Source organism: Eleutherodactylus coqui, chromosome 2 (genome assembly GCF_035609145.1).
Source record: "Eleutherodactylus coqui strain aEleCoq1 chromosome 2, aEleCoq1.hap1, whole genome shotgun sequence".
Lineage (NCBI taxonomy): Eukaryota > Metazoa > Chordata > Amphibia > Anura > Eleutherodactylidae > Eleutherodactylus > Eleutherodactylus coqui.
In genome coordinates, this window is record NC_089838.1 from 213,580,631 (window position 1) to 213,645,068 (window position 64,438).

General features: G+C 47.1%; 2 protein-coding genes across 3 annotated transcripts; one reads left to right on the forward strand and one right to left on the reverse strand.

The window, feature by feature from the left end:
• The first annotated feature begins 20,596 nt into the window (after nucleotides 1–20,596).
• LOC136610074 (olfactory receptor 6N1-like) lies at nucleotides 20,597–24,866 on the forward strand. Its single transcript, XM_066589342.1, has 2 exons — nucleotides 20,597–20,715; nucleotides 23,882–24,866. Exons 1-2 carry the CDS (start codon nucleotides 20,597–20,599, stop codon nucleotides 24,864–24,866), a joined length of 1,104 nt encoding a protein of 367 aa, XP_066445439.1.
• Nucleotides 24,867–30,952: 6,086 nt separating this feature from the next.
• On the reverse strand, nucleotides 30,953–60,432 carry LOC136612249 (cathepsin L-like). 2 transcript variants are annotated; one of them, XM_066592465.1, is made up of 8 exons: nucleotides 60,429–60,432; nucleotides 50,749–50,852; nucleotides 44,368–44,510; nucleotides 41,748–41,936; nucleotides 40,322–40,504; nucleotides 37,529–37,688; nucleotides 34,659–34,776; nucleotides 30,953–31,317 (listed from the first exon to the last, which is right to left on the reverse strand). In XM_066592465.1, the coding sequence occupies exons 2-8, from the start codon at nucleotides 50,849–50,851 to the stop codon at nucleotides 31,215–31,217; spliced, it is 999 nt and encodes a 332-aa protein (XP_066448562.1). In that variant the 5' UTR covers nucleotide 50,852; nucleotides 60,429–60,432; the 3' UTR covers nucleotides 30,953–31,214. The 2 variants fall into 2 exon arrangements, with proteins under 2 accessions (XP_066448562.1, XP_066448563.1); XM_066592466.1 differs by lacking the exon at nucleotides 60,429–60,432.
• Nucleotides 60,433–64,438: the final 4,006 nt, after the last annotated feature.

Consider the following 64,438-nt stretch of genomic DNA (forward strand, 5'->3'; position numbering starts at 1 on the left):
GCCTTTTGTGTTTCCTCCATCAAGAATAGAAAAGCTGTAAGTTTACTAATGGAAGCCATCATGTTGCCAGAACAGGTGGCCATAATAAATGTTAACTGAAAGCCCTTGTTAACAATGTATATTTTGAGTTGTTTTTTATAGATGGTCCCAGGGTAATTGACGACTCCACGCTGGATATGCAGTGGTCACGCGACAAGATGTCCTAAAAGCAGAATGCCTCCGCATGTCCCAGGACAGAAAGCGGAGTTACAGGCCCTCACTGAGGCGTGTGGAGTGGTAGGAGGTAAGACGGCAAACATTTACACTGACTCCCGGTATGCATTTGGCATAGCTCATGACTACGGCCTAACATGGAAGGCCAGGCAGCTTGTTAAGAATGGTGCAGCGGTGACAAAGTGGAAAGCTCACACAGCAAAGGCAGCGGCCTTTAAGCCGTGGAAGAAAAGAAGAATTTAACAATAATTTTGGACTTTGATATAAACCTTGGACTTTGAATTACTTTGATACAAACTTTGGACTTTGATATGCTAAAGACTTTACAGTTACAAGCCAGCAATGAAGAAAAAGACAAATGGACTAAATATGGAAGCAGCAGAAATGGGACGATGAATGGCGAACAGTCAACAGAACTTGCCCACCACGGTCCCTGTGCCCCATGATGGCCCAGCGAATGCACGGAAAGACACACCTACCGGGGGTCTAGATGTCCGCCTTGAGGTCGTGTCCTCTGGCCTGCTCCGTCGCCTCCGGTGCCGTCCGACATGGCGTGCCCACAAAGGTCTTTCTGACTTTATTCCTGATAATGTTGCCTCCTGTGGCTAGAAACGCGCTGACGCCAAAATCTGCGATCTGCACTGAGCCGTCTTCACCCAGGGGGATGTTTCCAGCCTTAACATCCCTGTGGATCTGGCCGTTCTTATGCAGGTACTCCAGGCCTTCTAGCACCTCCTTCAGCATGATGGCGATGCTTGCCTCATCCAGCACCCCGTTCAAAGCAGCAATGATGTCAACGCTTGAGCAAGGACGGGGGGCTCCTGGGTTTTCTGTAGCTGCTGTATCATTTGTCCAATTTTGCATGATCTTTGCCGTAAGCAACAGGGCAGAAGTAAATTTGCCACATAACGCTTGCCTAGACCACTCTACCCATTTCAGGGATTGCAAATTGGCTACATTCAGCTCCCACTTGTTGGGAAGCATGAATATGTGCTTGTTGTTGATTTCCTTTCAGGTTGGAGACCTACTCTGTTACCAAAGTAAATAAGCAGGTAACCGTACAGAAGCTCATGAATGAGGTAATCCGCAGATACGGGGTACCGGAAGTGATTGAGTCTAACAAAGGTACAAATGTCACAGGTGAAATAATGCAATACATCATGTCTGCTTTGGGTATATTCCAGGCTTTTCACACACCCTACCGTCCACGGAGTAGTGGGAAAGTAGATCCATGGGCAATGAAGGAAACGGGTAAATCTTGAATTGAGTGTCTTCCATTAGTTTTTCTTTTTCTCCGGAGGGTACATGCCACAGTAGCCAAGTTTGGGAAATGATTCTCTTGTTAATTTTGTCATAGGTCTCTCCAAGGAATTGCCAATAACGCATTCTGTGGTCTCTGCTTCTCTCTCAGGTCCTACAGACGAGCGTCACAATCTGAAACTAGGTGGCAGGTTTGATCCACATGTGTATATATATATAGATGCAATCGGAGTGCCAAGGGGGGGTGCCAGATGAGTTTAAAGCCAGGGATCAAGTTAAGGCCGGATTTGAGTCCCTGTTTGGAATAGTAACCATCAATAAGAATGTTTGTATATATATTACAACCAGCAGGGGTTCGTGAGCTATACAAGAGATGCACTTTAGGGGCTTGCTGATCAGTTGGGCCCCACGGCCACCATGGCTTTCCGGAACCGAGTGGCTCTGGATATGATGCTAGCCGAGAAAGGTGGTGTTTGTAAAATGATTGGTGAAAACTTGCTGTACATATATTCCAGATAACACAGGGCCCACAGGTAAAGTGACTATCGCAATAAAGAAATTGGCCACATTGTCAGAAGGGCTGAAGCGTAACTCTGGGATAACTAACTCCTGGGATGAGTGGTTTGTATGGACCGGACAATGGAAACAATTCTTGATGCAGATAGGAATAGTGATTCTGGTTACTCTTATCATATTCCTGCTACTTTCTGTCTGTATTGTGCCCTACATAAGACGCTCCTGTGCTAAGCTTACAGATCAGATGGTGCCTGTTGCTCTCGTGTATGTTGATGCGGAAACCCCAGGCGATGGCTATATGCCTATAATACAACAGAGCGATTTGTTCCCTTATGGATCTGTCTCAGCAGAAACAGGGGTGACCACTCTAGTCTCCCAGCCATTAGAATAGAGTAGCATGTGTGTTGTAGATCCCTTCTGTGTCTACTAGGTCTTCGTGTTTAGTTAGCTAGGATTAGTTGTCGGGGAAGGGATTAGCCCTTGGACAGCTGACCAACAATGATAGGTAGGGCATAGATCATAAACTAGAGATAGGGAAAGCAAACCTTACCCCGCCCAGTAGAAGTTATAAGGTATTGTTTATTTTGAGACAGTTTCTAGGGGGATTTGAGAAAGTACAGGTTCATAAAAAATAAAGAATTTGTCTCAAAATGGCCGCTAGATACAAAATGGAGCATTATAAGACGTAAATAAGCTTGTGTGTAGTGAAACAATAATTCAAGCAGAAATAGCTTTAGAGCAGGAGATTCGTTGCAATGCGTAATGATGTGTCTCTCTGTTCTTTTTCATGAGAACCAAGTCTGGACACAGCTGTTATCAGGAAAAGTCCTCCCACACCTGCGGAGAAACTTGGACAAGGGAATTGACTGTACTACAGCGAGTTGAATAACAAAGGGAGGATGAGATAACGCTGAAGCTTGAGAACATAAATATATTCTCACTAAACAATGCATGATTCTAATGTTTTTTCTAACCCAATGAGATTGAACCTCGTGACTAATGACGTATTCATTTTCTGTATTAGAACTATAGTCAGTCAATAAATTTTCAGGGTACGCGCCTTAAGCAGAGTGGGCTGTATATACATCTCTACATATCTGTGAGAGCTAATTACTATAAATCATAGTTTTTGGCCTCTCTGATGCATCCAGGTATGAACTAATTTGGAACCCAAGGCTTGAAAGGTTAATGTGACCGGTCATGTGTAACGGTCCTTAACAACCCCACCTGGTTCGCTAAGCCAACTGAGGACAGGTCTTAAGAGGGGGAGGCAAGTGCAGCAGCAGGACAGGTTGGAAGAGGCAGTGGGGTTTCCAGGGGTAGAGGCAGGGCCAGAGCGAAGAATCCCCCAACTGTTTCCCAAAGCACCCCCTCGCGCCAAGCCACCGTGCAGAGGCCAAGGTGTTCAGAGGTGTGGATGTTTTTCAGTGAGAGCACAGACGACCGAAGAACAGTGGTGTGTAACCTGTGTCGCACCAAGATCAGCCAGGGAGCCACCACTACCAGCCTCACCACCACCAGCATGCGCAGGCATATGATGGCCAAGCACCCCACAAGGTGGGACGAAGGCCGTTCACCGCCTCCGGGTCACACCACTGCCTCTCCCCCTGTGCCCCAACCTGCCACTCAGATCCAACCCCACTCTCAGGACACAGGCACGAGCGCCTCCCGGCCTGCACCCACACCCTCACCTCTGCTGTCCTCGGCCCCATCCAGCAATGTCTCTCAGCGCAGCGTCCAGCTGTCGCTAGCACAAGCATTGGAGCGAAAGCGCAAATACGCCGCCACGCACCCGCACGCTCAAGCTTTTAACGTGCACATTGCCAAATTGATCAGCCTGGAGATGCTGCCGTACAGGCTTGTGGAAACAGAGGCTTTCAGAAACATGATGGCAGCGGCGCTCCCACGCTACTCGGTCCCCAGTCGCCACTATTTTTCCCGGTGTGCCGTCCCAGCCCTTCACCAGCACGTCTCCCGCAACATCAATTGTGCCCTCACCAACGCGGTTACTGGGAAGGTCCACTTAACCACAGACACATGGACAAGTACTGGTTGGCAGGGCCACTATATCTCCCTGACAGCACACTGGGTGAATTTGGTGGAGGCTGGGACCGAGTCAGAACCTGGGACCGCACACGTCCTACCAACACAAGAATAGCGGGTCCTTCCTCGGTTCTGGTATCTCTTCCTACGCAACCTTTACCTCTCAATTAAGAAATGTGAGCAGCACATCGCCAGCAGTCGGTGTGCCACGGCGCAGCACAGCGGTGGGCGAGCGTCACAGGCTGTGCTGAAACTACTCAGCCTAGGTGACAAGAGGCACAGGGCCCCTGAACTGTTGCAGGGTCTGACAGAGCAGACCGACCTCTAGCTTTCGCCGCTGAGCCTGCAACCGGGCATGGTCGTGTGTGACAACGGCCGTAACCTGGTGGCGGCTCTGCAGCTCGGCAGCCTCACAAATGTGCCATGCCTGGCCCACGTCTTCAATTTGGTGGTTCAGCGGTTTCTGAAAAACTACCCGCACTTGTCAGACCTGCTCGGCAAGGTGCACCGCGTCTGCGCACATTTCCGCAAGTCCACCACGGATGCTGCCACCCTGAGGACCCTGCAACATCGGTTTAATCTGCCAGAGCACCGACTGCTGTGCGAAGTGCCCAGACGGTGGAATTCTACGCGGCACATGTTGGCCAGGCTGTATGAGCAGCGTACAGCAATAGTGGAATACCGACTCCAACATCGGCTGCGTAGTGGGAGTCAGCCTCCTCAATTCTTTACCGAGGAGTGGGCCTGGATGGCAGATATGCTGCAATCATTAGCGTCACCATTCCCCTGCTATGCCTGCTGAAAAGTTCGCTGAAAAGCATAAAGGCTGACGCTTTGCGGTCAGAACAGGAGACGGGGGAAGAGAGTATGTCGCTTGATAGTCAGAGCACCCTTATGTCTATATCTCAGCGCGTTTTGGAGGAGGAGGGGGAGGAGCAAGAGGAGGAGGGGGAAGAGACAGCTGGGCCCACTGCAGAGGGTATCCCTGCAACTTGCCTCCCATCGCTTCAGCGTGTATGGCCTGTGGAGGAGGAGGAAGAGGATCCTGAAAGTGATCTTCCTAGTGAGGACAGCCATGTGTTGCGTACTGGTACCCTGGCACACATGGCTGACTTCATGTTAGGCTGCCTTTCTCGTGACCCTCGCATTAGACGCATTCTGGCCACTAAGGATTACTGGGTGTACACCTTTCTCGACCCACGGTATAAGGAGAACCTTTCCACTCTCATTCCCGAAGAGGAAAGGGGTTCAAGAGTGATGCAATACCACAGGGCCCTGGTGGACAAAGTGATGCTAAATTTCCCATCTGACAGCGCTAGCGGCAGAAGGCGCAGTTCCGAGGGCCAAGTAGCAGGGGAGGCGTGGAGATCAGGCAGCATGTTCAGCGCAGGCAGGGGAACACTCTCCAAGGCCTTTGCCAGCTTTATGGCTTCCCAGCAAGACTGCGTCACCACTCCCCAGTCAAGGCTGAGTCGGAGGGAGCACTGTAAAAAGATGGTGAGGGAGTACGTAGCCGATCGTACCACCGTCCTCCATGATGCCTCAGCTCCATATAGCTATTGGGTATTAAAGCTGGACACGTGGCACGAACTTGCGCTGTATGCCCTGGAGGTGCTGGCTTGCCCTGCTGCTAGCCTCTTGTCAGAGAGGGTGTTTAGTGCAGCCGGGGGAATCATCACGGATAAGCATACCCGCCTGTCAACTGACAGTGCCGACATGCTTACAATCATAAAGATGAACAAAGCCTGGATTTCCCCAGACTTCTCTTCTCCACCGGCGGAGAGCAGCAGAACCTAAAGATTGTTTTCGCTGCAACCGCAGATAAAAGCACTCTTCTCTATCACCGGAAAAACGGGGCATTTAGCTTTGTCAATCTGTCTCTGATTTTAGTCCTCCTCCTGTCACTCCTCCTCCAGAAACAACATGTCATCGCGCTGAATGGCCAAAAGGCTCATCTACATCTACCAATGTTTTTACAATTTTTCAAAGTTTCAAAAGTATTGATACTTTAACATGAACCAATTTTTTCAACAGGGCTGCCTACAGGCTCTGTTACAAATTAATCAACAGTGAGCTGTATCTTTCAAAAAATATTTATAGGTTTCACATGCCCTCTCGGTTGGTACACTTATATTTCGGCCCACACCTACACTCTTATCCAACTAATTTTTCCGGCCTTCACCTACGCTCATGGTACCCCAGTGTTTCAGAGGTTGGCCTATACTATTACTACAGAAATTTTGCTGGGGGTCTGCCTGCCTATACTTCTGCTACAAGAAAGTTACGGGGGTCTGCCTATACTGCTGCCACTGAAATGTTACAGGCGTCTGCCTATACTGCTGCTACAAAAATATAACAGGGGTCTGCCTATACTTCTGCCACGTAAATGTTACAGGGGTCTGTCTATACTGCTGCCACAAGGATGGTACTAGGGTCTGGCTATACTGCTGCCACAAGGATGTTACTAGGGTCTGCCTATACTGCTGCCACTTAAATGTTAGAGGGGTCTGCCTATACTTCTGCCATGTAAATGTTACAGGGGTCTTCCTATACTGCTGCCACAAGGATGTTACTGGTGTCTGCCTATACTGCTGCCACGTAAATTTAGCAGGGGTTTGCCTATACTGCTGCCACAAGGATGTTACTGGGGTCTGCCTATACTGTTACTACAGAAATGTTACAAGGGTCTGTGTATACTTCTGCTACAAAAATGTTACTGGGGTCTGCCTATACTGCTGCCACTTAAATGTTACAGGGGTCTGCGTATACTTCTGCTACAAAAATGTTACTGGGGTCTGCCTATACTGCTGCCACTTAAATCTTACAGGGGTTTGCCTATACTGCTGCCACAAGGATGTTACTGGGGTCTGCCTATACTTCTGCTTCAGAAATGTTACTGGGATCTGTCTATAGCAGTGGTGGCGAACCTATGGCACGCGTGCCAGAGGCGGCACGCAGAGTCCTCCCTACTGGCACGCACCCTATCGGCCGCTCACCACTTGTGAATACCAGCAGGGGCCGCGGTTTCCCTGCAGGCATTCACAAACGGCACTGCTAGCCGTGCTGATCCCGGAACACACTGATTTAAGTGTGCAGCTGGAATCCCTCTCCCCACTGCCCCGACATCTCCTACTACTTGGTTCCGCTGGGAGGGGGGAGGCATCCAGCAGCGTGTATGCCGGGAGCATATTAACACTTTCTTCCCCACTTCTGCAGCAATCAGCAATTCCCAGCAACCTGATTGGTTGTTTGGGTTGGCTGATTCACCAAACAACCAATCAGGTTGCTGGGAATTACCTATGGAGGCAGACGTGGGTAAGAAAAAGTTAATATGCATGCCAGACCATCGCTGACAAGAAGAGGAGCTGAGCTTCCAGGAGGAGGGGGAGGAGGAGGAGGAGGTAAGTATGTGGGTCTCGGGAGGGGCACTGTGGGGTGTCACTACTGCACTGGGGGGCCGCTGGGGGGGGTGTCACTACTGCACTGGGGGGGTGTCACTACTGCACTGGGGGGTGTCCCTACTGCACTGGGGGGCCGCTGGAGGATGTCCCTAATGCACTGGGAGCCGCTGGGGGGGGGGGTGTCACTACTGCACTGGGGGGCCGCTGGGAGGTGTCACTACTGCACTTAGGGGCCACTGGGGGTGTCACTACTGCACTGAGGGGCCGCTGGGGGTGTCCCTAATGCACTGGGGGGCCGCTGGGGGGTGTCCCTAATGCACTGGGGGCCACTGGGGGTATCCCTAATGCACTGGGGCGTCACTATTATCGCTGTGCCGTTGAGGACACTATTACCGCTAGGGCCGCTGTGGGGTGGGGGTCACTATCACCGCTGGAGCCGCTGTGGGGTGGGGGTCACTATCACCGCTGGGGCCGCTGTGGGGGTCACTATCACCGCTTGGGCCGCTGTGATGTGGGGGTCACTATTATTGCTGGGGGGTGGGGGTCACTATTACTGCTGGGTGGGGGTCACTATTATCGCTGGGGGTGCTTGGGGGGTGTCACTATTACAGCTAGGGTTGCTGTGTGGTGGAGGTCACTATTATCGCTCTGGGGTGGGTTACTATTACCGCTGGGGCCGCTGTGGGGTGGGGGTCACTATTAACCCTGGGGCTGCTGGGGGGGTGTCACTATTACCGCTGGGGCTGCTGGGGGGGGGTGTCACTATTACCGCTGGGGTATGTTTACATGTGGCAGAAATGGGTAGGGCTCTTTCAAAATAGACAGGGTGCAGATTTTGACTACTTTTTGGATGCAGAAATGCTGCAGAATTTTCCACAGAAATCTCCGCTGAGGACATTCTGCAGCATTTCTGCATCCAAAAAGCAGTCAAAATCTGCACGCTGTCTATTTTGAAGCGGCCCTGTCCTTTTTAGAACGACAGGGGTTTAATTATACGTCGTGATAAGACCCGCCCCCTGACGTGTTGGCACTTTGCGATAAATAAGTGGGTTTTAGGTTGCAGTTTGGGCACTCGGTCTCTAAAAAGTTCGCCATCACTGGTCTATAGTGTTACTACAGAAATGTTACAGGGGTCTGCATATACTTCTGCTACGAAAATGGTACTGGGGTCTGCCTGTGCTTCGGCTACATAAATGTTACAAGGGTCTGCTTATACTGCTGTGACAGAAATGTTACTGGGGTCTGCCTTTACTTCTACAGAAGTGGTACTGGGGTCTGCCTATACTGCTGCTACAAAAATGGTACTGAGGTCTGCCTATGCTTCTGCTACATAAATGTTACAGGGGTCTGCCTATACTGCTGCCACGTAAATGTTACAGGGGGCTGCCTATACTGCTGCTACATAAATATTACTGGGGTTTGCCTATACTTTTACTACAGAAATGTTATTCGGCTCTGTCTATACTGTTACTACAGAAATGTTACTGGGGTCTGTCTATACTGTTACTACTGAAATGTTACTAATACTGGGCTCTGCCTATACTGCTGCTACTGAAATGTTACAGGGGTCTGCCTATACTCCTGCTACTGAAATGTTACAAGGGTCTGCCTGTACTGCTGCAACACAAATGTTACTGGGGTCTGTCTATACTGTTACTACTGAAATTCTACAAATACTGGGCTCTGCCTTTACTGCTGCTACAGAAATGGTACTGGGGTCTGCCAATACTGCTGCTACATAAATGTTACTAGGGGGTCTGCGTATACTTCTGCTCCATTAGTGTTACAGGGGTCTGCCTATACTTCTGCTACAGAAATGTTACAGGGGTCTACCTATACTTCTGCTAATGAAATGTTACTGGGGTCTGTCTATACTGTTACTACAGAAATGTTACTGGGGTCTCCCTAGACTTCTGCAACATAACTGTTACTGGGTTCAGCTTATACCTTTGCTACAGGAATATTACAGGGGTCTGTGTATACTATGGGTGCACTAAGTCATCGTGGTGTTCTGCCTATCTGGCCCAGAAAAAAACCCAGACTGACTAGGGCAAGGATTGTGGTGATGGCAAAATCCATAGAGGAGTTTAAAAGGGGACTTGATGTCTTTCTGGAGAAGAAGGACATTATAGGATATAAATCTTAGGTTAATTGTCAATCCGGGTATATAGGAAGGTAGGAACTATTAGTGGTTGATCCAGGGAACAGTCTGATTGCCATTAGGGAGTCGGGAAAGAATTTTTTCCCCAAAAGGGCTAATTGGCTTCTGGCCTTGGGGTTTTTGCCTTCCTCTGGATCAACACAGGAGGATAGACAGGCTGGACTAGATGGACATTGTGTTCATTCAGCCTTACATACTATGTTACTATGTTACTATGAGGCCAACATGTATTTTCTCTCACGAAACCGCAGGTATCCGGGACACTGCAATGGGATTTTTTTATGTACTGTCTGTGGGTTCCTGGGAGCCACCCATGCTGTGGGTGCACACAGACATCCCATAGCGGAGTTGTACCTGACTGGCAGTTTTCAAAAAAACCCATACTGACTAGGGCATGGAGTGTGGGCCGAAGTCAACATGTATTTTCTCTCACGTTACCTCAGCTATCCGGGGCACTGCAATGGGATTTCTTTATGTACTATCTGTGGTTTCCTGGGAGCCACCCATGCTGTGTGTGCACACAGACTTCCCATAGCGGAGTTGTACCTGCCTGGCACTTTAAAAAAAAAAAACAGACTGACTAGGGCATGGAGTGTGTGCCGAAGCCAGCATGTATTTTCTCTCACGTTACCTCAGCTATCCGGGGCACTGCAATGGGATTTCTTTATGTACCGTCTGTGGGTTCCTGGAAGCCACCCATGCTGTGGGTGCACACAGACTTCCCATAGCGGAGTTGTACCTGCCTGGCACTTAAAAAAAACAAAACAGACTGACTATGGCATGGAGTGTGGGCCGAAGCCAACATGTATTTTCTCTCACGTTAACCTCAGATCTCGGAGACATTGCAATGGGATTTCTTTATGTACCGTCTGTGGGTTCCTGGGAGCCACCCATGCTGTGGGTGCACACAGACTTCCCATAGCGGAGTTGTACCTGCCTGGCACTTTTAAAAAAACCCAGACTGACTAGGGCATGGAGTGTGGGCCGAAGCCAACATGTATTTTCTCTTACGTTACCTCAGCTATCCGGGGCACTGCAATGGGATTTCTTTATGTACCGTCTGTGGGTTCCTGGGAGCCACCCATGCTGTGGGTGCACACAGACTTCCCATAGCAGAGTTGTACCTGCCTGGCACTTTTAAAGAAACCCAGACTGACTAGGGCATGGAGTGTGGGCCGAAGCCAACATGTATTTTCTCTCACGTTACCTCAGCTATCAGGGGCACTGCAATGGAATTTCTTTATGTACCGTCTGTGGGTTCCTGGCAGCCACCCATGCTGTGGGTGCACATAGACTTCCCATAGCGGAGATGTACCTGCCTGGCACTGTAAAAAAAGAAAAAACAGACTGACTAGGGCATTGAGTGTGGGCCGAAGCCAACATGTATTTTCTCTCACGTAACTTCAGCTCTCCGGGGCACTGCAATGGGATTTCTTTATGTAACGTCTGTGGGTTCCTGGAAGCCACCCATGATGTGGGTGCACACAGACTTCCCATAGCGAAGTTGTACCTGCCTGGCACTTTAAAAAATACAAAACAGACTGACTAGGGCATGGAGTGTCGGCCGAAGCCAGCATGTATTTTCTCTCACGTTACCTCAGCTATCCGGGGCACTGCAATGGGATTTCTTTATGTACCGTCTGTGGGTTCCTGGAAGCCACCCATGCTGTGGGTGCACACAGACTTCCCATAGCGGAGTTGTACCTGCCTGGCACTTAAAAAAAACAAAACAGACTGACTATGGCATGGAGTGTGGGCCGAAGCCAACATGTATTTTCTCTCACGTTACCTCAGCTATCCGGGGCACTGCAATGGGATTTCTTTATATACTGTCTGTGGGTTCCTGGGAGCCACCCATGCTGTGGGTGCACATGGACTTCCCATAGCGGAGTTGTACCTGCCTGGCACTTTTAAAAAAAAAACAGACTGACTAGGGCATGGAGTGTGGACCGAAGCCAACATGTATTTTCTCTCACGTTAACCTCAGATCTCGGAGACATTGCAATGGGATTTCTTTATGTACCGTCTGTGGGTTCCTGGGAGCCACCCATGCTGTGGGTGCACACAGACTTCCCATAGCGGAGTTGTACCTGCCTGGCACTTTTAAAAAAACCCAGACTGACTAGGGCATGGAGTGTGGGCCGAAGCCAACATGTATTTTCTCTTACGTTACCTCAGCTATCCGGGGCACTGCAATGGGATTTCTTTATGTACCGTCTGTGGGTTCCTGGGAGCCACCCATGCTGTGGGTGCACACAGACTTCCCATAGCAGAGTTGTACCTGCCTGGCACTTTTAAAGAAACCCAGACTGACTAGGGCATGGAGTGTGGGCCGAAGCCAACATGTATTTTCTCTCACGTTACCTCAGCTATCAGGGGCACTGCAATGGAATTTCTTTATGTACCGTCTGTGGGTTCCTGGCAGCCACCCATGCTGTGGGTGCACATAGACTTCCCATAGCGGAGTTGTACCTGCCTGGCACTGTAAAAAAAGAAAAAACAGACTGACTAGGGCATTGAGTGTGGGCCGAAGCCAACATGTATTTTCTCTCACGTAACTTCAGCTCTCCGGGGCACTGCAATGGGATTTCTTTATGTAACGTCTGTGGGTTCCTGGAAGCCACCCATGCTGTGGGTGCACACAGACTTCCCATAGCGAAGTTGTACCTGCCTGGCACTTTAAAAAATACAAAACAGACTGACTAGGGCATGGAGTGTCGGCCGAAGCCAGCATGTATTTTCTCTCACGTTACCTCAGCTATCCGGGGCACTGCAATGGGATTTCTTTATGTACCATCTCTGGGTTCCTGGGAGCCACCCATGCTGTGGGTGCACACAGACTTCCCCTAGTGGAGTTGTACCTGCCTGGCACTTTAAAAAAAACCCAGACTGACTAGGCCATGGAGTGTGGGCCGAAGTCAACATGTATTTTCTCTCACATTACCTCAGCTATCCGGGGCACTGCAATGGGATTTCTTTATGTACCGTCTGTGGGTTCCTGGGAGCCACCCATGCTGTGGGTGCACATAGACTTCCCATAGCGAGTTGTACCTGCCTGGCACTTTTAAAAAAACCAAAACAGACTGACTAGGGCATTGAGTGTGGGCCGAAGCCAACATGTATTTTCTCTCACGTTACCTCAGCTATCCGGGGCACTGCAATGGGATTTCTTTATGTACCGTCTGTGGGTTCCTGGAAGCTACCCATGCTGTGGGTGCACACAGACTTCCCATAGCGGAGTTGTACCTGCAATGGGATTTCTTTATGTACCGTCTGTGGGTTCCTGGAAGCTACCCATGCTGTGGGTGCACACAGACTTCCCATAGCGGAGTTGTACCTGCCTGGCACTTTTAAAAAAAAAAACAGACTGACTATGGCATGGAGTGTGGGCTGAAGCCAACATGTATTTTCTCTCACGTTACCTCAGCTATCCGGGGCACTGCAAAGGGATTTCTTTATGTACCGTCTGTGGGTTCCTGGGAGCCACCCATGCTGTGGGTGGACACAGACTTTCCATTGAGGTGTTTTACCTGTCTGTCCCCAAAACACTGACAGACTTGGGTAGGGTGCAGAGTGCAAATGGTTTACCCCTTGCGTTGTTGATGAGGTATCCGACACCCAAGCAGAATGAGTAGTGTGTGAACACATAGATTCCCCATTGTTGTGTCACTCGCAGCACCTTGGGCCACACAAGATGTTTGCTGGGACAGAGGCTGAACCAGGGCCCACTCACATACTTCCCACACCGAGTATTGCTGCATTGTGGAGATGTGTAGAAGTGGTGGGCTGGCAGCTGAGTCCCCTTTATGCCCACATTTGCAGCTCCTGACGGAGGTGGCACAGGATTGGAATGAAGATCGATCGTCAATTTCTCATCGATTCTCTACAGCGTTGTGGGCTATCACCCCCCCTCCCTTTTAAAGAGGGTCGCTACCTGGCCCTGCAGTGTGTGCCTCCAGCTCCTCCTCATTGCAGACGCACTTATAAATAGACATGAGGGTGGTGTGGCTATGAAGCCAGCGTGTGGCATGAGGGCAGCTGAAGGCTGCGCAGGGACACGTTTGTGTGCGCTGCGGACGTAGGGTCGTGCGGGGGGGTTGGGCAGCATGTAACCCAGGAGAAGAAGAGGCAGCGGTGTGTCCTGCAGGCAGTGATTATACTTGGTTGGAGGTAGTGTGGTGCTTAGCTAAGGTGTGCCTTGCTAATGAGGGTTTGTTTTAGTAAAAATTGTTAGGGGGGGGGCACTCTTGCCGCTATTGTGGCTTAATAGTGAGACCTGGGAACCTGAGATGCAGCCCTACATATTGCCCTTCTCCTGCCCTATCCGTTTCTGTGTCGTTTTCATCACTTTCGTAGGTTTTCCAGATTTTCACAAATGAAAACCTTAGCGGAGAATGGGTCATATACAAGAATGCTTGAGTCGCCCATTGACTTCAATGGGGTTCGTTACTCGAAACGAACTCTCGAGCATCGCGGAAAGTTAGACTCGAGCAACGAGCACCCGAGCATTTTGGTGCTTGCTCATCTCTAGTGACTTGTAAAGAGGAAGAGTAATGTTCTTATCATGTGCCCTTAGTCCTCTTTTGATGCACTCCATGATCCTATTTGCCTTGGCAGCAGCTGCCAGACACTGGTTGCACAGTTAACTAAAACCCTTAAGTCCTTTTCCATATCAGTGTTTCCCCGTGGTTTCTCATTTAGTGTGTGCTGGTGACATGTATCTCTTCTGCCCATGTGCATATATTTACATTTATCGGTGATAAATCTTATTTGGCACTTTTTTGCCCAAGTCCTCAACTTATCCAGATCCTCTTGAAATCTCCTTGCGTCCTCTCTTGTGTTAATTTCTTTACGTAGTTTTGTGTCATCTGCAAATATTGATATTTTACTGCACAATCCTTCTACTAGGTCATCAATAAATATATTAAAAAAGAATAGAGCCCAAAACTGACCCCCATGATACCCCACTAGTAACAGTGACCCAATCAGAGTATGTACCATTTATAACCACCCTCTGCTTTCTATCAGTGAGCCAATTAGGTACCCACTTACACACATTCTTGCTCAGACCAGGCATTCTCATTTTATATACCAACCTTTCATGTAGCAAAGTATCAAATGCTTTGGAAAAGTCCAGATAAGCAAGATCCAATTACTTTTCCCGGTCCAGTCTAGAACTTACCTCCTCGTAGAAGCTGATCAGGTTGGTTTGACAGTAGTGATCTCTCATGAACCCATGCTGATACAGCGTTAGACAGCTATTTTCCTTGAGGTACTCCAGGATAGTATCTCTTACAAACCCTTCATTTTACACACAATAGAAGTAAGACTTACCAGCCTGTAGTTTCCAGGTTTGCTTTTTGACCCCTTTTGAATATCGGCACCACATTAGCTAGGCGCCAATCCAGTGCAACAGACCCTTTCATTATAGAGTCCTTAAATATAAGAAACAGGGGTCTGTGCACCACATTACTTAATTTGCTTAAAACCTGGGGGTGTATGCCATCAGGACCCAGTGTTTTGTCTATGTTTATCTTTTTAAAGCAGCTTGGCACTTCTTCTTGGGTTAGACTGGTGACATTTAGTGGAGAGTTTACTTTATCACTCTGCATCTCATCTGACATTTCACTTTCCTCTGCGAATACAGTTGAGAAAAAACTATTTAATAGATTTGTTTTCTCTTCATCACCCTCTACTATTTTTCCTACATTATTTATTTATATTGTATTCAAGAGTGGTGGGCTACCCAGCCCTCCTGCTCTTGATTGACGGGTTTCTGCCTATACTGCACTTAGGCAGCGGAGTTTGTCAATGAATGACCACTGGTCATACAATTAAAGATTTAGCAAAAATGTATGTACAAAATATATTTCATAATAGTAAATAAGATAAAAATAAATTAATCTTGTTTTATTGAATGGCCTCTTAGGATGTTTAATTTATTTGTCCATCTCCCTAGGGGTTGAGAATAAGATAGGGAATAGCTTTCTTTCAAATGAAGATGTTGGAAATCTTTATAAATGCTACATACAGCTTGCATGCAATTAATTGAGATGTACAGAGGTTTGTTGTCTCTACAATATACATGTAAGTGGTATTGACGCATTACTGCTATATACATATACTGCGGTTTCTATACTTTACTTTTCCCTGACATCAACTGTACGTATATTTCAGAATGTGAAAACACCAACAAGTACTTGGAGCAGACTGCAGAATATTTTAATGTGGTTTCTGTTGTCTATGTAAAGCTAGGTTTCCATGTCAAGTTTTTTCCACATTTTTTTTCTGTGTTTTTATTGTAGTTTTGCAGTGTTTTTGATGAGCTTTTTAATTGCTGTCAAGAACATATTACGATATAAAAACTGCATGCATTATACTACATATCACCATGGGTTTACAATGCAGTTTTAAAACATGCAGCTTTTAGGGACCTTTTACACGGGACGGAATAAGCCGCGCAATGCTTAAAACCTGCCTACAATTCCACATGAAAACCACAGTTAAATCTGCAGATTTTGGTGTGGAATTCTGCAGCCTCAGATTTGGCGGTTTGATGTGGTGTAATTCTTTAACAATGAAGCACATTGAAACCATGTGCTTCATCTGTTAAATCCACACATCCAAAAGCCAAAAAGAAAGTAATAAGGATCATTAATCATGGCTTTATAAGTAAAAATCAGAGCTGGTGAATGGAAAGATCAACCTGCAACTGCATTCAGGATGTTTGAAGAAGATTAGTCATCCCCTTTAGAGTAAAAATGATCAATAGTGGAAAGCACAATTACCTCCAAAATAGTGTGTACAGTTGAGTGGTCACTACATCCTTTCTTTACCTGCTTGTTATATATGTGTAAGGTCTCATGCAGAAGTGTAACTTGAAGCTTCTGGGCCCTAGTACAAAATCTGTAATGGGGCCCCCAACTATAATGCTTTATTCATAGTACTAGGCTCCCTACATGGAGAAGAGGCATTATGGGCCCCCTAAGGCTCCTGGGCCCGGGTACAACCGCATCCTCTGCATCCCCTATAGTTACACCTCTGGCTCTCATGCATATATAATCAGAAGGACTCCATGCACTGCTGTATGGTACTTTTTACACTGCTATATTAAAGGCTACCTCCTAGGGAAGAGTGGTTCCATAATTCGGCATCAGCTTCAGCATATAGTGGTACAGTAGGGCAGAAATATATGGGTGCTGTATTTTGGCTCTTTACATCTCAGGCGCTGTATAAAACCATAAGGTGGTGCTTAGAAGGCCTTCTGTGATAGGAAACTTCAAGTCCCTCTAATCATATAGATGTCACTCAGAGATAGAAGTTTGCATATAGTAGAAGTTTGCTTCACCTGATGCAACTTGTCATCCCAAAAGATGAAGAATAGCTAAATATGTCAGTCTACAGTCTATATTTCATGATGTACAATACCATTGGCTTCACTTGTCTTGTCATTTAATCTTTTTTTATTCAGTTACTGTCAGAGATTTCGCTCTTAAATCTTGTAACTCCCTGCCAAGATTGGAGCTTTAGTCTGACAGAAAATTCTTTAATTTCAATTCCCGTTGTCACACACATAGGAAAGGTAATGCAATACTATATCACATGTCTGTTAAAGGAAGGGTATGATTTTAGGGATAACTATTTATATACAAAATGTATCCTAGACCTGATGTAGTATTGTTACCATGCAGGGCGGCGCTGGGTCCCGCGGCCGGTGCGCGACGCTCCGATATTGGCTCCGGCGTCCCGGAACTCTGCTGTCGGGGCTCTCCCAGCGGCGTGGAGCAGCCAGCGTGCAGCGGCGTGGGCGTGTCCGCCCGTAGGGTGCCGCCCGCTCTCCTCCACCTTCCATATACAACAGGGGGAGAGTCGGCTCCTCCCACTCTCCGCCCCCAGGCGGAGGATTTAAGTTAAAAGACTGGCAGTGACCTGTGCTCACTGCCAGTTATTGGTTCTGTTAGCCTCTAGTCAAGTCTGTCTCAGTCTGCTCTAGTTGCTAGTCAGTGTCCTTCCTGTTTGCCTGTGAGCTCCATCTCCAGCCTTACTCAGCCTTGTAAGTTCTGTTGGTCTGTTCCACCTGCCTCTTCTGTCGGCACTCTGTTCCCCGTTAGTTAAGTTCCATCTAGGTAGTCGCCGGGTCCCTAGCCAGAGCAGGGACCGCCGCCCAGTTGTCCGCCTGGGGTTATCCAGGGCCGAGGCAAGTAGGCAGGGACAGTGGGGTGTGGGAAGTTCAGGGCACCCCACCGGGCGCCCGGGGGGCAGAGTGCCGTAACATAATAACTGGCCCTTTAAAACGTTTTTATCATGAAGGCGATCCGCTCCCTCTCGACCCAGCTGCAAGTCGTGGTCCAGGATTTGTCCACTCGCATGGCGGCCCAGGAGCAGCGGGGGTTGTCGCAGGGGCCGGACGCCTCAACCAGTCCCGAACCCAAGTGCCCCCTTCCCGAGGTGTTCTCTGGGGAGAGGAACCAGTTTTTTGTTTTCCAACAGGCGTGTCGCCTGTTTTTTCGGATGCGTCCCCGTTCCTCCGGGTCGGGCTGATAATGTCCCTGCTGCGGGGCTCCGCCCAGACCTGGGCCTTGCCATTCCCGAGGGTTCCCCTTGTCTGCAGGCCGTGGACGCATTTTTTCAGGAACTCGGGGGTATCTTCGACGAACCGGACCGAGCGGGGTTGGCGGTTTCCCGGTTATTGGCGTTGCACCAGGGGTCGCTTTGTGTGGAGGATTATTGCTCCAACTTCAGACGCTATGCAGGTGATACTGCATACAACGATAGCGCTCTGAAGGACGTTTTTCTGCAGGGCCTCTCGGATGCGGTAAAAGACCTGTTGATTTCCCATCCCGTTCCCGGGTCCTTAAGGGAGGCCATGGAGCTAGCGGTGAAGGCAGATAGGAGGCTCAGGTCTAGGAAGCAGGATAGACAGGCCCGTAGGGTCAGGGAGGTCATTTGTCCTGTTCCCTCTTCTTCCGTACCTGTCTCTGTTCCCGAGCCGATGGAGGCGGACCCGCTGGACCCCAAAGAGCGACGCTGGATTCGGTTGTTGCATCTCTGCTTCTACTGCGGGAAAGCTGGACATCGGGTGATCACCTGCCCCCTGAGGCTTCAGCGCTCACAGTCTGAACCGGCGGAAGAGCTCCGAGTCCTAGGCGATTGTAGGGAGGATCGCCTAGGACTTCAGGTACGTCCTAAACTGTTGGTACCTTGTCAGGTTAGATTCCGGAATTTTTCTCGACCCGGGAAGGCATTTATTGATTCCGGAGCAGCCACTAACCTGATAAGCATGAGTTTCATGAAACCCCTGATGGCAGAATTTGTGTCGCTGGAGTCGCCAATTCATTTTATCAGTATTGATGCTACCCCTCTCTCTACAGGCCTGGTACGATGGAGGACCCCAGGATTACAGTTCACGGTGGGGGTTCTCCACTCGGAAGAACTGTCTTTCCTGGTTATGGAAAAAATGTCGGTTGATGTGGTGCTTGGTCTGCCCTGGTTGGCACTGCACAACCCCCAATTTGATTGGTCCACCCGGGAATTGACTCATTGGGGTGCATCCTGTCATAATCACCTGTCTACCATAGCTGTGTGCTCCGCAGATACTGTGCTCATTCCGGAGTATTTGTCGGACTTTCAGGATGTATTCTCCAGAAAACTGTCTAAGGCTCTGCCGCCTCATAGGGAGTGGGACTGTGGTATTGATCTGATTCCCGACAGTCCCATCCCTAAGGGAGCCATTTTCAATTTGTCAGGCCGTGAGCATGAGGCCCTCAAGTCTTATATCTTGGAGGCTCTGGCCAACCGACATATCCGGCCGTCCAGGTCTCCTGCCGGGGCAGGTCTCCTCTTTGTAGAAAAGAAGGACGGGACACTAAGGCCTTGTGTGGATTATCGGGCCTTGAATAAAATCACAGTGAAGAACCAGTGCTCCTTGCCCCTGATTCCTGACTTGTTGAATCAGGTGGTAGGGGTCCACTGGTTCTCCAAACTGGACCTGCGGGGGGCTTACAATTTAATTTGCATTAGAGAGAGAGATGAATGGAAGACGGCGTTCAACACCCCGTTAGGACATTTTGAATGTCTGGTCATGCCTTTCGGTCTCTGTAACGCCCCTGCTGTGTTTCAGGGTTTTATGAACGCTGTCTTTCACGACTTCCTGGGGGTATTTCTGGTCATCTACCTTGATGACATTCTGGTGTACTCGCCTGACTGGGACTCACATGTGCGGCACCTGAGGTTGGTCCTGACCCGTTTGCGCGAGTATCAACTTTTTGTCAAGTTAGAGAAATGCACATTTGGTTCTAAACAAGTATCTTTCCTTGGTTATTTAATCTCACCCACGGAGATTCAGATAGAGTCTGATAAGGTAGCAGCAATCTCCCAATGGGTCAGACCAGACAACCTCAAGGCCCTCCAGAGGTTCTTAGGTTTTGCAAATTTTTACCGCAAATTCATTAGGAATTACTCAGTTATTGCTCAACCCCTGCCTGACCTGACCAAGAAGGGGGCCGACTTGGTAAAATGGTCACCTGCAGCCCTTGAGGCCTTTAGTCATCTAAAGAGGGCATTTACGACTGCCCCGCTGCTAATACAGCCGGACGCATGACTACCCTTTTTCATTGAGGTAGATGCGTCTGAGGTGGGGACAGGAGCAGTATTGTCGCAGGAAGTCAGTGGGAGATCTGGTTATAGCCCATGTGCGATCTTTTCGCGGAAGTTTAATTCAGCAGAACGCAACTACGACGTGGGTAACCGCGAATTATTGGCTATCAAATGGGCTCTGGAAGAGTGGCGACACCATCTCGAGGGGGCAAGACACCCAATTACCGTGTACACTGATCACAAGAATCTGGTATATCTCGCCAATGCTAAAAGACTCACAGCTCGTCAAGCCAGGTGGGCGTTGTTCTTCGCCAGGTTTAATTTCGTCGTGACATATATCCCAGGAGAGAAGAACGTGAAGGCGGACGCCCTGTCACGGAGTTTCGGGGTACCGGATAGTGAGACCATGACTCCCGAGAATATCTTAGCCCCCAGCGTGGTGGTGGCAGCTGTAGAGTCTAACTTTGTCCCTCAACTACGGGATGCTCAGCAGGACGCTCCTTTGGGGGTACCGGAGGGCAGATGGTTTGTGCCAGAGACCCTACGCCCTAGAGTCATAGATGAGTCTCACTCGTCGGTTCTCGCCGGGCATCCAGGGTTTCAGGGGACCCTGGATCTTTGTTCCAGACACTTCTGGTGGCCAGGCATGTCTCAGGAGATCCGCAACTTTGTGAGGGGTTGCTCAGTCTGTGCTCGCAATAAGAGTCGGCGGCGTCCTCCGGAGGGTCCTCTGAGACCGCTACCGGTTCCTTCCAGTCCATGGTCGCACTTATCAGTAGATTTCATCACTGACCTACCAGAATCCCAGAAGTGCACCACTATCTTAGTGGTGGTCGACCGGTTCTCTAAGATGGCACATTTTGTGGCGTTAAAAAAGCTACCCTCGGCAAAAGAATTCACCACGATTTTTGTAAAAGAAATAATTCGCCTACATGGGGTCCCCCACAATATTGTATCTGATCGCGGGGTTCAGTTTGTGTCGCAGTTTTGGCGTGCCTTCTGCAGAAACCTGGGAACGTCGCTTTCCTTCTCTTCAGCGTTCCACCCGCAGACTAATGGTCAGACTGAGCGGAAGAACCAAGATTTAGTGCAATATTTACGGTTATTTGCTAGCGAAAAGGCTCATCAGTGGGCAGAGTTCCTGCCGTTGGCAGAGTTTGCACTAAACAACCGCCTTTGTTCTTCCACTGGGGTGTCTGCATTTTTTTGTGTATATGGTCAGCATCCTCACTTCCTTACAGCAATCCCTACTCCGTCGGTCTGTCCGGCAGCTGATGACGCCACAGATACGCTTCGGGGAGTATGGAAAGAGGTACAGAGAAACTTGGAGGCAGCGGGGGCTCGTATGCAGTTGCGTAGTGCGAAGAGTCTGTCTGTGTCTGAACCTTATAGGGTGGGGCCGTTTGCCATCACACGTGTGGTTAACCCACTCGCCTACGAGCTGGGGTTGCCAGACACATGGAGGGTTCACAGGGTATTCCATAAGTCGCTATTGAAACCTTTTGTCCCTTCGGGGATGCCCACCTCCGGTCCCCCTCCACCCACCCTGGTCCGGGATGAAGTTGAATACGAGGTCCAGGAGATACTGGATTCTCGTTGGTGTCGAGGAACCCTACAATATTTGGTGGCCTGGAAGGGTTTTCGACCAGAAGATCATTCCTGGGTGGCCGCACGTGATGTTCACGCTCCCGTGTTGGTACGGCGATTCCACCGTCGTTTTTCGGATAAGCCTGGTCTAGTTTCCGGGGGCCCGGAGGTCCCCCGTCAGAGGGGGGGTAATGTTACCATGCAGGGCGGCGCTGGGTCCCACGGCCGGCGCGCGACGCTCCGATGTCGGCTCCGGCGTCCCAGAACTCTGCTGTCGGGGCTCTCCCGGCGGCGTGGAGCAGCCAGCGTGCAGCGGCGTGGGCGTGTCCGCCCGTAGGGTGCCGCCCGCTCTCCTCCACCTTCCATATGCAACAGGGGAGAGTCGGCTCCTCCCACTCTCCGCCCCCGGGCGGAGGCTTTAAGTTAAAAGACTGGCAGTGACCTGAGCTCACTGCCAGTTATTGGTTCTGTTAGCCTCTAGTCAGGTCTGTCTCAGTCTGCTCTAGTTGCTAGTCAGTGTCCTTCCTGTTTGCCTGTGAGCTCCATCTCCAGCCTTACTCAGCCTTGTAAGTTCTGTTGGTCTGTTCCACCTGCCTCTTCTGTCGGCACTCTGTCCCCCGTTAGTTAAGTTCCATCTAGGTAGTCGCCAGGTCCCTAGCCAGAGCAGGGACCGCCGCCCAGTTGTCCGCCTGGGGTTAGCCAGGGCCGAGGCAAGTAGGCAGGACAGTGGGGTGCGGGAAGTTCAGGGCACCCCACCGGGCGCCTGGGGGGCAGAGTGCCATAACAAATATATTGCATCTAATTAATGGGGTGATATGCTCTGCCCCTCCTTTTTTAATCATTAGCTCTTTTCTTTGAAAACTGGAAGGTTAGTTGGAGATGTAGAATATCTGAGTGCTGACAACAGCAGCACTAATGTGAATAGCATTCTCATGCCTGTGTGCTTTATTATTAAAGTAGCGGGTCTTGAAGTTTACAGATCCAACAGCAGACCCGTTATTTTTTGTTTTTATCACTATGATATTTTATTTAATTACTATAATAAAATTTTTTAAAATATATATATATATATATATATATATATATATATATTTTTTTTTTTTTTTTAATTTATATACATCTTATTTCTTTTACCGATAGTATTTTGTATATTTATTGTATCTAGTAGATATATTCAAGGGCTAAAATCTATTTAGTTTGTTATTACTTAATTATTATTACTTAATTATTGATTTTATTTTTGGCTCCTCATTTTTTATATTATTGTTCTTCCTACCTTTTACTTCCCATTCGTTTTATTAGTACACTTACCGGTGCTTTCTGAAGAAAGGGTTGCGTCCCCAAAACACATTATTTGTGCTTGCTTTCGTTTAATTAATAAAGAAGAAATTGGGTTAATTTCCTTGCTTTTATGCACTTTACAACTTTACTTTACAATTAAGCATTTCTATGGTGATAGTAATTGGACTGGCGACACCCAACTAACTATTCTACAAAAACTGTTCTGAATACAAGGATCACATCCTTCATCCTTTCCAATCCAATTTGTATTCTGGTTTTCCTGGGGGCCTTACTCTTTATCTGCCATTATACAATGGTGCTACATGTTGGCTAAAGCCAGTACTGCATGTGGTGACACGTTGGATAGGCTCCGACAGCAGAGAGGCTGGCAACATACAGTAAGAGAACTCCGACGGACGTCTTCCAACATCGGAGCTATACAGCCTTAAATCATAATGTCTTAAGACGTCAGACAGTGGATTGGAAAGGTTTATAGGAGTCACTCCACCCTTCTCTACTCTTGGATAAATGTGTTAGAGCTCAGATGTAAGCATACAGCATTAGTAATCTAAAGATGGCACACAAACTGTCTCTTATCTCAAAGATCAATGGATCTGCAAAACACCTCTGGAAGAATGGCAGCAGCAATTTTCACTATGTATTTACGGTATGAAATGCTTTTGTACAGAGGAAAACTCTGAACACTAGCAGTATATACACACAGATTGATATTTATTTTACCTTATGGCCATAAGCAATTGATTGTCAGTTCTTTAACGTTTCAGATTTTATATGAAAATTGATCAGTTTCTCCCCTGTAAAGCAAAAGCCTCACAATAACACATCCCGCTGCTACCATAAATGAGAGCATTTCTGGCTTTCTTATTTTGGGATTTTCCAGCTTGGGGTCCTTCCGCTATCATATCTTTATCATTTTGCTTCTGCTTTATTTTCTAATCATTACTGGGAATGTAACCATAGCTCTTATTGTCTGGGTTGAGCCACATCTGCATACACCCATGTATATGTTTGCAGGAACGTTGTCCTTTCTAGACATATGTTACACTGCGGTCACAATTCCACAAATGCTAGTCATTTTTTGGATTGGCAGCGTCTATATTGCCTTCAGTGGCTGCCTACTTCAGATGTATTTCTTGCATTCTCTGGGAATAACCAAAAATTATCTTTTGACTGTAATGGCCTATGACCGCTACATCGCCATTTGTAACCCTCTGAGATACTCTACTATCATGACTTCTAAGTGCTGCAAGCGTCTTATATTTGTCTGTTGCTTATGTGGCTTTATGAGTCCTGTGACTAAATTGATTTTAATAACGTTTCTACCATTTTGTGGATCTAATGAAATACACCATCTTTTCTGTGACTTGTCTCCTCTTCTACACCTCGCTTGTGCAGACACGTTTCTCAATGTAATTACTGACTTTGTCATCAACTCTTGCATCATTTTTTTAACTACGGCATTTATTGCTTTGACCTACGTAAAAATTGTGTTTACAATAATAATGATGAAGAGCGCAGAGGGACGTAGAAAGGCATTCTCAACATGTGCAGCTCATATCACTGTTGTGCTGATATTTTTTGGAAGTGTAACCTTCATGTATGTAAGACCACAGAGAGTATATGCACCCGAATTTGATCAACTGGTAACGATCAACTATACCATTTTGACTCCATTGTTAAATCCTGCTGTGTATAGTCTGAGGAATAAAAAGATAAAGAAGGCAATTAAAAAATATCTTCAGCTCAAAGATACTAGTTGTAGCTGTAGAGCCATGATTGGGAATTGAAAACCAAGCCAGAATCCATACACAGACAGCTGTTTCACATTTTTCCCCTCATCACTGTGCACTAAGACCCTGGCTTAGCTAACCTTGGATATGCTCAACACAGGCCTGAATAACTCTCAGGGTTTTATGGCAGGGTGTACTATCTGAGAAATCTCTAAAGCCCCATTTACACAGGATGAATGTCAGGCAAGTGGGGCTTAACATTTGTTTAGAGACCATACAACTCTCAGATCATAATCAGTAAACTAATTAAGTATTTACTCCTGTACACATCCTGTCCTGTTATTGTGCAAATTAATCCCACCATGTCTGTGCTCTTTTATGTGTTTGTGTATATATTGTGAGGTACTGAGGGGCGTGATAGTGGATGGTCACTACATCGCCCCTAGGTTCCGCTATTATGCCTAGTAGGGCTGGAGGAAGTTCATGTCCCGCTGTTTGAGACATGAAAAGCCAGAAGTTCAATGTAATCTCCAGTGAGTAGTTGCTGGAGGTCTTTTCTTTAAAAGTATCTGGGCCTGGTTTTTTGGAATGGATGTCAGGTTGGTAGTGGGGCCATCCATTCTACTTCCTCCACTCCAGGTTGTGTGCAAGGTCAATCAGCACAGGTGCTGAGGCTGAGGCGGGCTAGGTAGATATAAATAGCAGTGTGCACGGACACAGGGGGAAGGATAAGGTGGCTGCTAGACCCTGGCAGCCTGTGATACCTGCTAGAGCTGAAAACCCTGCTGTGTGGTGCACCTGCGGAGCGTGACCTGGTCAGGCAGGGACTGCCTATTGTTATTGCTGGACTATTATTTTCTTGCCTGAAGCTAAGGCTGCATTTGTGTTGATTATTCTGGACTGAAATAAACGCAGGTCACGCCTGCTCTTGGACTTTATCCACTGGTTTCCGTCTTTGACTGCCACCCACCCGCACTCTACCGAGCTGTCCGCCCACAATATATACATGCTTCTTCAAAAATGTCTTATTATTAGCCTGATGAAGAAATCAAAATAGTTTAGAAGGCCGCCTGCACACGAGCGGAAATTCCACGGCGGGATTTCCCGCGGAACTTCAGCCGCTGAAAGTCTGCATAGGATTGTGTTAACAAACGCAATCCTATGCAGACGCCCGCGATTTGGCCGAGTGAAATCTCGCACGGGAAACAAATCACGGTATGCCCCGCACAGAAATGTCACTCACCCGCCAACGGCTCCGGTCTGCGCATGCGCCGAGAAGCCGACACATCAAACAGCCGGAGCCGCGGGCGCAGGTGAGTACGCGCTGGTCCCTGCAGGCGCTCGGGTTGGGTCCTTTTTTTTTGTCCCTTTAGGGGACTTCCACAGGGACCCATCAGGACCCCCTGATCACATTCCGGGGGTCCGATGGTGACAGCCCTTTACATGCTGCAGTGACAGCCCTTTACATGCTGCAGTCACATAGACTGCAGCATGTAAAGGGTTAACACAGCAGAGATCGGAGGTTTTCTCTGATCTCTGCTGTAAGAGCTAGAACCTAGCTGTCCTCTGACAGCCAAGCACTAGCTCTCCCTGCCACAGAGACCATCGGCTTGCTTCTGACAAGCCGATGGTCTCTATGGCAACCTATAAACAAAGCAGGAGACTTAGAAGCAGGAGATTGCCGGCAGATCGGCAATATCTTCTGCTGGTTTTTCAAAGCCCTTGCTTTGTTCTCTGTGGGACTGTGCAGGCAGAGCACAATGTCACAGCTTGTGGCATTGTGCTCTGCAGCTCCCATAGTGATACATAGCCGAGAAATCTTCCGGGCTATATCGCTATGGGCAGTGGAGCTCGTCCCGGAAAATTTCCGGGCGTGCCACTCAAGGGGTTAAACTTGTATATACAAGCCCTCACCATCTCCTGCTACCTTCAGTTTAAAAATATTTCATCGATATGATCTTTACCCAACCTTGAGTTAAGAAAAATGCCAGCGCATGCCCTCATAATCTCTCACCTAGACTACTGAAGCATCCTAACTCTCTGCCTTCTATCTAACTCTCTTGCACCCCTCCAATCTAGACCGAACTCTGCTGGCCTGGTATTCCACCTCTTCCCTCATATTTGTCAGGCCCTTCACTGGCTACCCATTGCAGAGAAAGTTCATTATTAGCAAATATATACAAAGCTGTCCACAACCTTCTTCCTCCGAACAACTCTGACCTAATCTCCACAGACCTCACCGCAAATAGTATATGACTAACAAAACCTCCTTCTTTGCTCTTCTGTTGTCTGATCCCCACGCAACCTTCTCCAAGATTTCTTCTGTGTATCCCCCATACTCCCATACTCCCCCCCAACCTGAAAACCTACCTGTTCAAAAAAACCAACAATAATTCCTACTGTCACCACACTACCATATGAGCAGATTTTGCCCTCACCTATTGTCCCCTTCCAATAATAAATATGCACAAACTGTCAGGAAAATGATGCAGACATTCAGGGAAATTGGTAGTGTCCAAGATAGGTAGAGAAGAGAGTTTACAAAGGCAGTATGAGTCCAATATAATTTCAAGAAGCTAACTTGGTGGACCTAAAACTATTAATGTTAAAATGTAACTTTTATTACTATTGGTTAAAATAAAGAAGAACAAACAAATACATATATTTAGAGGATAGAAAGAGTATATTCAGTGTACTCCAGGTTTATGCCACTTTAACAAAAGGATAAGGACTAACTGGGTTGTGACAGAAGGTCAACTTATCCAAATTTTTTCGTTAGTCTCAAAATGACAAATGTCTTAGATATTTCAAAAGTTACGGCGCAGGTTTCATCCAGATAGATTGAAATAACCAAAAGAGAAAACCTGAGCGAATACTTCATCCCTACGCGTTTCCCCCACTAGGTGGGTTCCTCAGTTGCAAAAGAAAAGATAATTCCAGTAGAAATAAGCTGGATAGTGGCTTATAAAGGTTACATATATTCCCTGAAAGATCCTTAATCAGACTGATATTCCGGATATGGGATAAAGGATAAGAAAGGAGAGTGAGATAATAATAAATATAATCTCCTAAGATTAGTTGAGACCAGAAAGATAATTCCTGATCAAAGTCTAGCCATTTAGTTTTGTAAAAGGTGAACTAGCTAAAACCTCTGGTTGATATATAAAGAGGTAGATATTGGTCTAGCTAGTCACTATTGAGGCTACGCCAGAACCTAGGTATATCCTCATCAAATCCTGATGCCCTATAATGAGAACCCAATAGCTAGCGGCGTAAGCTCTATTCAAATTAGAAACAAAATAAATGAAAAAAAACGGCGGCATGTCAGTCCTAGTGGTGGGCTGACAGCATAATGAACAAACAGACCTCTTGGTCTTAAATAGGGGTTAGATAAACCAGCCCCTAAGTGGGAGTGTTTCGGGAATAACCAATCATAGCTGTTCAACCCGTACGTCATCAAATCCATTACCATAGCGACCCTAAAAGCTTTATGACGATATTATGCCCCTAAATATATGGATTCGGTTGGTGATCAACCCAGATGGTAGTCCGTTGGTCCGCACATCTAACCATCCTATACCATAGAGCGATGTGTGTGATCATCTCACACCGTATACATTGCATATCCCAGTGTCATGTGATCTTCTGATGCGTCCCGGTCCTTCTGACGCAATGACGTACGCTCGTAACGTGACGTCATTACGCGGTAATCACGTGATACGTCTCACTAGTGCTTACTCACAGTGTGGTGGCACGGGTTTATCGCGTGACGTCATCGCGCACTGACGCGTGTACGTCACGTCACGTGACTAGGCGGAAGCGGCGTAACTGCTTAGTAACGGCTGGTCGCTAGCTTTACACCAACGCGTCCTGATTGGATAATGGTGAGACGGCGTCTTAGTGTAACCTAGCAACTCCGATGCAGTAGTATCGTCGCTGTAAAGGAATGCAGGAAGCGGGACCGCACTATTGTTCCTTTGCTATTAACATAGCAGCCTAGATATAGATATTAAATCATACTGCAGGAGCGATCAAACAATCGCAAGTTCTTGTCCCCTGTGGGGACTAAAAAAAAAAAAAGTAAAAATTCATTTTAAAAAGTTTTATTATTTATTAAAAAATTAATAGTTAAAAAAAACCTTTTTGCCATATTTATAGTAAAATAATCTAAATAATAAAGCCCCAAAACATATTTGGTATAGCTGCGTCCATAAAAGTTAAATCTATCAAAGTAACACATTATTTAGCCTGCTCGGTGAACATCTGAAAAAAAAATTAACAACGCCAGAATTGCGCTTTTTTGGTCAACCTGCCTCCAAGAAAAAAGTTGTATGTACTGGAAAATGGGACCAATACAAACTACAGGATGTCCTGCAAAAAATGAGCCCTCGCATGACTATGTCAACGGAAAAATCGAAAAGTTATGGCTGTCAGAAGATGGCGGCAGAAAATAATGATGTCAATCACTGAATGGCTGGGATTACTTCATCAAGCACTGGCTCTGATTGGCTAAGCCATGGCGCTCATGATTCAAGCACAGCAATCTCTTGCTGGAGGCAGGGTATTCGAACCCCGTTATAAGGAAGAGAATGCTCTCTCAGCGCTGAGGACTACACAGAAGACTGCAGGAGCGCCGCAGCCCAGTGTGAGGGACCAAGACGCACCTGTTAGGTGAGTATTTTTTCTTTTTCATGTAGTGTAGCTAGGGCTTATTTTCAGGGGATGGCTTATATTTCAAGCCTCCCCCACTTCTACCGAAAATCAGGGTAGGGCTTATTATTGAGGTAGGTCTTATTTTTGTGGAAACACGGTAGGCCCTATTGATATCATTGGCTTGCTTACTGTATCAGGGAGAGGGTTCAACATGCTCTGCAGGCTATTTATGCAATGTTGACTTTGTGGCAAGTAATGAAGCAGGCAGATGAACGCTCCATTACACCTAGTGAGGGACAGTGTAAGTGATTTATTGAGTAAACAGTTCTACCACTTCACTTGTTAATTTAACATCTGGCTTGGGAGAATGGTGCTGAACTGACCAAATACAACACCGGTTTAATACTAAAGCCCAGGATAGTTTGTCATTCCTTACAGCTAAGAATAAATAGGCCTGAAAAATGTACCGTAATAAAAAGTACCGTATTCAATCAACCATTTGCTGTCAATTTTTCACAGCTGGAAAATCTGCAGCAAGTCTGCTCCAAAAATCTGCATCATTTGGTGTGGATTTTGATGCAGATCTGTAGCAGACTTCACCCCTTCAATTGAATCAGCATCAAAATATGTATCAAAATCCACATTAAATGGTGAATTTTTATGCAGATTTAGGCCGGTTTTATATGGGCGAGAAAATTGCGCTATTTTCTTGTGAAAACCATGCTTTTCTATGGGTTCCTTCACATTGGTTATGTTTTGTAGCCTGCTACATTGCGAGGAAAAAAAATTGCAGGTTGCTAAATATTGCCGTGATTTGCAAGGTTTTGTAGCCCATGTTTCCCTATGGAGCCTTTCTATCTGTTGCATTGCCTGAAAACACGGTTTTCGTGCAGTGCAATGCAACTTTTATAGTAGTAAGTCCTACTGTAAAAGCCCTAAAATAAGCCCTATCTGCATAAAAAAAAACAAAAAAAACTAATACATCACCTAACAGCCACAGTCAGATCCGACGCACCTCTTCTCTGCAGCTCCAGCATTGGTTGAAGTCTTCTGTCAGCGCTTCCTGGATTGGAGGTTCAAAAATCCCTGCCTCCAGGAAGCACTGGCTGTGATTAGTTCTCGAGTTCCACGGCTCAGCCAATGACTGAATGGCTGTGATTGGTTCATCGAGCACTGGCTCTGATTGGCTGCACCGCAGCGCTAAAGAACCAATCAGAGCCAGCTCTTCTGCAGGGATTTTGAACCTCCAATCGCTCAACTTTGTAGCACCACTTGGGACTTTGTAGGGATTTTCTTGTGGTAATATTGCTCTTGCCTGTGTAAAAGAGGCCTTATCCACTGCAGACAACCTACAGCAAATCCAATATGTGTGAATGCACCTAAAAAGGACTAAAATTGTACTGCAGAGCTGTTTCCTATGTGTCCTGAATTTTTAACAATAGGCAGAAGAAGACAATTGAAATGCTGAAATCTAAGAAAGATTTTTTATTTTTTTTATTTTTGGAGGAATTACATTTGAGTTGTAATGTGTGTTTGTAACAAAGCACTTTTCACGTTTGCTTATGCATCTGCTCTTTATTCATTTATTCATTTATTCAACAAATATACAAATAAAAAGGTCAATCAATCTAACTATATATTGCTAAGCTGTACAGGAAAGTCTAATAAAGATACTGTAGCAGTAGTTACAAGGACTTGCTGTATGATACTGTCTGTCAGATAGATGGGACTGATTCTTCAGACACTGAAGAGCTAGCGTGCCAGGTCCACAGAAGATGCATGGGATCCGATACCACACTTGTTCGCATTACGCTTCATCCTCACGTAACCTTCTTCACCCCAGTCTGCACCCCAGCTGCATGAAAAACAACAAAAAGAAATAGTTAAAATACCTATTATTAGATAAGCAAACCAATCCATAGTCCCAATTCCTGCGTTGTGATTACCACTATGGAAATATATAAACAAAACATAATAATCATGCAATGGACAAATAGTATGGACCTAACGGGACCTTTCACACAGGACGTAACAGGCTGCATGACGCACCAGAAGACGCATCAAAACCTGCACACTGGCGAGAGCGATATTGGGATATGATTGACACCCCGATATCGCCCTTGCGATTCTTCTGAAGCCCTGGATGCAAAAAGATAGGACATGCTGCGATTTTGTTTTCACGCTGATTGCAAACGTTAAAACATCGCACATTGGCTTCATAATTTTGTGATCACAGCTGAAGCAGTGGATCCTGATGTTCTCCCATTGTTCTCAATGGGGCCGGTAGCAGCAGCGCTGGCCCCATTGAAATCAATTGGAGATGATCGTGATCCTCTGCCACTACTGTGACAGCAGAAGCATGGGACTCCCCACAACAAGGATTTTCGGGGTGGGCTTGAAATATATATCCTACCCCAAAAATAATCCCTAACTGTAGAAAAAATAAATAAAAAATAATAATACATCACCTAAGAAGCGCTGTCATCTCCAGTGCATCTTCTAACAGGTCCCTGGCAGTCTTCTTCAGCTTCTCTTCTGGCCGGGGATTGAAAAATCCTCGCCTCTGAAAACGCTGCCTCTGATTGGCTGGGCACTGTGACCAGTCAGAGGCAGTGCTCAGCCATTCATTAAATTCCATGAATGGCTGAGCGCTGCCTCTGATTGGCTGAGTACTGTGAACAATTAAAATATTTTTAATTTTATTTTTCTACAGTTAAGGATTATTTTCAGGGTAGGGCTCACCCCAGTGGCAAAGGATCGCGTTCATCTCCCATTGATTTCAATGGGGCTGGTGCTGCTGCCAGCCCCATTGAAGACAGTGAGCAAGATCGCAAAAAGAATGGACATGCTGCAATTTTGTTTTCACGCTGCATTGCAAGCATTAAAACATCACACATGTGAGTGGAGCCATTGGCTTCCTAATTTTGCGATTTCTTGCAGCGCTGGGAAATCATGCGATTTCATCACCAGTGTGAAGGTGCCTTAATAGAAACACTTTTCTAATTAGCTGCTTGCCTTGTTTTTTGGCTATGACTGGGTATTCTGGGGGGTTTATGTACTTAATTATTTATAACTTGGGGGTACTGTGCATACATTCTATTCAGGTGTTCAAAACATGCTGAAAAGTAAGAATGCTTCAAAAAACATAAGTTTATTTTTGTCAATTATTTTGATGCTGTTTTGAATACAAGGGTGGTCACACCAAATATTGATTTGATTTAGATTTTTGCTTTGATCATTCACTTTGCATCGTTTTCATTGACAAAAATTAACTATGAACACCTTTAGGTCTCGTGTCCATGGAGAAATTATATTTAGCAAATCCGCGCGTGAAAAAAAAAACCACGCAAATCTGCATCCCTGCACAGGGGTGAAAATTCTGCAGCGGGATTTCCCACAGAATTTCCGCCCCTGCCTGCCTACATAGGATTGCATTACAAGACGCAATCCTATGCAGACGGCTGTGATTTGTCCGCGGGAAAATGCACGCAGGAAACAAATCGCGGCATGCCCTATTTTTGAGTGGGTCTCGCAGAGGCCCGCCCAGAAATGTCACTCCCAAGCCACCAGCTCCACTCTGTGCATGCACCGGCTGGCTGGCAGACGGCACATCACAGAGCCGGAGCCGCAGGAGAAGGTGAGCGCCGCACTGGTCCCTGCAGGGGCTCGGGTCAGGACCCAACCCGGCCATCTGCAGGCGGCGATAGAAAAAGCATTGACCATTAAATAGCCTCGGATGATATTTTAAGTGATTTGCGGATTTCACGTGCAGGAAAAAAACGCAACATGCTCCATTTTAGTGCGAATCACGCAGAGATGGGCTCAATTGTCCTCTATCTCAATGGATCTCTCGCATGCAAAAATAAAGACGATTTAAAGTGCATCCGCTGTGGAAATCTGCAGAAGAAATCCGTGTGGCCCATAGTTTCCCTGTGGACATGAGGCCTTATTCTTCCAAGCATTCTCACGTTGCAGCAGTTTTTTCACATCTGCCAAAAAGTTTCTAAATAAATATATTGTATAGATAGAGAGGAATTTGTATATATATTTGTATCAAATTGATTTATATTGCAGAAAGACGTGACAACAGGGTCATGGACATGAGCCCTTATTGAGATAATTTCTTTTAAACCTGCTAGCCATCCTGCGAAATAATAAAGGAACATATATTTAGCTGTCTGGGACCCCCACAGCTCCAGCACTGTACCACCCATTCACCCATCTGGTGCTCTTTTTCCATGTTGCATTAGAACTTCACAAACTAAGGGCTTATTCAGACAGGCGTATATCGGCCGGGTATTCACACCCGGCCGATATACCGATATACGCTGTCCCTCTCTACAAGGGGAGGAGGCGGGCCTGGCCGGGAGCAGTGCGCTGAGCTCCCGCCCCTCCCCACCCTCTCCCTGCCCTTTGCCACTGCTTGCAATGGGAGGGGCATAGGCAGAGCTAAGTTCAGTCCATTCTGGTCCCTCCCATTGCAAACTGGTGAGGGGCGGAGAGGGGGTGGGAGCTCAGTGCACTGCTCCCGGCCAGGCCCACCCCCTCCCCTTGTAGAGAGGGACAGCGTATATCGGCCGGGCGTGAAAACCCAGCCGCTATACATCTGTCTGAATAAGCCCTAACTGTGGCCAAACACAGGGAATGGGAGATGTGGTGCTGGAGCTGAAGTAGTATTATTTTTTAAGGATGGCTAGCAGAATTAAATTAAAAAAAAATCTTGGATAACCCCTTTAGGCTACACCCCTGTATTTTCATTAAACAACTTTCTATGACCTCTATGTATGAATTTACCTAGTTTTACAATGCATCAATTTATATACTCATTTTCTTATTCATCACAATCCATACAGTGTGTTAAAGGGGTATTCATAGCCAAGATGGGAAACCGCTGGTATTGCTACTGGCAACTTGGCTGGTAACTGCGCTTTAACACAGAGCTGTATGCGTAGCTCTAACTGAAGTAAATGGGAGCTACAGAAACAACATAGCCCAGCCTGCTACACTCTTCCCATAACTCCCCAAACGTATTTGCATAGCTCTCATTCACTTCAGTAATATGAGGTAGGTAAACTGGGCTAGGATCAAGCACTCGCCGTTTCCAGCAGGTAATTGGAAACCGAGGGATGGGTTTTCCCATCTCAGCCATAAAAGGCCAAAATGGAAATACCCCTTTAATTCTACGAATGAATTTACCTGTTCTTTATAATCCAGTAATCTGTATCTTCACCGGACGCTTGATCATGTTCTGTACCGTATCCCACAACAATGACGGCATGGTTTGGTTTTGTACTACAATTACCATCAAAAATACCTGAAATAAAATAATATATATAGTTTTATGTATCCTTCCATTAATATGCAGTATAAACTCACATTATTATGTGACTCTTTTGTTGCTGTTTGTTTGAGAGGCATGTATTGCTAGAGAGCATATAGCTGTCATGGTGTTGACTTTGGAGATAAGCATCATGACATTTTAATAGTTTGGACTTTTACTGATGTGATAATGCCAATTACTGTGTTTATTGTTTAGATTTTTTTACATAATAAGTGGGAAAAGGGTATTTTCCCCTGAACTTTTAATATATGTAATTTTCTTAGATTTTATTAAAAATGGGCCTTTTTTTTTGGGGGGGGGGGGGCCGTGTCTAGTTTTTATGGCAAATGCAGTGTGTTAATTTATTTTGTTGTTAATTAACACTGTAACACAAGTTGTGTGCAAGGGTGGAACTCAGCAAATTTGTCAGCCAGTATAGCTCAGTAATCATGGCAGGGAAAAAAATACATGTTAGCTTTATTTTGTAGCTCAGTACAACTACAACAATGCCAAAATTTATGTAGTTTTTGTATTACTTTTAAAAATAAAATAGCTTTTAAAATTCATATTCTGACCGTCATAACTTTTTACTTTTCAGTCGATGCAGCATGTCAAGGCTCCTGTTTTGCATGTAGAGCTGAACTTTTCTTTGGCTTCATTTACACAAGCGTATTTTGGCTGCCGTTTTCACAGCCAGATGATATAAGCTACCACCTGATGCATTGGAATCCAATGCATCAGATCACACAGGCGTATTCCCGTGGGGTAAAGGCGCCCGAACGGCCAATATAGTGCCAGGTGCTTTTACGCCAGTCAGGAAAGATAGTCCTCAAACTATCTTTCCTGGCCCGCATACGGTCTCTACCATAGACTCCTATGGGATTCTATGACAGCAGTCGGAGAAGGGAGGTGGGAGGGAGTTTAGCAGCATGACTGTTAAACTCCCTCCCCCTTATCTCCTCCTCTCCGCCTATTGCCTGCAGTTTGCAATAGGAGGGGTGGGATAGGGGGAAGCTAGTTACTAAGCTTCCACCCACTCCTATTGCTGGCTGCCGACAAGGGGGAGGGACGGGGTGGGAGCTTAGCACACTGGCTCCCACCCCATCCCACCTCCTCTCCTTGCAGAGAGCTGGCGAGGGGGAGGGAAGGGGGAGACAGCTTAGCAGAGCTTGGTGTATATGCGCCAGGCTCATGCCATCTGAACGGGCATACAAACGTTAGATTTGTGTGCCCGTTCACGCATCTTTATGGCACCAGTGGGCGCACATACAATGCCTACGGCTGTGTGAATAGACCCTTTGATTGCTTTTTTCTAAATATTTTCTTGGAGATTGGATGACCCAAAAAATAAATAAATAAATCACAATTCTGGCATAGTGTATTTTTTATGATGGCATTCACCATGCAGGACAAATAATATGTTGTCTTAATTGATTGTGGACGTTTGTGGACATGGTGTTACCTATTACATTTTTTTCCCTTTACCTTAAAAATGTAAAAAGGATTTAAGAAAATTTGAATTTTTTTAATAATTAAAAAAAAAATCCGTATTTAACTTACTTTTTTAGTCCTCAGAGGATTAAGCTTGCAGTCATTTGATCGTTTATACAATATACTGCATTACTTCAGTATTGCACTACTAGTTACCTATTCAGGCACTCTTTTAAGCTCTGTCACAGGGATTTTGCAATGGCAGCGTGATGCCTTGTGAAGGCTTCAAGGCCTACCACACATTTTTTCCTATTAAGCCCTTCCAAAGGCAGAGCTTAATAGATCTCTCCTTCTGTCAAGTCATTTAATTACCACAATGAGCACTGACCACGGCATCTAAAACTTTAACAAGCGAGATTGGAGTTATCTGCAGTTTTGCTCTGACAGCTGGTACTCACTGCTTATGAAGTTAATTTGGTTCCCAAGCCCACGCCATACAAAGTCCATGCATATCCAATGAACATCAAGGAATTAAAGGGTTATTTCCATCTTATTCAATTATGGCATATTATTAGTATATGCCTACATTTTATGATTGCTGTGAGTCCTCCTGCTAGGACCTCTACTGATCCTAAAAATGAAGGGGAAGAAGTGCTGGACTAGCACTGAATGCTCTTCACTGATCTTCCCCTGCATGGGGGTGCCCCGTGGCCCTCTGCTGTGCAGAGAACTGCAGTGTGGTTCAATTCCAGTGAATAAGGCTGGCTGTAATTTCTTGCACAGTTGGTCGGATGGAAGAGCTGCTGATTTCCATTCATTCTCAGTAGCAATGCCGGTCCTGGCAGTTATATGTAGCGAAAGTGGTACAGATTTCCCACATTAGAAAAACTGCAACAAAATCCACCTCATTGGTGCAGATTTTGGCGAGGATTTTAGCGCAGATCCACAGCAGATTTCACCACTTCTATTGAAGGGGAAATCAGTTGCAGATTCGCTCTAGAATCCACATCCAATGTTCAAGTAAAGGAAAAAACACAGGGCATCACATAACCATTGCAGGTTGCGAGAGTAAATGTCACATGACCAGGTGGGCTGCTATGCATCAGAAGAGATACCACCAGTGCCACTTTACCTGTACTGGCCTCATAATGTTATAAGACTATGCCTTACTGTTGTGTCCCTTGCGACCAGTAAAGAACAGCTACCAGTCCTTTGTCTTTTTATGCGACAACCCTGAATTCAGCTCTGCCCTCGACTTACAGTAGTAGTTTAAGAGATAGCTAGTTGAATTTGACTTTTATCAGATATAACTTACCATTGCAGTACATACTGAAGTCATCACTTGCATCAATTCCAACTGATATTGGTCCATCAAATGCCACAGACATTGCCATATTTTCTTCTTCAGGCAGAAGGTAATATTTGCTCACATTGAAGGCTAATGAGTTGTCAGACTTGTATAAACAGTCAAGTTTCTGCATAATATATAAACAGAACCAATCAGACAGCTATTTGATTTAATTAGTGTAACATACTGGATTATTAGCAATTGCTGCATTCTAAGGCTGCATTCCCACAAACGTATATCGGCTCGGTTTTCACACCGAGCCGATATACGTTGTCCTCATCTGCAGGGGGGGGGGGGGATGGAAGAGCCAGGAGCAGGAACTGAGCTCCCGCCCCCTCTCTGCCTCCTCTCCGCCCCTCTGCACTATTTGCAATGGGGAGAGGCGGGGCTAATTCTCGTAACTTAGCCCCGTCCCGCCTCCTTTCATTGCAAATAGTGCAGAGGGGCGGAGAGGAGGCAGAGAGGGGGCTGGAGCTCAGTTCCTGCTCCTGGCTCTTCCATCCTCCCCCCCCCCCCCTGCAGATGAGGACGACGTATATCGGCTCGGCGTGAAAACCGAGCCGATATACGTTCGTGGGAATGCAGCCTAAAAATGTAATGCCGTAAATAAATCATTTACAAAATACACTTTTCTATGTAATGCATTATCGGATGGAAATTCCAGGTACTGTTGGTGAAAAAATTACAGTGAGGGGTTCATCTCAAACTCTTTCCAATGAAAAAGTCCTTTTATATTGAACAATCATCATTACAAATCTTGCTACATTGTGTGAATCTGAACAATTCCAGTGATGATGAATCTTTGAATGCTAATTTGTTCACTTCTCATTTGTTGCTCAGTTTGTGCAGGCATAAAAATCAAACCATGATCAGACTACGTGAACAGGCATTCATCTATGAATGACTGCCTGTTTACTGTGATTGGAGGCGGGTGGCCCAATGACAATCACGTTAAAAAAAACGCAGCGATATTGCGTGAAAAAACACGCAAGAAAAACGCAAGTCAGTGTTCACCCTAATGCTTCCCCTTTCCACAGGTATCATAATATTAGCAAACTAGGGAGAGAGTAACAAGCCCTAAGGCCAGATAAGAGATGAAATAGTGTGAGGACAGTCAAGTATCAACTCTTCTGACTTCTGCCAATGGGGACTCAATCCTGTTTTTCCCTGTAGGGTTTCCTTTTTTTGTACATTCATTTCTCAGCAAGGCCAAAAATGCAAAATAGGATTATTTTAAAAAGAAATAGACACTTTCACCATTTTATAGAAACCAAAGTATTACTGATATAGCCAAAATACTTTCATGGCTTTTTAGTATGGCCGCCTGCAGACGGGCGGAAATTCCGCGGAGGGATTTCCCGCAGAATTTCCACCCTTGGAAGCTGCCATAGGATTGCGTTAGCAAACGCAATCCTAGGCAGTTGGCTGCGGTTTGGCCGCGCGAAATTTCGCGCCGCAAACAAACCGCAGCATGCTCTATTTCTGTGCAGGGCTCGCAGCACAGAAACGTCACTCACCGGCCACCGGCTCCAGTCTGCGCATGCAGGCGCTCAGGTCGGGTCCCGCAGCGAGAATTCTAGCTGCCGGATCCGACCCGGCCATCTGCAGGCGGCCTATATGTCTTTAATTTGTTAATTTAATGTTGTGCTCTCACACAGGAGTGATAGTCGCTCGGAAAATGGAAACAGCATGCTAGAGAATTCTTTTGACTGGCTTCCTCCATTCACTGTGAACAGGCAGTCCTTCAAAGATGACCAACTGCCTGTTTACACTGAGCAGGAAGTTGTTCACTAGTTGCTTTGTTTCAGTGAGGTGAGATGAAACGACTAGCAACTAATGGGCGATTTCTGACTCCGCATGCTGCTTTTACACAGGAAAACTACTGTTCAAAATAGTTAGTTTGAAAGATTTTCAGGCCGCCTGCGCACAAACGGGTCACACATGCGGCAGCCTGCAGTAGATTCTGACCCTGCCAGCAACCGATGCCCGTGCGTACCTGTCTTTTTCTTCTTTTCTCCGTACCGCGGATTGTCACGGCGAGCTGCCGTCGGACATGCACAGTACAGATTTTTAAAAAAAGTTTATCTTTCACGCGCCGTGGAATCCGCAACGTCAATTGCGGATGGGCCATGCGTCGGATGGCTTCCATTAACTTCAATCCGCTCAAAAATGGAGCATGCTGCAATTTTTCATCTGCTCACGGAAACCGCTGTTGGTTTCCGTGAGTGTGCAGGAAGAATCAATTTCCCATAGCATGCTATGAGCGGCATTTGCTGCGGATTGGCGGTGTGGATGTTGACCGCAAATTCCGCAATGCAAATCCGTTCATGTGCAGGTGGCCTTAGGTTGATAGTTGGCCGGTGTAAAAGTACCCTAAGTTACTAGTGTTCTTTGTGTGAACCTTTTCACTTGTTTCTCTACTACAGATGGTTTTCCAGAACTTTTCCCTTTGCATAAACGGCCGAGTGTTATAAACTTTCTCTCTCCATGTGCGCTTACTTGATGCTAACTTCACAAAACAGCAGATGCTACAAAAACTTTCATTCCAGGGCTATGTTACTATGCATATTGTTTGTCTAAGTGTTTAATGATTTGGGCTTTTTGTAACATTGAAAGTGCCTATTTATTTTATAGTAATCCTGTAAATACCAAATTTTTCAAGTCTAGATCCTTCTCTATGCAAGACAAGAGGTACTTATTTTTTATGATGGATGATATTCCTATCTCCAAGAAGAGTATGAAAAATATGGAAAAGCTTACCCTGTCTGCATATTCATAATCTTGGCTTTTCATGATGCCGTGCTTTGTAACATACGCCATAGCTTTCTCTGGAAGCCCTCCGCAGCAGCCATCATTTCCTGTGTCGCAGTCTACAAGCTGCTGCTCACTGAAATTAATCAGCTCTTTGGTCTTGATACAATGATGTGACTCGAATACACCCACCTTAAATACATAAGATAACATGTTTACATGTCACATATGTGCTCATAGCAAATCCAACGTGTATTCTACAAGAGGCATGTGGCAAAGATTGGCTCATAGATATCTGCCACAGATGTGCCATTGATGTACTGCAGATCTATGCAAGGATTAGCCCCTTTGTCACTTAATGAGGTTGGTCTGCCGCTTTTCCATGAATCAGCTGAAATAATCAGACTCATTCTCTATATGGATAATTTTGCTCAACGATGCATACAAAAATCCACTCAGATATTTTTTGGGTTACGTTACAATAACCCCATTCACAAACCCTATTCCCATGCATTGTATGTAGATGCTGATTACATGAGGATGAGCGCTTAAACAGACAAACGTTTTTGTGAGCGTGAAAAATCACACCCGCAAAACGTGGCGAATAGAACCCATTGATTTCATGTGAAAAGATAGGACCTGCCCTATCTTTCTGCGTTTTATTGAGTTTTAGTTGAATTCAATGAATGGCTGTAAGCTGCCTCTGATTGGCTGAGTGCTGTGACCAATCACAGGCAGCGCTGAGCTATCATTCAAGGAATGGCTGAGCACTGCCTGTCATTGATTACAGCGCTCAGCAAATTAGACCCAGGAAAAAATACTTCAGAAGAGTGCTGGGGAGCCAGGAAGAAGACACGCCAGAGCTGGACAGTGCCGGAGAGGTGATGTGTGTATATATATATATATATATTTTTTTTTTCCAGCTGCTAGGACTTAGTTTTAAGCCCTTTCCTGAAAATACATGCGGGGGTTGCCTTCATCCCATTGGCAGCAGCGCCGGGCACATTGAAAGCAATGGGATAGCATCACGGTCCTCTGGCACTACACGGAGCTTTGGTCACACACATTTGACAGATCCATGGAGCGCACTTTTATCATGCACTCCATTCACCTATCTATCCCAGGTGCTTCAATAAGATTATATAGCCAGGTATCCTGCTTTCTCTGAGTTTATTCAGAGGCCTTTGGTCCAAGGAGAGGTGTCTGTTAGAGTTATGTATGCATCTAATAAGGTTGGAAGTGATAGATAGGCCCAGATTTTTTTTTAATCAAGATGTCCTCTAAGAACCTTGTATTTTGATGCAGTTACTACAAAACGACAGTTGTGTAATTTTATTCAGATGTTAAGTGTATGAGTGCTGAAGCGTGTGTTTCTATTATGTTATGTTTTGCCTTTATATGTTAATAGTAATAGTACATTAAACAGGTCTCTTACGGTAGCAAATGCCCAGCAGGATCCACAATGACCTTGGTTCTTTACATGGGTCACACAATTTGATTTTCTCCAGTCCTTTGATTTCGGCATATTAAGAGTCCTGTAGGAATCCTGCACAGGAACATTATCATGAGATGTTGACATTCTATTTGAATTGAAGCATTTTCTGGAAGTCCGTTCCTGTGGTGTCTGAAATAAAAAAATATATTTGATACACGATAACAAAACGATTCAGTACAATAACAAGCAGTTGTCATACTACTCTAAGTATGGTTTCACATCTGCGTTGGAAACCTCCGGTTAGAGTCTCGATCGCAGATGTGGGTGAAGATACCAGATATAGCACTTTTTCTTCTGTCCAAAAACAGAAAGCGAACAGACCCAATTATAGTCAATGGGGTACGCCTGGTGCTGTTTTGTTCCATCCAGATTTGGAACAGCTTGGCCACAGGAATTCCCTTTTACTGATCCCCAAACAGAGCAGGAAAGTGGAATTCCCAGCGCAGGTGTGAAAGCACCCTAGTCTGTTGTATCTGTGGATGCACATTTAAAAGACCTTTTGTCATAGTTGATTTGTTGGTAAGTAATGGTAATTAATGGTAATTAATGTCATAGGGCCTTGTTTGGTGCAGAGTATTAGGGCAGCAGTATGCGGTCCTAAGCTCTTGCTTACAACCTGAAAGGTGTGAGTTCAATCCCCACGTGGTTCAGGTAGCCGTCAGAAGGTTGACTCAGCTATGCTGCAGAATACCTTCACAGTTATAGACACATTAAAATAATAATATTTATTAGGATTAAATTAAAATGAGACTAGGGCTTAACATAAACAGCACACAATTTCTTATTGTTAGTGGATCATATTTGCAATAGGCTTCAGTAAACAAAAATTAGAGGGGCTGTAAAATGACATGAGCCATAAAGTAAGTCATACTGAGAGCTATTAGGCAGAATAATTGGTCTACCATATGATTCATATAGCTCAGATGCATAAATTGCAGTGTCCAAATTCCACTACTGGACTCAAAGAGGACTAGCTGACACTGTCTGTGTTACTAGATCATGTATGCAAATACAGTTATTGAGCGTGATATATAGCTATCACCTACAGAGCTGGTTTAGCATGCACCCTCATGGTGAGTAAATATCCCTAGCTGTATTATGCAGGCTAGGTACCAAGGTGTCACAATAGAGCCATGCATAGAGTTATAATAAACTAAAAAATGATTTTGGAGGAGAACTGCTGTTTCACTATAGGGTACAACAAAGACCTTCTGTTCTAGCAGAAATAGAGATGTTCTGCAACCAGCATCAATGCTGAATGTTAGAAAGGCCCTATCCCTAAGTTCAACTCCTAAACAACTTCTGGTTCAAATGACTAAGAGCCCAGAAACCAGCTAACTACCTAAATAAAGGGGATATGGTGCAAGACAGAGGAGAGATAGCGCCTCCGGTCTTGATGGTAGGTCGGAGGTTATGCTGCAGAATAAGTTGGTGCTATACAAATAACAAGTCCCTATACCAGTTTAAGCTACACAAGCTAAAGCTTCTAGGTAAACTATAAACCAGGCTCTACCTGGATTGCATAGCCACACCGTTTGCTGCTTTATGTCTTCGCCTTCATACGTAAATGGTCACTGCATTATGAGACAACTTGTGTTAATATGATAGCAAATATAACTAGCAAAAATTGCAAGTTTTTTGTTTCCCTAAAATGACATTTTGGGCTGAAAAATCCCCCAAAAGTGCTGTCCACTAGGGCTCTCCCTTTCTTCTAATTTGCAGTCCACTGCCTGTTGGTATAATTGGCCCGTGTTCAGTAACAGAGACACAAGAAGTGTGTGTGTGTGTGTGGGGGGGGGGGGGGGGGGGGGAGGGGGAGGGGGTGTTGTTTCTGCTGCTGGAGGAGGTGAGAGACTCACACAGATATGGCTGCTGGAGTTGAAAGTGAGTAATTTACACCTACTAAAATCACATCTACACTTCTCAGTACTTCTGTATAATCTCCTCCATTATGCTGTTATTTATGTGTGTATTACGACAGTTAGGGAAACGGAATCTGCTATTTTTATTTGTGCAATTTATTGAGCCATCATAGCAGCTAGTATCCACCCCCAAGCTCAGGGCCAACTGAAAATTAAAGATGAAGCTTAGAGAGGGAAGAAAATGATTAACAATTCCACATACAAGTCATAATATGGCCAGTATTAGTGTTATTTCTCATATACATGACAGCTTATTCTGAAAGGTCACTTGAAAGTTTAGGTATGCTTTAAAGGGAACCTGTCACCTCCCTTCAGCACCATAAACTCAGTTATTGTACTTCTATGAAAGCTGACCAAGATCACATGCCGCATGAAAATCTGACTCTTCAGATTGCTTTGCGCAAGCTCTCCCACAGACTTGTATGGGATAGTGTGCGAATGGCAATCTGAAATGATCTGATTTTTCTGAGGAGCGTGAACTTAATGGGTGACAGCGCTGGAATTACGGAGCAGATGAGTACATCACCCGGATCACCGTCATCCCCCCGAACAGCACCGTACTTAGTTTATGGTATTTTAGGATCCTGACACGTTCCCTTTAAGGTTATACTATTATTAGAATAGTTTTGCAAACTCACCATATCTGCATACTTATTCATGGCCATTCTGTATTTGGATAGACCCTGGTTGGCCAGTTCATTGTGCTTCTGTACTTTATGCCAGGTTTCCTCCCAAGCCTTCTTTCGGAACATCTCATCATGAAAGTTGCTATACTTCTTTTCTATATTGCATTTATAAATAAGATCAATAGTTAGAATGTGGTTTATTGTGTTTTACAAATTACTACATGCTGCATGTGTTAGGATTAGAGATGAGCGAACGTACTCGTCCGAGCTTGATATTCGTGCGAATATTAGGGTGTTCGGGATGCTCGTTACTCTTAACGAGCACCACGCGGTGTTCCGGTTACTTTCAGTTTCCTCTTTGAGACGTTAGCGCGCTTTTCTGGCCAATTGAAAGACAGGGAAGGCATTACAACTTCCCCCTGTGACGTTCAAGCCCTATACCACCCCCCTGCTGTGAGTGGCTGGGGCGATCAGATGTCACCCGAGTATAAAAGTCGGCCCCTCCCGCGGCTCGCCTCAAATGGCTTGTGAGTTAGCTGAGGGAAAGTGCTATCGTGCTGGAGCTGCTGTAGGGAGAGTGTTAGGAGTTAGTGTAGGCTTCAAGAACCCCAACGGTCCTTCTCAGGGCCACATCTATCCGTGTGCAGTACTGTGGAGGGTGCTGTTAGCAGTGTTGCACAAATTTTTTTTTTTTCAAAATCGGCAGTCTGCAGAGCATTGCGCCTTGCAGTAATACTACAGGGAGAGAAGTGGTGCTTAGGTAGGGAGAGTGTTAGGAGTGAGTGTAGGCTTCAAGAACCCCAACGGTCCTTCTTAGGGCCACATCTATCCGTGTGCAGTACTGTGCAGGCTGCTGTTAGGAGTGTTGCATATTTTTTTCTTTTCAAAATCGGCTGTCTGCAGAGCATTGCGCCTTACTACAGGGAGAGAATTGTGTAGGCAGGGCCAGAAGACATATATTATTGATTGAATATAGTCAGTGGGCCCTCCGTTTCCAAAAAAGGGAAACATTCTATTTGTCCTGCAGGCTTGCGCCAATTTATTTGCTGCCTGTGAAAAGTAACCGCTGTGCTGCACTTCATATAACTGCATTTCTGTGCAACACATATCTTATCTGATTGAATATAGTCAGTGGGCCCTCCGTTTCCCAAAAAGGGAAACATTCTATTTGTCCTGCAGGCTTGCGCCAATTTATTTGCTGCCTGTGAAAAGTAACCGCTGTACTGCACTTCATATAACTGCATTTCTGTGCAACACATATCTTATGATTATCTGATTGAATATAGTCAGTGGGCCCTCCGTTTCCCAAAAAGGGAAACATTCTATTTGTCCTGCAGGCTTGCGCCAATTTATTTGCTGCCTGTGAAAAGTAACCGCTGTGCTGCACTTCATATAACTGCATTTCTGTGCAACAGATTTCTTATCTGATTGAATATAGTCAGTGGGCCTTTCCTTTTTAAAAAAAGGGAAAAATTCTATGTGCCCTGTCTCTGTCAGTCCTCAGCGTTCTGTGTACGTGTGTGGTGGGTGGAGATAGTAAACAAATCATACGCAGCCAGCTACGTTTAACAGCAGGCTTGCGCCAATTTATTTCCTGCCTGGGAAATCAAATCACTGGTAATACACCATGCTGAGGGGTAGGGGTAGGCCTATAGGACGTGGACGCGGGCAAGGACGCGGAGGCCCAAGTCAGGGTGTGGGCACAGGCCGAGCCAGTGCGGTGGCCAGGGGTAGAGGCAGGGCCAGACCGAATAATCCACCAACTGTTTCCCAAAGCGCCCCCTCGCGCCATGCCACCCTGCACAGGTCAAGGTGCTCTACGGTGTGGCAGTTTTTCACGGAGACGCCTGACGATCGACGAACAGTGGTGTGCAACCTTTGTCGCGCCAAGATCAGCTGGGGAGGCACCACCAACAGCATGCGCAGGCATATGATGGCCAAGCACCCCACAAGGTGGGACGATGCCCGTTCACCGCCTCCGGTTTGCACCACTGCCTCTCCCCCTGTGCCCCAACCTGCCACTGAGATCCAACCCCCCTCTGAGGACACAGGCACTACCGTCTCCTGGCCTGCACCCACACCCTCACCTCCGCTGTCCTCGGCCCCATCCAGCAATGTCTCTCAGCGTAGCGTCCAGACGTCGCTAGCGCCACAGTTTGAGCGCAAGCGCAAGTACGACGCCACGCACCCGCACGCTCAAGCGTTAAACGTGCACATTGCAAAATTGATCAGCCTAGAGATGCTGCCGTATAGGCTTGTGGAAACGGAGGCTTTCAAAAGCATGATGGCGGCGGCGGCCCCACGCTACTCGGTTCCCAGTCGCCACTACTTTTCCCGATGTGCCGTCCCAGGCCTGCACGACCACGTCTCCCGCAACATTGTACGCGCCCTCACCAACGCGGTTACTGCCAAGGTCCACTTAACAACAGACACGTGGACAAGCACAGGCGGGCAGGGCCACTATATCTCCCTGACGGCACATTGGGTGAATTTAGTGGAGGCTGGGACAGAGTCAGAGCCTGGGACCGCTCACGTCCTACCCACCCCCAGAATTGCGGGCCCCAGCTCGGTGGTGGTATCTGCGGGGGTGTATGCTTCCTCCACTAAACCACCCTCCTCCTCCTCCTACGCAACCTCTGCCTCGCAATCAAGATGTGTCAGCAGCAGCACGTCGCCAGCAGTCGGTGTCACGCGGCGTGGCAGCACAGCGGTGGGCAAGCGTCAGCAGGCCGTGCTGAAACTACTCAGCTTAGGAGAGAAGAGGCACACGGCCCACGAACTGCTGCAGGGTCTGACAGAGCAGACCGACCACTGGCTTGCGCCGCTGAGCCTCCAACCGGGCATGGTCGTGTGTGACAACGGCCGTAAGCTGGTGGCGGCTCTGCAGCTCGGCAGCCTCACGCACGTGCCATGCCTGGCCCATGTGTTTAATTTGGTGGTTCAGCGCTTTCTGAAAAGCTACCCCCACTTGTCATACCTGCTCGGAAAGGTGCGCCGGATCTGCGCACATTTCCGCAAATCACACACGCACGCTGCCACCCTGCGGACCCTGCAACATCGGTTTAATCTGCCAGTGCACCGACTGCTGTGCGACGTGCCCACACAGTGGAACTCTACGCTCCACATGTTGGCCAGACTCTATGAGCAGCGTAGACCTATAGTGAAATACCAACTCCAACTTGCGCGGCGCAGTGGGAGTCAGCCTCCTCAATTATTTACAGAAGAGTGGGCCTGGTTGGCAGCCATCTGCCAGGTCCTTGGAAAATTTGAGGAGTCTACCCAGGTGGTGAGCGGCGATGCTGCAATCATTAGCGTCACCATTCCTCTGCTATGCATCTTGAGAAGTTCCCTGCAAAGCATAAAGGCAGACGCTTTGCGCTCGGAAACAGAGCCGGGGGAAGACAGTATGTCGCTGGATAGTCAGAGCACCCTCCTGTCTATATCTCAGCGCGTTCAGGAGGAGGAGGAGGAGCATGAGGAGGATGAGGAGGAGGGGGAAGAGACAGCTTGGCCCACTGCTGACGGTGCCCCTGCTGCTTGCCTGTCATCCTTTCAGCGTGTATGGCCTGAGGAGGAGGAAGAGGAGGAGGATCCTGAAAGTGATCTTCCTAGTGAAGACAGCCATGTGTTGCGTACAGGTACCCTGGCACACATGGCTGACTTCATGTTAGGATGCCTTTCTTGTGACCCTCGCGTTACACGCATTCTGGCCACTATGGATTACTGGGTGTACACACTGCTCGATCCACGGTATAAGGAGAGCCTTTGCACTCTCATTCCCGAAGAGGAAAGGGGTTCGAGAATGATGCTATACCACAGGGCGCTGGTGGACAAACTGATGGTAAACTTCCCATCCGACAGCGCTAGTGGCAGAAGGCGCAGTTCCGAGGGCCAGGTAGCAGGGGAGGCGCAGAGATCAGGCAGCATGTACAGCGCAGGAAGGGGAACATTCTCCAAGGCCTTTGCCAGCTTTCTGGCTCCCCAGCAAGACTGTGTCACCGCTCCCCAGTCAAGGCTGAGTCGGCGGGAGCACTGTAAAAGGATGGTGAGGGAGTACGTAGCGGATCGCACGACCGTCCTCCTTGACGCCTCTGCCACCTACAACTACTGGATGTCGAAGCTAGACACGTGGCCTGAACTCGCGCTGTATGCCCTGGAGGTGCTTGCTTGTCCTGCGGCTAGCGTCTTGTCAGAGAGTGTGTTTAGTGTGGCTGGGGGAATCATCACGGATAAGCGTACCCACCTGTCAACCGACAGTGCCGACAGGCTTACACTCATCAAGATTAACAAAGCCTGGATTTCCCCAGACTTCTCTTCTCCACCAGCGGACAGCAGCGATACCTAAACAATACGTAGGCTGCACCCGCGGATGGAAGCATCGTTCTCTCTCACCATCCAAAACGGGGACATTTCTGCTTCATCAATCTGTGTATAATATTCCTCCTCCTCCTCCTCCTCCTGCTCCTCCTCCTGAAACCTCACGTAATCACGCCGAACGGGCAATTTTTCTTAGGGCCACAAGGCTCACTCATATAATTTTTCTAAACAATTTTTATACGTTTCAATGCTCTTAAAAGCGTTGAAACTTTAACTTGAACCAATTTTTCGTTAAACTGGGCTGCCTCCAGGCCTAGTTACCACTTAAGCCACATTAATCAAAGCGATTAATGGGTTTCACCTGCCCTCTTGGTTGGCCATGGCCAATTTTTTGGATGTACATTAGTACTGTTGATATAGCAATTTTTGTGGGCCCTCGCCTACAGTGTAATCAAATGAATTTTTAGCCCACCTGCATTACAGCTGACGTTACATCCGCTGTGTTGGGCAATGCAATGGGATATATTTATGTACCGCCGGTGGCTTCCTGGCACCCACCCATGCTGTGGGTCCACAGAGAATTATAAATGCATCTGTTTCCACATCTAAAGAACCCCAGTCAGACTGGGGCATGCAGTGTGGGCTGAAGCCCACCTGCATTAAGCACGACATTACTACCTCAGCTGTGTTGGGCAATGCAATGGGATATTTTTATGTACCGCCGGTGGGTTCCAGGGAGCCACCCATGCTGTGGGTCCACAGGGAATTAAAAATGCATCTGTTTCCACTTCTAAAGAACCCCAGTCTGACTGGGGCATGCAGTGTGGGCCGAAGCCCACCTGCATTAAGCACGACATTACTACCTCAGCTGTGTTGGGCAATGCAATGGGATATTTTTATGTACCGCCGGTGGGTTCCAAGGGGCCACCCATGCTGTGGGTCCACAGGGAATTATAAATGCATCTGTTTCCACTTCTAAAGAACCCCAGTCTGACTGGGGCATGCAGTGTGGGCCGAAGCCCACCTGCATTAAGCACGACATTACTACCTCAGCTGTGTTGGGCAATGCAATGGGATATTTTTATGTACCGCCGGTGGGTTCCAGGGAGCCACCCATGCTGTCGGTCCACAGGGACTTCACAATAGGGAGTTGTACCTGCCTGTGTCTATGAATTAAAAACCGCGGTCTGACTGGGGCATGCAGACACCTTGACAGAATGAATAGTGTGTGGCACATAGGTTCCCCATTGCTATGCCCACGTGTGCAGCTCCTGATGGCGGTGGCACAGGATTATATTTCTCATTGCTTCTGTACAGCATTGTGGGCTATCGCCCCGCCCCTTTTAAAGAGGGTCGCTGCCTAGCCGTGCCAACCCTCTGCAGTGTGTGCCTGCGGTTCCTCGTCATGGCAGACGCACTTATAAATAGACATGAGGGTGGTGTGGCATGAGGGCAGCTGAAGGCTGCGCAGGGACACTTTGGTGTGCGCTGTGGACACTTCGTCGTGCAGGGGGGAGGGGGGTTGGGCAGCATGTAATCCAGGAGAAGTGGCAGCAGAGTGTCATGCAGGCAGTGATTGTGCTTTGTTGGAGGTAGTGTAGTGCTTAGCTAAGGTATCCATTGCTAATGAGGGCTTTTCAGAAGTAAAAGTTGTTGGGGGGGGGCACTCTTGCCGCTATTGTGGCTTAATAGTGGGACCTGTGAACTTGAGATGCAGCCCAACATGTAGCCCCTCGCCTGCCCTATCCGTTGCTGTGTCGTTCCCATCACTTTCTTGAATTGCCCAGATTTTCACACATGAAAACCTTAGCGAGCATCGGCGAAATACAAAAATGCTCGGGTCGCCCATTGACTTCAATGGGGTTCGTTACTCGAAACGAACCCTCGAGCATCGCGATAATTTCGTCCCGAGTAACGAGCACCCGAGCATTTTGGTGCTCGATCATCTCTAGTTAGGATGGTTTTGCATCTGCATCGGAAACCTCCCTCAAGCCCCTATATGATGATGGGTGCAGGGTAATTGCCCCATGTGTCTTCCCTATAATCTGATCCCATATAGTAAGGAACATATGATACCGTGTTTGGCTTTCCATGCTTGCCATTCCTGGTCAAGTAACTTTGAAGAAAATACGCATGCAATGACAGCAGACAAAATCAGCACAAGTTTCTCCAGCTGCATCCTAGAAAGAAGAGAGAAGGACTTAAAAAAAGTTAAGGGGGTTTTTCAGGAAAATACTATTGATGACCTATTTGCAGGATAGATCATCAATAGTTGATCAACTGTGGTCCACTGCTTATGACCCCAGCCGCTTAGCGGAAGTTGATGCACTGACCTTGGTGTGGTGGCCGACTCTTGTAACTGCAGTTGCAGCACTCATTAAAATCCATGGGAGCTGCTCCTGCAGTTACAAGCCCTGGTCACTCCAACCCTGTGTATTGCAGTGCTGACATAGGTCGCCTAATAGAGATGAGCGAGTATACTCGCTAAAGGCAATTGCTCGAGCGAGCATTGCCTTTAGCGAGTATCTCCCCGCTCGAGATGGAAGGTTCGGGTGCCGATGCGGGGGAGCGGTGAGTAGCGGCAGTCAGCAGGAGGGAGCGGGGGTGGGGGTGGGGGTGGGGGGGGTTGAGGTAGAGAGAGATCTCCCCTCCGTTCCGCCCCGCTCTCCCCCGCAGCTCCCTGCACGCTGCCAGCACCCGAACCTTCTGTCTCGAGCGGGGAGATACTCACTAAAGGCAATGCTCGCTCGAGCAATTGCCTTTAGCGAGTATACTCGCTTATCTCTATCGCCCAATCAACTAATCGGCCTTTAAAGGGGTATTCACATCTTAGACTTTTATGGTCTCACACATTTGTCTTAAGTTAAGGCCCCCACCACTCTCATCCCCTATGAAAGCAATGGCTAGGGGTGGTCAACAGGACAGAAATAGCCAAGCGCAGTGCACTATGCTGTTTCCGTAACTCACTTAGGGCTCTTTTACATGGAACGATTATTGTTCCAAAAAATTGTTGGATCGTGCAAATTTGAACAATAATCTTTCAGTGTAAGCATGGCCGAAGATTGAAAAATGAATTTGTTCTGTTTGTTGTTCATTTTATGCAGGCATAAAAATAATCGTCCACACATTGTTTTGTGTAAACAGTGATTGTTTAGTCGTTCACATTCACTAGTACAGCAAGCTAAAGTGTTTCCGTTACTCGGTATGAAAACATAAACAGCAGAGCTGGTGAGCTGGTTCATTTTCTCTGTATAATACATTTCAATTGACCACAGCATAGAGAGTAGAAGTGTAGAAGCACTAAGAGAAACTTAGTTGCTAATTAGAGATGAGCGAACGTACTCGTCCGAGCTTGATATTCGTGCGAATATTAGGGTGTTCGGGATGCTCGTTACTCGTAACGAGTACCACGCGGTGTTCCGGTTACTTTCAGTTTCCTCTCTGAGACGTTAGCGCGCTTTTCTGGCCAATTGAAAGACAGGGAAGGCATTACAACTTCCCCCTGTGACGTTCAAGCCCTATACCACCCCCCTGCTGTGAGTGGCTGGGGAGATCTGATGTCACCCGAGTATAAAAGTCGGCCCCTCCCGCGGCTCGCCACACATGCCTTGTGAGTTAGCTGAGGGACAGTGCTGTTCTATTGGAGTTGCTGTAGGGAGAGTGTTTGTAGTGAGTGTAGGCTTCAAGAACCCCAACGGTCCTTCTTAGGGCCACATCTACGTGTGTGCAGGCTGCTGTTAGCAGTGGAGAAATTTTTTTTTTCTTCTCAAAATCGGCAGTGCAGAGCATTGCACCCGGCATTAGGGACAGAAGTGGTGCTTAGGCAGGGAGAGTGTTAGGAGTGAGTGTAGCCTTCAAGAACCTCAACGGTCCTTTCTAGGGCCACATTTAACTGTGTGGAGTACTGTGCAGGCTGCTGTTAGCTGTGTTGCTTTTTTTTTTTTCTCTCAAAATCGGCGGTGCAGAGCATTGCACCCTGCATTGATACTACAGGCACAGAATTGTGTAGGCAGGGCCACAACACAGTTATTAGTCATTGAATAGGCACAGTGGGCCTTTCCTTTAAACAAAAGGGAAAAAAGTATATTTGCCCTGCCTCTGTCAGTCCTAAGGGCTCTGTGTACGTGTGTGCTGCGTGGAGAACGTAAAAAAATCAGACGCAACCAGCTACGGTTGAGTGCAGCCTTGCGCCAATTTCTTTCCTGCCTGGGAAATACCTGCTCTGCCACAGTTAATAACTCTGCAACAGTAAAGTTCTGTGACACTTTTGCAGGGCCGCAACACAGTTATTAAACTTATTATTCATTCACTAGAGGCAGTGGGCCTTTCCTTTTTAAAAAAAGTAAAAAAATTATATTTGGCCTGCAGGCTTGCGCCAATTTATTTCCTGCCTGTGAAATCAAATCACTGGTAATACAGCATGCTGAGAGGTAGGGGTAGGCCTAGAGGACGTGGACGCGGCCGAGGACGCGGAGGGCCAAGTGAGGGTGTGGGCACAGGCCGAGCTCCTGATCCAGGTGTGTCGCAGCCGACTGCTGCGCGATTAGGAGAGAGGCACGTTTCTGGCGTCCCCACATTCATCGCTCAATTAATGGGTCCACGCGGGAGACCTTTATTAGAAAATGAGCAGTGTGAGCAGGTCCTGTCCTGGATGGCAGAAAGTGCTTCGAGCAACCTATCGTCCAGCCACAGTTCTGCGCCGTCCACTGCTGCAAATCCGAATCCTCTGTCTGCTGCTCCTCCTTCCTCCCAGCCTCCTCACTCCACTACAATGACACATGCTCAGGAGCGGGAAGACTCCCAGGAACTGTTCTCGGGCCCCTGCTCAGATTGGGCAGCAGTGGTTCCTCTCCCACCAGAGGAGTTTATCGTCACTGATGCACAACCATTGGAAAGTTCCCGGGGTCCGGGGGATGAGGCTGGGGACTTCCGCCAACTGTCTCAAGAACTTTCTGTGGGTGAGGAGGACGATGACGATGAGACACAGTTGTCTTGCAGTGAGGTAGTAGTAAGGGCAGTAAGTCCGAGGGAGGAGCGCACAGAGGATTCGGAGGAAGAGCAGCAGGACGATGAGGTGACTGACCCCACCTGGTGTGCAACGCCTACACAGGACAGGTCTTCAGAGGGGGAGGCACGGGCAGCAGCAGGGCAGGTTGCAAGAGGCAGTGCGGTGGCCAGGGGTAGAGGCAGGGCCAGATCGAATAATCCACCAACTGTTTCCCAAAGCGCACCCTCGCGCCATGCCACCCTGCAGAGGCCGAGGTGCTCTAAGGTCTGGCAGTTTTTCACAGAGACGCCTGACGACCGACGAACAGTGGTGTGCAACCTTTGTCGCGCCAAGATCAGCCGGGGAGCCACCACCAACAGCCTCACCACCACCAGCATGCGCAGACATATGATGGCCAAGCACCCCACAAGGTGGGACGAAGGCCGTTCACCGCCTCCGGTTTGCACCGCTGCCTCTCCCCCTGTGCCCCAACCTGCCACTGAGATACAACCCCCCTCTCAGGACACAGTCACTACCGTCTCATGGCCTGCACCCACACCCTCACCTTCGCTGTCCTCGGCCCCATCCACCAATGTCTCGCACCACACAGTCCAGCCGTCGCTAGCGCAAGTGTTGGAGCGCAAGCGCAAGTACGCCGCCACGCACCCGCACGCTCAATCGTTAACCGTCCACATAGCCAAATTTATCAGCCTTGAGATGCTGCCGTATAGGGTTGTGGAAACGGAGGCTTTCAAAGCTATGATGGCGGCGGCGGCCCCACGCTACTCAGTTCCCAGTCGCCACTACTTTTCCCGATGTGCCGTCCCAGCCCTGCACGACCACGTCTACCGCAACATTGTACGCGCCCTCACCAATGCGGTTAGTGGCAAGGTCCACTTAACTACGGACACGTGGACAAGCACAGGCGGGCAGGGCCACTACATCTCTCTGACGGCACATTGGGTGAATTTAGTGGAGGCTGGGACAGAGTCAGAGCCTGGGACGGCTCACGTCCTACCCACCCCCAGAATTGCGGGCCACAGCTCGGTGGTGGTATGTTCGGCGGTGTATGCTTCCTCCACTAAAGCACCCTCCTCCTCCTCCTCCTCCTCCTCCTCCTCAACCTCTGTCTCGCAATCTAGATGTGTCAGCAGCAGCAGGACGTCGCCAGCAGTCGGTGTCGCGCAGCGTGGCAGCACAGCGGTGGGCAAGCGTCAGCAGGCCGTGCTGAAACTACTCAGCTTAGGAGATAGGAGGCACACGGCCCACGAACTGCTGCAGGGTCTGACAGAGCAGACCGACCGCTGGCTTGCGCCGCTGAGCCTCCAACCGGGCATGGTCGTGTGTGACAACGGCCGTAACCTGGTGGCGGCTCTGCAGCTCGGCAGCCTCACGCACGTGCCATGCCTGGCCCACGTCTTTAATTTGGTGGTTCAGCGCTTTCTGAAAAGCTACCCACGCTTGTCAGACCTGCTCGTAAAGGTGCGCCGGCTCTGCGCTCATTTCCGCAAGTCCCACACGGACGCTGCCACCCTGCGCACCCTGCAACATCGGTTTAATCTGCCAGTGCACCGACTGCTGTGCGACGTGCCCACATGGTGGAACTCTACGCTCCACATGTTGGCCAGGCTCTATGAGCAGCGTAGAGCTATCGTGGAATACCAACTCCAACATGGGCGGCGCAGTGGGGGTCAGCCTCCTCAATTATTTTCAGAAGAGTGGGCCTGGTTGGCAGACATCTGCCAGGTCCTTGGAAACTTTGAGCAGTCTACCCAGGTGGTGAGCGGCGATGCTGCAATCATTAGCGTCACCATTCCTCTGCTATGCATCTTGAGAAGTTCCCTGCAAACCATAAAGGCAGCCGCTTTGCGCTCGGAAACGGAGGCGGGGGAAGACAGTATGTCGCTGGATAGTCAGAGCACCCTCCTGTCTATATCTCAGCGCATTCAGGAGGAGGAGGACCATGAGGAGGATGAGGAGGAGGGGGAAGAGACAGTTTGGCCCACTGCTGACGGTGCCCCTGCTGCTTGCCTGTCATCCTTTCAGCGTGTATGGCCTGAGGATGAGGAGGAGGAGGATCCTGAAAGTGATCTTCCTAGTGAAGACAGCCATGTGTTGCGTACGGGTACCCTGGCACACATGGCTGACTTCATGTTAGGATGCCTTCCTCGTGACCCTCGCGTTGCACGCATTCTGGCCACTACGGATTACTGGGTGTACACACTGCTCGACCCACGCTATAAGGAGAACCTTCCCAGTCTCATTCCCGAAGAGGAAAGGGGTTCGAGAGTGTTGCTATACCACAGGACCCTGGCGGACAAGCTGATGGTAAAATTCCCATCCGACAGCGCTAGTGGCAGAAGGCGCAGTTCTGAGGGCCAGGTAGCAGGGGAGGTGCGGAGATCGAGCAGCATGTACAGCCCAGGCAGTGCAAAAGTCTTTAAGGGCCTGGACAGCTTTATGGCTCCCCACCAAGACTGTGTCACCGCTCCCCAGTCAAGGCTGAGTCGGCGGGAGCACTGTAAAAGGATGGTGAGGAAGTACGTAGCGGATCGCACGACCGTCCTCCGTGACGCCTCTGCCACCTACAACTACTGGGTGTCGAAGCTGGACACGTGGCCTGAACTAGCGCTGTATGCCCTGGAGGTGCTTGCTTGTTCTGCGGCTAGCGTCTTGTCGGAGAGGGTGTTTAGTGCGGCTGGGGGAATCATCACAGATAAGCGTACCCGCCTGTCAACCGACAGTGCCGACAGGCTAACACTCATCAAGATGAACAAAGCCTGGATTTCCCCAGACTTCTCTTCTCCACCAGCGGACAGCAGCGATACGTAAGCAATACGTAGGCTGCACCCGCGGATGGAAGCTACGTTCTCTCTCACCATCCAAAACGGGGACATTTCTGCTTCATCAATCTGTGTCTAATATTCCTCCTCCTCCTCCTGCTCCTCCTCCTGAAACCTCACGTAATCACGCTGAACGGGCAATTTTTCTTAGGGCCACAAGGCTCACTCATCTAATTTTTCTAAACAATTTTTATATGTTTCAATGCTCTGAAAAGCGTTGAAACTTTAACTTGAACCAATTTTTCGTTAAACTGGGCTGCCTCCAGGCCTAGTTACCACTTAAGCCACATTAACCAAAGCGATTAATGGGTTTCACCTGCCATCTTGGTTGGGCATGGCCAATTTTTACTGAGGTACATTAGTACTGTTGGTACACCAATTTTTTGGGGCCCTCACCTACAGTGTAATCATAGCAATTTGTATGTTCTTCGCCTGCACTCATGGTACAGAAGTGTGTGTGGGGTTGGCCTACACTTTAGCTACATAAAGGTAACTTGGGCTTTGGCTATACTGCAGCTACTGAAATGGAACTAAGACTGCGCTCCCACTATACTGCTGCTTCGGAATTGTTACTGGGGCCTGTCTTGAGTGCTACTATTGCTGACATGGAACGAAGACTGCGCTCCCGCTATACTGCTGCTTCGGAATTGTTACTGGGGCCTGTCTTGAGTGCTACTATTACTGACATGGAACGAAGACTGCGCTCCCACTATACTGCTGCTTCGGAATTGTTACTGGGGCCTGTCTTGAGTGCTACTATTGCTGACATGGAACGAAGACTGCGCTCCCGCTATACTGCTGCTTCGGAATTGTTACTGGGGCCTGTCTTGAGTGCTACTATTGCTGACATGGAACGAAGACTGCGCTCCTCCTATAATGCTGCTAGTGATATGTTACTGGGGCCTGTCCTAATGCTACGGCTGAAATGTTACGAATTATGGGCTCTGCCTATACCGCTGCTAATGGTATGTCTCTGGGGTGTGGAAACAGAGGCTTCCCAAAGACATGATGGCGGCGAGGCCATTTCCCACCAACGCGGTTACTGTTAAGGTGCATATAACCACGGACACGTGGAGAGGACACGTAGTGCCTCAAAAACATCCCCCTCCTCCTCCAACAGGGAAAACATTCTTGCCAAATGCCTTTGCATTGGTTCGTCTGGTGGCAGTCCAAGAATTTCACCTTTACCGACACTACAAGAGAGCCCCCCCACCATCCCCCCGCCACGGCCCACTTAATCCTGGCCACATTCCGAAAACCAACAAAATAAAACCGCTCTACTAGGTCCGCAGTCACCACCACATTACCACCAACGCGGTTACTGTTAAGGTACATATAACCACGGACACGTGGAGAGGACACGTAGTGCCTCAAAAACATCCCCCCACCACGGCCCACTTAATCCGGGCCACATTCCGAAAACCAACAAAATAAAACCGCGCTACTAGGTCCGCAGTCACCACCACATTACCACCAACGCGGTTACTGTAAGGTACATATTACCAGTCTGACTGGGGCATGCAGACACCTTTACAGAATGAATAGTGTGTGGCACATAGGTTCCCCATTGCTATGCCCACGTGTGCAGCTCCTGATGGCGGTGGCACAGGATTGGATTTCTCATTGCTTCTGTACAGCATTGTGGGCTATCGCCCCACCCCTTTTAAAGAGGGTCGCTGCCTAGCCGTGCCAACCCTCTGCAGTGTGTGCCTGCGGTTCCTCCTCATGGCAGACGCACTTATAAATAGACATGAGGGTGGTGTGGCATGAGGGCAGCTGAAGGCTGCGCAGGGACAGTTTGTTGTGCGCTGTGGACACTGCGTCGTGCGGGGGGGGGGGGGGGGTTGGGCAGCATGTAACCCAGGAGAAGTGGCAGCGGAGTGTCATCCAGGCAGTGATTGTGCTTTGTTGTAGCTAGTGTGGTGCTTAGCAAAGGTATGCCATGCTAATGAGGGCTTTTCAGAAGTAAAAGTTTTTGGGAGGGGGGGGGGGCACTCTTGCCGCTATTGTGGCTTAATAGTGGGACCTGTGAACTTGAGATGCAGCCCAACACGTAGCCCCTCGCCTGCCCTATCCGTTGCTGTGTCGTTCCCATCACTTTCTTGAATTGCCCAGATTTTCACACATGAAAACCTTAGCGAGCATCGGCGAAATACAAAAATGCTCGGGTCGCCCATTGACTTCAATGGGGTTCGTTACTCGAAACGAACCCTCGAGCATCGCGAAAAGTTCGTCTGGAGTAACGAGCACCCGAGCATTTTGGTGCTCGCTCATCTCTATTGCTAATTGGAAATTATTTCTCTTTTAATTTACTATAAAATGGTAACTATACGGCCATAAATCAGTGCTTAGCATCTCAGGAGTTTGCAGTTTGTAAAATAGCAATATAGTGATTATTATCCACAATATAACAGCAACATATTAGATATGAGGCTTTTGCTTCAGTGTTCCTACATATTCCCAGAAAGGACTATCTTAACTTTCTAGTACCATTAATTAGTATTAGTAGAACATTGTGCTTTTGCAGCATAACACTTATGTGCCTAATAGTATTTAACAGGCATGTACTTCCAGTTCAGACTGTCTCATTAGATGTAATGGTGAGGCATAGATACAGCAGAAGTGATTAATTTGTCATTGTGTATTATGTTAATTCCTGTTTATTTTACACAGCTCGAATATGTATTGTATTATGTAAACCCCCAGAGTTGTAGTCTTAAAAGATCTCCAGAATCCGCCCTTTCCTCACTTTCAAGACATCAAAAACTCTTATTGTTGCCCTTATCCATTTTTGGATTGATTAATGCAACTCTTTTATCGTTCTTCCTCTCACTAAACTCTCCCCTCTTTAATTCATCCTGAATGCAGCAGCCAAGCTTATCTTTTTGTCTAGCTGCTACAGTGATGCCTCCACCCTGTGCCAGTCAATACATAGAATACAATCTGAATCATCGCTCTCATCCATAAAGCTCTCCACAGAGCTGCACCACCCTATATCTCCTCCCTCATCTCTGTCTACCACCCTAATCGTACTCTTCGCTCTGCTAATGACCTGCAACTAAATTTGCCTTTAACTTGAACCTCTCAGTTCTCTGGAATATGCTTCTCCAGATTATTAGGTTAATTCCAAATGCCCACAGCTTTAAAACTTGCCTAAAAAGAACATCTTTTCAGGGAGGTCTACCATATTCCCTAATCTAGACTCTTCACCATCTATCCCACTTTTACACACAATATAGGAAATAAGACTCCCTTATTCCCACAGCACCCTATTTCATCTCTTACCTGTCTTTACACAGTTACTCTTTGTATACATGTATAGTAATAGCTAGCTAGCTAGATAAATAGAAGATAGACAGATAGATATGAGATAGATTAGATAGATAGATAATGTATAACAAGCTTTTGCACCTCTTGTGTCGCCTCTACTTATTTATAGTCTGTAAATTCATTGCAAGCAGTGCCTTTACCCCTATTGTTCAAGCTGCCTATTGCTTTAATACTGTATGTTATGCCCTATTTTGTGTACGTTACTTCTGAATTGTAAAGCACTGTGGAATATGTTGGCACTATATAAAGATTATTATTTTTTGTGATAAATGACAGCTTAGCTTTGTTACTTCTAAAAACCTTATCTACATCTGAAGCACAGTAGCTACCAAATAAATAAATTAACGCAAAGTACTATATTATCACTGAATAGTTGCCGTTACACAATTAATTTGTCATGTGACATACGAATATATTGATATTTGATACCTAGTCCATGATTTCCTAAAAAAATTGTGAAATTACATGCTGTATGTGCAATAACGAGAATGTGTCCAAGTGTACCCTAGTAGTTGCTACATTATGTTATAGTGTGCACATTACATTAAACAACATGTAAACACAAACTATTAATATAAATTCATTGCAGTACTCACTTGAATGATTTGGGGAAAGTGGCAGTTACATATTGAGTATGTATATATACTATCAGATTTTACAGTTGATATTATCATTGTCACGTGACATGGAATTATTTGATCTGCTAATCAGCCCGATAGCTAGTAACAGTTGAACATACCGCATAGATGATAAGATAGTTGTCTTACATGTTTTAATTTCAGATTTACTGCTAAGAGAAATATGTAATAGCTATGTGAATATATCACTTCTAATATAGTCTACTTGGCTTAATTTTGTAGGATTATACTCAGATGTATAATTAACAATTTATAACAAATAAGGAATGATGATCATCATTTTCATACGTAGGTTGAAATACATCAATAACTGAAACAAAAACAGCAGTGTAGGAGGCTTAAAACTGGGTGAGCAACAGCCAAACTCTACAAAGGGAAGGTTGTGGAAGACAGTTTCCAGTCACAGGTCATACACCATGGCAAGACTGAGCACAGAAACAAGAAACAAAGTCTTCATCAGCAAGGTCTACATCAGCAAGTTGTCTCTCAGGCAAAGATTTCAAAGTAGACTGAGATTTCAAGATGTGCTGTTCAAGCTTGTTTGAAGAAGCACAAAGATTCTCAGGTACAATCGGACAGCACACAGACAAACACTTGTGCGCTGTCCAGCCTCTACGGACAGTGGATATTGCATGTTCTATTCTCTTCCCGATACGGACAGTAAGTAGTTTATGTGCTGAAGGCTGTTTATATAATGGTACATGCAACATCCAAGTAGTAAAATGCTGCGGAAGGCCACATTCATATGGCTGTGTGTGAGTTGTGACCATACTAAATGGACACAAAAAAGATTGCATAGCATATCAATACAATCCATGTGCTGTACAATTTTCCTGCACCCCATACACTGCATGTCCTAACCTAATCCTTGATAAATGACTAGAATAGCTTACGCAGAATTTTTTTTCCACATGGGTCATATGTCCATGTGAAAAATCAGCTGTCTGAATAGTTTCATAGGCTATTATGGAGCTGAATTTATGATTTTAACAAAAGGGCTTTTTTTAGGGAACACATCAAGCACAGCTGTTCTGCAGCACAGAAAGCAAATTATGATTTGAAATTGACTACAAACTATTCCTAGTGTCTCAACTTTTGTAGATTACTTTCAAACCCTCTGTTGTATATATCCAATCCTGGAATAGACTGCATCACATTACCCATAATTTCTCATGCATTTTTTTCACGCGATTTTTTAGTGCGAGAGTCACTAGGACTTTCTAATAAAAACGTATCGCATCACATGAAAATCGTAAGTTTGTGCTTTATGATGCGATAAAAAGGCGGCTCCATAGGGAAACAAGGGAGATTTTAAAAAACGCAAAGCGCAAAAAGATAGGGCATGCCACGATTTTTTTTCTCGCAACATTGCATGACAGAAAACATCGCAGATGTGAAGGAAACCATTAAAAATCATTGGTTTCATAATTCTGCATTTTCACTAACTCTTGCATTGCACGAAAATTGCAATTTTATCGCCAGTATGAAGGCAGCCTTAGGCCGGGCTCACATGGGTGGATTCCAATTGTGAAAAATGCTATTGGCATCCGCATGGAGGATCTGCAGCAAAACTCTGCTGCGGACACTGCTCGGATGGCCTCCATTGAAGTCAATGGAAGCCATATGACCCAAAGGCCATATGCAATTAACATTGCGCTAAGCGATGGCGCGGAAAGATACAAACTAGAGATGAGTGAACGTACTCGTTTCGAGTAATTACTCGATCGAGCACCGCGATTTTCGAGTACTTCCGTACTCGGGTGAAAAGATTCGGGGGGAGGCGTGGCGGAGCGGGGGGTAGCAGCGGGGAACAGGGGGGAGCCCTCTCTCTCCCTCTTCCCCCCACTTCCTGCTGCAACCCCCCACTCACCCACGGCGCCCCCCGAATCTTTTCGCCCGAGTACGGAAGTACTCGAAAATCGCGGTACTCGGGTGAAAAAGGGGCGTGGCAGAGTACGCTCGCTCATCTCTAATACAAACGTTAAAAACAAACCCTGCACTGTGCATGACCGATGGCAAGCTGCTGCGGTCATCTGCGACACAAATTATTCAGGTATGCAGGGTCACCGGCAGCCTTAGACTTTTGAAAGTCCACAGTAAAGCCCCATTTAGACAGGATGAATGTCGGGCAAATGAAGCCCGACACTCGTCTCGTGCTGCTGCACAGGAGCTAGTATTGCTGGGTCACAGCAGGGACGCTGGAGGAGAGTGCTCTCCTCGAGCTCCTCTGCCCCTCTCCATTGACTTAACATAGCGGCCGTTCAGTACTGAACAGCTGCTATTTACACTGAACGATCAACTCATTTTCCATGGTTTATGCAGGATAAATGATGGACGATGAGCTGATTGCTCAACGTTCAATGTAAATAGCGGCCGTTTAGTATTCAACGGCTGCTATGTTAAGTCAATGAAGAGGGGCAGGGGAGAGCGAGGAGAGAAATCTCCTGCAGCTGCCCCACCTGCCTGCTGGCCGCTCTGTGAGCGAGCCAGCAGTACTAGCTCCTGTGTGACAGCATGGGAGTGAGGACATGCAGGGACGAGTGTCAGGCATCGTTTGCACGACACTCGTCCCGTCTAAATGGACCCTAAGAAATCCACTGCTAAGATTGCAGAAAAAAAAGACTTGCCTGGACCATGCAGCACTTCCAGTTGACTACTGAAGAGTGGAAGAAGGTCTTATGGACTGGTGAATTAAAATTTGACATTTTTGGTACATCAAAGGATGCTTCCTAAGTGTGTGACACCAACTGTCAAACATGGAGTAGGAAGCATGATGGTCTGTGGCTCTTTTGCTGGATCCAGAATTAGCAAGGGTGACTGGCACACTGAACAAAAAGGGCTACCATAGCGTTAATATTACAGCAAGACAATGATCCAAAACAAACTTGTAGGTTATGTCATAACTACTTAAGAAGACAAGAAGCCAGTAGGCTTCAAAGCATGGAACGACCTGCACAGTCTCCAGACTTAAACCCCATTCCGCTTGTTTGGGATGAACTGGGCAGAAGGGTGAAGGCAAAGCAACCTACAAGTGCAGCACATTTGTGGGAACTTCTGCAACAATTTTGGGAAGAAATTTCTGAACAATATCTGAATGCAATTGTAGAAAGAATGCCTCAATTGTGTAAAGCTGTTATATCAGCTGGAGGGGGCTACTGTTATGTCTCCTTCATACGTGAACTGGTGAACTGCACACACAGAACACCAAACTCAAGTAAACTGCGAACTAGACTTTTGTGTAGACATAACATAATGACAGACAAATGCCCAAAACACTCACCTAGTATCCCTGCATAGAATAGATTAAGTACGAGGTATTGCTTCGTGTTTTGGCTAAAACACTTAAGCCCACGAGCCTGTGAAAAGGGTCTTTGTTGTCTCATGGGTTTCTATTCTAACAAGACAACTAACCCCAGGAAACCTGCCTGCAAGAGGGGTGATCATCCCGCCACACTCTGGAACTTAGGGACCTACCTCACCCTAGATGGTAAACGGTCTAAGCAGCACAGGACACAATTCACACCACACCAACACACCAGGGATTGCATACCACACAGAACACCAGTTACACTTAACAGGACTGTTCACCTACTATGTCCGGCCACCTGCACAGACACTCAGAACATGTCGCTGTACACACCAATTCACATTGAACAGGACTGTTCACCTCCCATGGCCGTCCACCTGCACAGACACACACCCACACAACAACATCCTTTAGTGCAAACACCAGGGTAGTAGGAAACCAGCATCCTGTAAACAGAGGGGCTGATTTATATGTGCAGCAGACCAGTGGGGATTGGCTGGCTGAAGAACTCCACATCCAGCCAGCTCAATTAGTCCACACATGTGGCAGTGTGCTCCTGGAACCTCATAGAACTACAGGTCCCAGCAGCACGATCTGACAGTACCTCCCCTTTAAAAAAAAGGGGCCTCTGGACCCTTAGGGCATAAAAAAAATAGCCCCT

Bases quoted from the DNA above. Each gene is read 5' to 3' on its own strand.
- LOC136610074 (XM_066589342.1), top strand. From the start codon at position 20,597: ATGACTCCCGAGAATATCTTAGCCCCCAGCGTGGTGGTGGCAGCTGTA. The intron at 20,716-23,881 runs GTTTGTGCCAGA...TCCCCTGTAAAG, and splicing joins GGGGTACCGGAGGGCAGATG to CAAAAGCCTCACAATAACAC.
- LOC136612249 (XM_066592465.1), bottom strand. From the start codon at position 50,851: ATGCAGCTGGAGAAACTTGTGCTGATTTTGTCTGCTGTCATTGCATGC. The intron at 41,937-44,367 runs GTGAGTTTGCAA...TTTTTATTTCAG, and splicing joins TGAATAAGTATGCAGATATG to ACACCACAGGAACGGACTTC. The intron at 37,689-40,321 runs GTAAGCTTTTCC...TATATTATGCAG, and splicing joins ATTATGAATATGCAGACAGG to AAACTTGACTGTTTATACAA.